Source organism: Phaseolus vulgaris, chromosome 10 (assembly GCF_051622355.1).
Source record: "Phaseolus vulgaris cultivar YP4 chromosome 10, ASM5162235v1, whole genome shotgun sequence".
Classification (NCBI taxonomy): domain Eukaryota; kingdom Viridiplantae; phylum Streptophyta; class Magnoliopsida; order Fabales; family Fabaceae; genus Phaseolus; species Phaseolus vulgaris.
The window spans coordinates 38,031,749-38,103,837 of NC_143507.1; the positions used below are offsets into that span (position 1 = coordinate 38,031,749).

At 30.0% G+C, this 72,089-nt stretch overlaps 5 protein-coding genes, 1 long non-coding RNA gene and 2 pseudogenes across 7 annotated transcripts; 3 read left to right on the plus strand and 5 right to left on the minus strand.

The window, feature by feature from the left end:
* Positions 1-10,680: 10,680 nt before the first annotated feature.
* LOC137818532 (putative E3 ubiquitin-protein ligase RHB1A) lies at positions 10,681-11,370 on the minus strand (annotated as a pseudogene).
* Positions 11,371-11,578: 208 nt separating this feature from the next.
* On the minus strand, positions 11,579-14,416 carry RLK4 (receptor-like protein kinase 4). Its single transcript, XM_068622013.2, has one exon. The coding sequence runs from the start codon at positions 14,174-14,176 to the stop codon at positions 11,693-11,695; it is 2,484 nt and encodes an 827-aa protein (XP_068478114.2). The 5' UTR covers positions 14,177-14,416; the 3' UTR covers positions 11,579-11,692.
* A 4,825-nt stretch (positions 14,417-19,241) lies between these two features.
* On the minus strand, positions 19,242-22,211 carry RHB1A (RING-H2 finger B1A). 2 transcript variants are annotated; one of them, XM_068622422.2, is made up of 5 exons: positions 21,920-22,211; positions 21,180-21,362; positions 20,319-20,691; positions 20,084-20,193; positions 19,242-19,875 (listed from the first exon to the last, which is right to left on the minus strand). In XM_068622422.2, the coding sequence occupies exons 2-5, from the start codon at positions 21,240-21,242 to the stop codon at positions 19,846-19,848; spliced, it is 576 nt and encodes a 191-aa protein (XP_068478523.1). In that variant the 5' UTR covers positions 21,243-21,362; positions 21,920-22,211; the 3' UTR covers positions 19,242-19,845. The 2 variants fall into 2 exon arrangements, with proteins under 2 accessions (XP_068478523.1, XP_090152674.1); XM_090296548.1 differs by having other exon boundaries at positions 21,602-22,111.
* Positions 22,212-32,082: 9,871 nt separating this feature from the next.
* LOC137819529 (Pentatricopeptide repeat (PPR-like) superfamily protein) lies at positions 32,083-34,286 on the plus strand. Its single transcript, XM_068623406.2, has one exon. It carries the CDS (start codon positions 32,250-32,252, stop codon positions 34,179-34,181), a length of 1,932 nt encoding a protein of 643 aa, XP_068479507.1. The 5' UTR covers positions 32,083-32,249; the 3' UTR covers positions 34,182-34,286.
* Positions 34,287-42,416: 8,130 nt separating this feature from the next.
* Positions 42,417-46,241, plus strand: CRCK2 (calmodulin-binding receptor-like cytoplasmic kinase 2). The gene is made up of 6 exons (XM_068622244.2): positions 42,417-42,853; positions 43,708-43,952; positions 44,080-44,248; positions 44,352-44,441; positions 44,756-45,057; positions 45,479-46,241. The coding sequence occupies exons 1-6, from the start codon at positions 42,610-42,612 to the stop codon at positions 45,740-45,742; spliced, it is 1,314 nt and encodes a 437-aa protein (XP_068478345.1). The 5' UTR covers positions 42,417-42,609; the 3' UTR covers positions 45,743-46,241.
* Positions 46,242-51,120: 4,879 nt separating this feature from the next.
* Positions 51,121-58,845, minus strand: LOC137818831 (uncharacterized). The gene is made up of 14 exons (XM_068622455.2): positions 58,545-58,845; positions 58,202-58,260; positions 57,719-57,836; positions 57,154-57,227; positions 56,877-56,945; positions 55,620-56,222; positions 54,413-54,951; positions 54,130-54,194; positions 53,490-53,569; positions 53,119-53,223; positions 52,642-52,781; positions 52,425-52,553; positions 51,745-51,897; positions 51,121-51,662 (listed from the first exon to the last, which is right to left on the minus strand). Exons 1-14 carry the CDS (start codon positions 58,735-58,737, stop codon positions 51,524-51,526), a joined length of 2,466 nt encoding a protein of 821 aa, XP_068478556.1. The 5' UTR covers positions 58,738-58,845; the 3' UTR covers positions 51,121-51,523.
* A 5,722-nt stretch (positions 58,846-64,567) lies between these two features.
* On the plus strand, positions 64,568-65,932 carry LOC137819032 (uncharacterized). Its single transcript, XR_011082221.2, has 3 exons — positions 64,568-64,727; positions 64,878-64,952; positions 65,776-65,932. It is a non-coding gene; the product is annotated as an uncharacterized LOC137819032 (long non-coding RNA).
* Positions 65,933-71,547: 5,615 nt separating this feature from the next.
* LOC150024778 (uncharacterized) overlaps positions 71,548-72,089 on the minus strand; it is a 5,429-nt pseudogene continuing 4,887 nt past the window's right edge.

Here is a 72,089-nt window from a genome sequence, read left to right on the forward strand (position 1 = left end):
TGGAGGAATTTATTGAGCTTTCTATGCGTTTCTTGAAGTTCTAGTCTGGTTGCTGAGTTTTATGGGGTTATACATGCTACGGAGGAAGCTCAAAAGATGGGGCTTACTAATGTTTGACTGGAATGTGATTCTGCTTTGGTTTGTGTTGTGTTTACTGTTAGGACAAATGTTCCTTGGATACTTCGTAATCGATGAAATACTTGTCTTAATTACTATGGGAAAATCAGGTTTAAGGTTACTCATATTTTTTGTGAAGGGAATGCGTGTGCTGGTAAGTTGGCTAATTTAGGATTTATTCATAGAGAATCTTTTCATTGGTATAATAGGCTATCATCTAGTCTGTTCTTAGAATTCTTTATGAATATGTATAGTTTACCTATGTATCGTTTTTGTTAACATATGAGTTTTGGTCTCATCCCCATATTTTTGTATTTTTTTTTCTTTTTTTCTTTTTAATAATACTTTTTTTCATGTGATGACAAATGATTGTTGTTACTTGAGGTATCAACATAGTTAAGATGTCAAGTTGCATATTGATGCTTAACATAAAAAAATTTATTTAAAAAAATCTTGTAATAATAAATTTATCCTTAAAGTGGAGACCAAACAAAAGTAGTGTTTATATGTTTATTTGAGCTTATCTACACTCTTTTCTTTTGATAAAAAATATTATTAGTATAATAATTATCGAAGTGAAAATATATTATTAAATTACAAAAATATTTTTCTAAAAAATAATTATAAAAAAATATTTTTTTATTTTATTTATTTATTGTGTATGTGATTTTTAATTTAATTGAGAAGAATTATTTGAATTTTTAAAAAAGAGTAGTTTTTTAAAGGGTAAAATTGTAAGAATTTGGGTTGTTTTTTAAAAATTCAAATTTCTTTAAATTTTAAAATTCAAATTTTCAATTTAAAATAAATAATTTTAAATTTATGACATTTTAATATTATAAAAGATAAATTGGAAAATAAAATGTGTACACCAGTAAATAAATAAATAAATTATTTTTTTATTAAGATATGAATAACGAAATTACGATATACTTCTTTTTTACAAAAAAATTAATATCATTATAACAACTATTGAAATAAATTATTTTTTTTAAATTTTGTTGTATGTAACTTTTTTGCATTGTGTAAGGGGTTTTTAATTGGAAAGAATTATTTGAATTTTAAAAAAGTAATTATTTAAAGTTTTTAAAATTGTAAGAAATTGGATATTTTTTTTGTTTGTTTTTTCAAATTTATATTTCTATAAATGTTTAAAATTCAAATTTTCAATTTAAAATAACCAATTATTAAATTTATTATATTTTAATATTATAAAGGATAAAATTTAAAAACAGTCCACCATAACAAGGAATGCCTTTATATATTGTTATAAATGCAAATAATATTTCCTTTTAATCAAAGTATGGTTACTCTTATTAACTGTTCCATAAAAAAAGAATGAGAGGAATTCCACATAATAGTATCGGAAATATATATTTACTCTAATAAAAACTTCTATGGACTATTTTAATATAGAAGATATATTTTGTTTAAATTTCTTTTAGAATTCTAGATACATACACTTTTTGTAGAAAGAATTTAAATAAAAAAAATTATATGAAGATAAATTTTTCAATGAAATAAAAAATGATTTTTTATAACATTTTTATAGATTTATCGTTATTTATTTTAAAATTATATATCTAAAAAAACAGAACTTACAATTGGACAGATGATATCTTTTAGTAAAAGGTGAACTAATATTTTATATTTTATATTTAACAATATATAAAATAATTTATTTACCCAAATTAAAATATTTATTAATGAGTTATGTTTAAAGTTTTTCTGATTAATAATTAGTATTTATAATTATTTTTTAAAACTATTATCATTCCCAAATGAATATTATTTTTAAAATTTAATATTTTTAGTAATAAATTTGAGAATAATTTAAACAGAAAATATAAATTTAACCATTTATTATTGACTAAATTAACCTAAGCATTTATAACTTGTTTCTAAAGCTTAAAATTTCAATTTCATTTATATCATTATATGTAACTGTTTTCAGTATCATCTTTAACTAGACAATTTTTTTTTATCAAATTAAAATAATTTCATTAGTTGATATGAAATACTTAACTGTACCTCTTTAAAAAATAATTGCATAACTCCTTGAATAAAAAATAATTAATACAATTCTTTAACTCTTATTTTTATAAATTATTTTATATTTTTAAAATTATATTTTTCAGCTTATAGAAATACGGTCAAATAAGCTTCATTTCAATAATAACTTTTAAAACATTAATAAATTTGAGTTTAATTGATTAATGACAACTATTCATTGTTTCAATATTTGTAACGTTTTCTAAAAGCTTAACAGTAACTTGTAATCAATTGAAATTGAAATTTATTTTTACTTATACAATCTCAACATACTAAAGTTTCAAGGAGGCATTTATAAGGTTTCAAAAAAGTAAAAAAAAAAAAAACACCTGCAGTATTTTTTTTTCTTTCAATAATGAAAATAGTAAATTAACCGAAAAGGAATTTATGATTTTCTTTTTCCAAATGTTTAAATTTCAATAAAATAATTACAATAATTTTAAATACTTAATATTGATACATTTGGTTTTAATTATTTGATATAAATTATTCATCATTCAATAAAGCTTTTAAATAATTGAATGTCAAACTATTCACAATTTCAATAACATATTTGTACTAAATTTTGAATTAAACATATAAAATTAAAAATAATTCAAATTTTAATTTAACTATTTTATTTCAACAATTAACAAATTCAATAAAGCATTTTCAATTTTGGTCAGAAATTAAAAATTTTAAAAAAAACTATTAAGTACAATTTTAAAATTATAAAAACTAGTGAAGTTGACATTTTTTAAAGTTTAAATTTTTCAAAACAAATGTGTATAAGAATTTATTTTTCTCAGTTTTGAAAATGCGTTTTTTAACGTTTAAATTTTTAATAAAATATATTTTAACAATTTTTCAATATTTAAGACTAGCATCTTTAAATTAATTATTTGTTCCTTTTTTAATATTAAAAAATATTTGAAATGATTTCTAAGTGATGTTTTTTTAAAAAAAAAATCTTTCCAATAGTTTTTTTACACTCAAAGTTTTGAAATTTGAAATAACTCATGTAATCCTAATTAAGAATAGTCATCTCCTAAAAAAACATGTTTAACATGTACAACGTTTCATTAAACTTCTGCTTATGATGTCTCGTTTTCTAACCATACAAGATTATTTTATTTGATCAATCACATGTTGACAGTGGTTTAGCAAATTTGATCAAAATCTATTTTAATAATTTATGTCAGTTTATTAGTGCTGTATTCTGATTAAAATTTATATACATAGGAGGATATGTATAGGAAAAAAATCATTAAATAAATTTATTCTTATTAATATGATGTTATGATTGAGTTTTATTCTAAAAATTTTTCTAATGATCAATACAATGTAATTTAAACTTCAAATGATAATTAATATTTCTAAAAAAAAATCTCATTTGTATATACATGTGCTGAAGTAAAATTATGAGATAAAACTATATGGAGTCTGTAAGGATCTTTTTAACATAAGTGTGACATAATTAAATTTAAGGTATTTTAATTTTTAATTATGTATTTAAGATATTCATATGGGTCTATTAATTCTAAATTTAAATGTGGAATAATTGTGTTTAAGTTGAATGGGTGAAAATAGTAAATTCTGAATGTTTTGGTTTAATGGGCTAAGAGCGAAGGCATGCAATTAGAAATCCAAAAATTTATATTTCTACCACAAAAAGAATAATTTTCTTCAATTTTTTTCATTCCATTTTTCTTCCTCCTCTCTAAAATTTAAAGTTATCTTTTCTCCTCCATTATGATTCTCAATCTACAAGCTATCTATAAAGAAGACCTATAAAAAAAATGTGAAACCTTACTTTTAAGTTTTCTTAAGGTAAACTCCTTTTCCTTTATCTTTTCTTTAACTTCCATTTATTCTTTTAGGAAGTGCATACATGACTTTTGGCTTTTGTTGGGTGTTAAATTTTTTTAATTGAGCTTAATTATGAAGTTTTTTATGGTTAGGATAGGATCCTTGAGGTGATCAAGGAATCTTTTTAGTGTTTTTAATTTTTCCTTTACTTCAAATGCTACCTTCCTTATGATATAGAAAAAAGTCAAGCTAAAGAAAACTAGTTCAGTTTACATCTCAATTTTAGTTATAATTGATAATTTAATGTTGTGTTGAGTTTTAGATCCTTTCATATAAATTAAATGAGAATCAAATTGGTGTTTTGTTAAATTGTTTGTTGTTAAGAAAAAATTGTTAGCAAATGATGCACTAAGGCCTAATTTTGATGATGTAGTAGATTTTGCTGTTAAATTGTGTTAATGAGATACAAATATCAATATGCTTAGATTTTAGACTTAAATGATAGGATAAATTTAGATTTGTACTTTGCAAATTAATATTTATAAGTTGAAATTTGGTTTTGCCTTGATTTATAAGGTAATGTCTTAAATTTGTGAAAATTTATATCCTTGTTTAGAGTTTTTTCTTTTATTCTTTTAGATTTGAGATGTGATAGTGTAGTTGGTTGGTTGGTGTATGAAAAAATTATTCACTTTTAAGATATTGTTGTAAATTTGAGTATGAGTAGAGGTATGTGAGATAATTGGAATTAGGAAGTCTCGATCTCATCAAATTATAAGTTTTAGGTTGTTAATATTTGTATCTCTCTCTTAAGTGATGTTTAGGCAAAGTACTACTAAATAATATCACTCAAGCAAATTAGTCTTATTTAAACGAGGATTAATCTGATGAAAAATTTACTCTAAGTTTTGGAATCTTGATTAAGTTATGAATGAAAATTGCTAAGTAAGAAAATTCTCATTCAAGTTAGACTATGACAAAGAATTTTCATTATTTATATAAAAGAATATTGCTCAAGATGGGAATCTTGCTCAAGCGATATTTCCCTATTTATAAGGAAATGTTTCCTAATATTTAAATTAACTCGAAAGGATTTGAAGGTGCATTTTACAAGTGTACTTCCTTATTTGACTTTATATGATTATAAATTAAAAGTTTAGCTTTTTAATGTTGCTAAATAGATGTGTTGAGAGTTATGTGTAATTCAATCATTGATGCAATAGGGTGAAAAGTGGTTACCAAAGATAATCTAACCCTGTATAGGTATAATGTGTGCATTGAGTTATGCAATATGCTCATGGGATATATCGACTTCACTGATAACCTAAATCATGACAATTTATTAGTCTTGTATTTCGTGGATTGTCTAAAAGGTGTTTTTATTAAAACCATGCTTAACAAACCTAATTTTCTTAAGGTTTTGATTTTTGTGAATAATGATTATTTTTAATCTTAAGACAACATCAATCACATAGTCTACACATCATGCAACCACATAGATGTAAGAAATTACATCATCATATAGATTTATCGTTTAATATAAATTTTGCATCAATATGCTAAGAACATGTTGCTTATGATAAGTGTTAAAACTTATAAAATTTATTATTTGTTATTAGACACATCATTTGTTTGTGGTGTTGCACTTATTTCACAAATAACAAGTTAATGCATTGTCTCTTGGAAGTTTAAAAATCACTTAAAGTGAGAGAACATAAAAATGTGAGCAAACATCAAAGGTGAGTTTTGAAGAAAATCGACCAATTATTACACATGTTTCTCCTATGTACATGTTTTTGTTATATGACAAACTTACAACACTTGAATAAGGCCTAGATGAAGATAAACAATATGGACTATCACAAAAGGAGTCACATTGATAAAGTGTATTTAATATAACATTAAATGTTTTATGTCCAATATTTAATGGTCTCCAACATTCATTACACACCCACACCCACACCCACACACCATGTGCGTGTGTGTATATATATATACACACACATGGGTGTTTGTGTGTTATACTTAGATGAATGATACATTTTTTTAAACTAGTGAAGAATTCATTGCCGAAAGAACTTAGGAATCAACCTATTCTTTTATATTTTCAATCGTCTACTTTACTTTCATGTGACACATCTTTAAACGCATTCCAAAAGTCTATAATACGACGTAAAGGGTGAAGAACACAATCAACAAAACAAATGGAAATGATATATCAAGTGTACAAAAAAAGTTGTGTAAAGTTGTGTTTAGAATTATGCTTAAAATTTCATATTTGTTAATTGAGAGCAACCTGTGAGATTGGATTTTAAGTGAACCATTGTAAATCTTTCACCATTGTGAAATATACCAAGTGAGCTTTCACCGTTCTCTCTAAATGAGAATTTTTCTCATTGTATTGAGAGGTCATTAATCTCAGGGGGAGATTAGGACATTGTACTTGGAGAGATTAGTGTACTTAGAGAGATTAGAGTACTTGGTGTACCTGGAGAGATTGAGAATACTATGTGTACCTGAAGAGGAAGAAAATACTTAGAGAACTTGAAGAAGTTGAGAATATTTGTAACCTGCAAAGAGTTAGAATATTGGTGACCTGAAGAGATGCAGAATACTTAATAGTGAAAGACTATTGAGTGAGTTATTTAAGGAGACTCGACGTAGCATGGGTGAACCAATATAAATCATCGCTTATTTCTCTCTACACTCCTTGTTTGATTATTGTTTTAATTTATAATATTACACAAATTGAGCTTGAACTTCATTCAACCCCCTTCTAGAGCTAATTGAACCTTTATATAAATATAATTTTATGCATGAAGTATTCAATTGCATTCTTACTCACTTAACACTTATTAAATATTTCTCTAGCTCTTAATAACTAACTTGAGTATCGAAAAATACTTTATGTGAACCTCCACTCGATGATTAATTAACAAAACTTGACTATCATTCTAAAGAGGATTCAACTCGACCAAAACTCAATTTCTTCAAAATCTCTCTCAATCCAAAAATCTCTCTCAATCCACTAAACTCAACTCCGATAAGAACACAATGGTTTATTTATATATATTTTTTAACTTGACATGTTAATTTAGATGGAAGTAATTTTTTAAATTGCAATATACTTGTTGTACTTTTAAATGTTTTAATATTAATTTTTTTAACAAGTATTCTTAAAGCATTCATTAACAAAACCCTTAATTCTCCCTTTCCCGTATGTCATTTTTTGGCATTAGTTGTCATCTTTGTTTTTTATGCTTTTATGAAGTAAGAGTCAAAACCTCATCTTCCTCGTAATTACCTAAAGATGATCCACAAACAAAGTAATTATAATTTATAATTACTTTTAAGGTAAAAAAAAAAAATTTATAAAATATTTAACTGAGTCATTTGCCTTAGTGATACTACTAGACTCAGTCTCCTTAACTAAAATATTGTATTTTAGTTTTATGAATAAAAAAATATAATTAGAAGAGAAAGTATCAGCCAAATATTTTGATGAAATTAAATTATGAACTGTTTATAAATATTCTGCACTAATAAGATTTTATTAAAAAAATATAATTTTTGGCATGAATTAACCAGTTATTTAGGAAAATGTGATTATAAAACGAATTAACAAATTATTGGCTGCTTGCTAAATTGTACTAACATCAAAGGAACAAAATAATAATTCAGTAGTCTGGTAAACAACTTTAGAAATATTTTATTTCATATTTCAGCTGTCACCAACTATTATACATTGACTTCAAAGCCACAAGACTTATGGATTCATTGGAAGGAGCTTTTAGAATGTTTATTAAGGAAAAAATGGTTTTAATAAAATTGTATATTACAACATCTTCCAAGAGTATTAATTTTTACGATCACTTGGAGATTCTGCTTAAGATAACCTCACATTATAGTATAATGAAATCATAGTACATAAATGATAAGACTCTATAATTTATATATAACTATTACAATAAAAGTTCTACCAGTTTTTATATAAACTTGGAGTTTTTCAAAACATTCCTAATACATAATTAGAATTTATAAAAATACAAATATTTACGTATTCACAGTTCAAAATAAAACTCTGAAACCTCTAAGGCTCTCCTGCACCTGTATGGTCATCTGCTCGTGTACATAGTACAATCATTGCAGTTCAAACATAACAAGAAAAGCAAGGGTAAGCTAGTGAAAATAGAATTTTATAATATACACAATTAAATCCAAAGAGAAAACCAAATTACATGATCAATTCCTCAAATTATTCAATTTTCTTCAAATCTCAACAATAAAACAATCACATAGATCTCACATGGATCTACACATCCAGAATATTCAACAAACAACGTCTTCCGGAAGACCCGTGTTAAGTAAGTCCTACCAGATACTAACACCTGATCCAAAGATTACCAGCGAATCTAACATAAAGGATCAGGGTAAGTTCAATATAACCCAAGTCGTGCATCTCATATGTCACGATGTGCATAAACTTCCCCATCAACTTCTCACCACCTGATATCTTAGTCTATGTGACTTAGATCATCAGTGAAGCTCGGAGATCTCTGTTACCACATAGGCATCAATACTTAATACACAACAAACATCAGTCCATACATTATCCCAAATGTATGAATTCAATTCCATACCATTCCGTCATACAGTATCATTCAAAAAGTGATCCACAATATTCAAAAGTCTATTTGACATAAAAAAAAAATAACACTTTAATACTAAATTATCAAAATATAATATTTTTAAATTTAAATAATATACAAACAAACAACCCAATATATAAAAACACAACATCCTGCAAGAAAAATTGAATATTGGGACAACGTCCCTTTCGCATTCAGATCTTCTATCCTAGGGTGCTATTAAAAATTAAATTTAGCTTCTCTTACATCAATTGCTTGCTTTCCAAGCAACTTCTAGAATTTTATTTCCCAACAATTTGGATAAGCTTCAAGATTTACGGGCCTAAAACAAGTTATCCAAATAGAACAAAAATTCAGTATATAGTAGAATAAGTTGAGAGGGTTAAACTTCTCAACTGACCCCACCAATATTGATGACTAAATCCTAACGAAAAACAGAGAACAAAAGATATTTAGAGTAAAAATGAACTTACTCTGTTTAAAAATCTAATCGAGTAGAAATGTTCCTTAACTCGCTAGCTACAAAATTATAAAATAGATGAAGATTGGGAGAGAAAATTAAGAAAGAGGGAGAGAAAAGAATATGGAGAGGGAGAAATGGAGATAAGGAAAAAAAAACATGCATGCAGGGGCTTCTGTTTCTATTTTTAAAAGAGTGCTGTTACAAATAAATGGAAGTTTTTATTGATTAATTTTGTAATATTGAATAAATTTAAATTTTATTTTTTAGATGGTATTATAATTAGTCTTAAAAAATTTATTGATTTATCATTTCTTTATCTATCAAATTATTTATAAATATGTAGTCTAAATTTCACTTTACAAAGTTAATTTAAATTTAAAATTCATTTTTAAAATAATCACTATTTTTTTTTCTTTTTCATTCTTAACCAATAAAAAAAAGTTATGATGATTATTTGTTGGCAGATTCTTCATCCACCTCCGAACATTTTCTTTACACCTATATATTGATTATGAAAAGTCAATTTTAATCTTTTTAAAAAAAGTTAATAACCTTAAATTAAGGATAACCTTAATTTTTTAAATAACTTGAGTTGCATCCCGCACTCTTATACACTTCTTTCAGTCTCATACCTTTTTTTCTGTCACAACACTTTTATTTTTCTCTAGTTACAACATTTGAGATAAGGTGTGTATGAGATGATTGATGAGAATATTCGTTGTATTCTCTAATGCGAAGATATTTTGTTTTTGAGTTTGCAGTTTACTTTTACATCTTGTTAATAAAAATACCACAAAACTATCTCAAACACTAGTTACCATGAGTTACCACAAACAATCATCATCACTTAAAAAATAAGGAAACATTACACTCTCCACCATAATCATCAAAACTAAACCATAATCATCAAAACTAAAGTATTATTGAAATTAAAAAGAAAAAATATGAATGTGGGAGGAGAATTTGTCTGGTTGTTTCTCTGTGGGCTCTATAATGACAGCAACTGCTAAGGTGCCCTTCATTCCTATTTTTATTAAAATTGATATCAGTGAATAAAATAAATAAATAATAAAACTAAAAATAATAATTAAATAATATATTTTAATTTATTTTAAATAACGTAATTTCATTTTGCTCCATATAAAATTTTACGAACACTTACTATCTGGTAACAGTATAACTATTGTTGTTAACTTTGATGTGAAAAAATTTGTGAACGCATGTAATCCTGAAAAAAATTGTAATTTTTTTTTTCATTTAGATTCTGAAATTGCTTTGGTTCCAATATTTCCAAGACTAAACCAATAAAATCACAATTTAATAAAAAGACTAAAAAAATCAATTTAACGGCAAAAACAACATTGCTATTGGAGAAAAATATAGAACTTAAAAGTACTAGTAAAATTTCATAAAGATAAATGAAATACATGTTATTTTATGGGAAACAAAAAAAAAACATATTAAAGCATTTCCAATTTTCAGTTTTCTTCTACTCTTTCATTTGTTTCGAAATTTACTTTTAAAATGTAAAAATTAAAAACGCAATCAATCACTCCCTAATACTTGTTACTTCAATTATGGATCATTATGCATTGCAAAGGGGTTCAGTGTTTACAACAAAAGATAGGATCCCCAACATCCAACACAATATATGCATTGAAAAAGTGCTAAAATGTAAAGCAGATTTATTTACAACTTACAAGACCAGTATGCATTTTTCTCTCACAGAAAAATTTGACAGGAACTGTTGGAGTTCACACCAAAAAAAACACAAATCAAAATACTCTTTTCATTATATAGTTAAGAAAGAATTAATGCAGAAAGTCAAATCTGATCACATATAGCACATAAGTCACTTCTTTCCAACCACACAAGAATTTAAGACAAGTGAAAGAGGTGTTCAAATTTTGTCAGAGTCTAGGATTCTCAACATCATATTCTGCATTAAAACTAAAAACAAAATACATCAAAGAATAGTTTCCAGAGATGATCAGAAGGCCTAGATACCTCAACTGAAACAAGGAAAATCTGACATTATTGAAGTTTAAAAGATGATCTTACCATGAAGACAAATTGGACAGTTGTCCTCTTCTTCGGTATTAATGCATGAAATTCTTTTGACTTGGTTAGTTCTGCCTTTCTTGGAGATATGGTGTTGAATTAGCTTTAATTTTACAGTGAGATTCTTCAAGATCTTCACATGTAACTAATGTTTCAAAGCTACTAGCACTACCTGTTTCTCTTCCTGGTTCAGAATCTGTTGATGCTGGACTTCCTAGGACCATATCAGGTGAGGAAGTTTCCAGGTTCAAGCTTACCAGCAATCTGGTAGAGAGTGAAGTAGTTATACTATCATTAGATGTTAGACTCACGCTCTTCTAAAATTTGTGGAGAGCAAATTTTAGTTGTTATACCATATGTGCATGAAAAATATGCCATCGCCAAAAACACTGAACTACGAAACGTTATTTTTCATGAAGCACTGAAAACATTCAAGTTAAACTACAAGTCAGCCACAATCTCAAATGCTCCATTATTTCCTCATCTTCTCCTTGGAGAGAAAAAAAAGGAGAGAAGGGGTACCAAGTTACAATTGTACAATGTGGACAATGTCAGAACTTTGTTATCGCACACTGACATTGACATTCACATCTAATGGAGAAAAAACATTCCCTGTATATGATTCAGTATCAGCAGTTGACACTTCCAAGTTGCCATCAGATAAGCTTCCACCAGTAGACACACCATTGCCTGAATTTGCCTTCACCCCATGAAAGGAATCTCCAGTAACCAGAGCTTGAAGCAACTGGGGAGGTGGAGGAACACTCACATCCACCAACCCCTCCAACATCTTCACCACCATACCCATAGTAGGTCTCATTGCCTCATCATCTTGAATGCACCAAACTGCCACCAAAGCAACCCTCCTAGCCTCCTCAACGTTATACACATCACCAAGTCTCTTATCAATCACTTCACCCACATTTCCATCTACTATCTGCTGCGCCGCCCAAGGTGGGAAGAACCACTTCCCCCCACTTTCAGTACCACCCTCTCCACCACCGCTGGCAGACGGCAGTGTCTCCACGTTCCTCCGACCGCCAATCAGCTCCAGCATTGTCATTCCATAGCTGTAAACATCTGCCTTGGTTGTAATTGCCACACCAGAAATCCACTCCGGTGCAACATACCCCCACGTTCCCCTCATAGTCGCCAACACCCTACTGAAGTCCCTCCCAATGAGCTTTGCTAACCCAAAATCAGAAACCTTGGCAGTGAAATCAGCATCCAAAAGAATGTTCTCTGGCTTGATATCGCAATGAATGATGCAACACCTACACTCCTCGTGTAAATAAGCAATCCCCTTAGCAGTGCCAACAGCCACCCTAAACCTAACATCCCAACTCAGACTAGGCCCTTCCTTCCTCAAATAAACACTAAGAGCACCATTCTGCATATACTCATAAACCAAAAGCCTATGAGAATTCTCAGAGCAAAACCCTCTTAGCCTCACAAGATTCACGTGTTGAATATTCCCAATTGTGGAGACCTCAGCCCTGAACTCCTTCTCCCCACTCCCTGGCCTCTCCAACCTCTTCACAGCCACAATTGAAGCATCACTCAACTCCCCCTGAAACACAGTCCCAAACCCTCCATGCCCGATCTTCTCCGAGAACCCCCGAGTCGCCAACTGAAGTTCCTTGTAAGAAAACACCCGCAAATTCAACACAGGCACAAACCCATCCTCCTCCTCCAACCCCTTTCTTCCACCCCTCCTCTTCACCATCACCAACAATGTCACCACCACCACCCCCAAAACCGCCACCGACCCAATAACAACCCCACTTAAAACCTTCCAATCAAACCCCTTCTTCCCAGATCCCCCTCCCGGAACCCTAACATACAAAAACCCACTCTCACCATCGGCGGTTAAATTCTGAAAATCCGAAAGCGACCCATAAAAAATCTTGCACAACCCACTCTGCTCGTCGAAACTCAACCCAACGCACCCACAATCACCCAAACACTCGCGCTCGCAAGAGCTTCTAGATTTCCCCTTAACCAGACTCACATTCCCAAATCCAAACTTCACAGCACCAAGATCTTTAAACCCATCACCCGTATCACACCCCGCCTCCACACGGTGACAACCTTGAGAGTATTCACCAGAACCCCACCCATGATTATCCAATGGCTTAAACCCACTCACACACTCACACAATTTGGATGTTTCCCCAATGCAAACCCCGAACCCGCCGCAGAGTCCCCGAACCTGGCACGGACTCTCCGGCTTGGACCAAAAGTGCTCCCAGGACCCCGACTGGCTGTTCCACGAGTACTGCTTGACCTGCCCGAAGGGCTCCACGCGGAACATCGTCGGCGCCCCGAAGCCCGTTGCGATGACGCGTTCGGAGAAGCCGAAGGTCGCGGCGGGGGAGAACGGCGCGGCGAAGTGGAAGGCGTAGATGTAAGGGACGGTCATCTCGGGGACGTTGGCAAATATTCCATTGCTCCAGTTCCCGGTGGACCAGTACGAAACGGTGTCGTTGAAGACGAGCTCGAACTCGCCGTAGAAGGACGGCTTCAACCGCAGGGAGTAAAGCCCCGGGGAAGGGTCCGTATCCGTGCGCCAAGAGACGAGGGAGTTGAAGCGCGTGAGGTTCATGCCGGGGAGCCACGTGTCAGAGGGGGAATCGAAACTTTGCCATGAAACGCCGCCGTCAGAAGTGAGGAGGACGAGGTTTCCGGATTCAAGAAGCCTGAGGGTGAGGTTGGTGGTGGTGGCGGCGGCGGCGGTCCAGAGAGTGGTGTTGAAGTGGGTTAGGAGTAACTGACCGGTTGCGGTTAGTTTAAGGGATGAAGCGGTTTGAGAGGCGGAGGGGTGGAGGCGGTTGGCCACCCAGACGGTGTTGGGGTAGGGTAAAGAAGTGCGGCGGATGGCGAGGTAGAATTTGGGCGGGCCCGGGCCCGGGCCTGGGAAGAAATTGAAGAAGCCAAGTTGGAAAGTGTTGTTGGGGCTTTGCAGAGTGTTGTTGCCTTGGAGAATGATGGTGGCGGAGGAGGAAGTGTTGAGAATGAGAATGAAGAAAAGAAAGGAGAGGAACATTGTCTTTGATTTGTTATGTTAAGGAAGTGGAATTGCATGGAGAAGAGAAGATGAAGAAAAAGAAGAAGAAAGAATTTTCGGAGATACACTGTGTTTATGTCTGTGTTCGTGTTCTGCCATGACACTTTGCTTCTTCTGTTTTCTAAATTCTCCACCTTTTCTCGCTGCTTTGTTTTTAAATGTTCAAATTATTCTCTTTTTTTTTCACTCTTTCTCTCTCTCTCTCTCTCTCTATGCTCTGTATCAATTATTTCTAGATTTTATGCCTCCTTATGTGATGTCATCAACCCTCCCTTCAAACCTCCCACCTACTAACTAATCAATAAAATATGTAAAAATAAGAAAACTATGCTAATAAAATGTGAAAATATAAATAAAAAAATAGTAAATAATACTAATTAAGTAACAAAATGAAAAATATGCTTTTGAAAATAGATACAAACATTTCCCATATCGAAAAGGAGAAGAATATTCAAATTCATCTCATAAATGCAAGGAATGAAAACAACATCATGTCTATAAAAAAACAATAATGTCATCATGATTCAAAGGAATATTAAATCTATTCCTTTTGGCTCCAATTGATAACTCATAATTTTTTATTAACAATTTAGCTGTTTTTTTACAACCAATACTTTAGTGTAACACTTTACCCTATTCGGATGGTTTAGTAATAATTATTATCTTGATATGATATGATATCTGTTTTAGTTTAATATATAATAATTATGTTTTCTTATTTTTTTTAAAGCCAAACATATAACTGATTGACCAAGAAATAATTTGAAATGATATAAACTAAGAGAATTTTACCTCTAAAATATTTGATGACGCAGAATTAAGAGTTTCAATCATCGCTAACATAGGTACCAAGGTTTTATTGCTCAGTACATATTCTCAAAAGGGTATTTTTTTATATAAATAAGGATATTTTCTATCAGTGGAAGATTAAATTTAAAGGATTTGATTAATTATAAGTCGTCTCGAACATACTATTGAGTAATAATTCGCTAGTTAAATTATGATTTTGTGAATTTTAATTTTTTTTTTGTGCTTTGTCGATTTATTAAATGTGTAATGATGTTAACATTTCATTAAAAAAAAGTTAATTCGTGTTAACATTGTTTTGCTTTTTTTTAATGACGTATGGGCATGTTAGAAATTCAATGGAGAGGTCAAATATGTTAATTTAAAATGTAACGGTAAAAATATATGAAAAGTTAGGTTACAAAATTTATAAAATAATAATAATAATCAGGTGATAAAAAATACAGTTTAGATACTTTATTATGAAATGCTTCATTTCAAAGTTAATTTGTTAAATTCAAGAAAGTTACATCTAATATTTGGTTTAAATAGTCTAGAATTTGAAAAGTTATATTATGCATTATATTTATTTATTTATTGATTATAACATTAATCTAGATGAATAAAACTTAATTATATATATATATATATGTATATTTATATATAAAAAGTGAAAGTGAAAGATAAAGGGTAATTTGGTAGAAGACAAAATGGAGAGTGATGGCAGACAAATGCTCTGAAGTCCACTCATCAATTTATCTGTTTTCAAGTAAGGAAATGGGAAATTAATTAGAAAAAAAGGATTTTTCTTTAAAAAGTGAAATATCTTGTAGCATTTATTTATAGGTAAAGAAAGAATAAAAATAAAAATAGGAGGCAGAGATAAAGGGGACCACTAAAATATGGGAACAGAACAGTGAAGAAATTGAGAAGCATGTTAGACCCAACTAAACCAAAAAGTTCTTATTCTTACACACAAACGCGTAAATCACTCTGCTGTGTAACTTTCAGAAAAGAACCACATTTTATTTTAAACTATTTGTCACACACTACACTACTATAAATTATATAAATTAATTGAATATTTTTATTCCATTTTTGTTTAGATAATATCTTCACTCCAACAAAATCTAATTAAAAATAATTAATTACTATAAAAACTAAATTAAAAACATTTTAAATATTAAAATTTTGATTTATAAATTAGTTTATATGGTATCTTGGTTGTTAAAATTTTGATAAATAAGTAAATATTAATTTAAAAATTATTTAACAATAATAAAAACTAATTTAGAAATCAATTTTTTTTTTAGTTTTTAAAATGGTTTTCTAATTTAGTTACTATAGCAACTAATTATTTTTTGTTTTTATAATTAATTTTTATTTCATAATTCTTTTTAGTGTTTGAGATATTTATTATTTTAAAGTTTTTTAAAAAATATCTTTAATAAAGAGTTAAAAAAATTATATATATAAATTATTATTAATCTTAAAAAATTAAGATTATATTAAATTTATCGAAACTAATATCAAAATAACAATCTAACCATACATAACTAACCATTTTTACTCGTAAATGTGAAGTTTGTATTATGTAAAAGAAGTTAAACTTGTAAAAATCCACATAAATTCCAAACCCCACAAACGTAATTAATTTGTGTAGAATATGACAGTGCAGGAATGAACCCCACAAAGTGATGTTGTAGCTTCTGGAATTTTTCAAAATATGAAATATTCTTGGTACAAAATATTACATTGCACTATTCTTCAATTTTTAGTTTAGAAAATCAAATATTTTTGTTTGAGTTAAAGTTTTATGTGCTTTAAGTCTAACTCAATCCATAAAGATAAAATTTGCACTCAGTTATATACCATAAAAAGACTAATTTAACTATGGGTTTTTACATTTGGACTGTTTCAATTATTACGAAAAGACTAATTTAACTATGGCTTTTTACATTTGGACTGTTTCAATTTTCATCAGTTCTTGTAATTTTGTTTTGACATTATAGTAATTTATATGTGGATTAAACCGTTCTTAAAAATAAAGAGTACAAAAGATAATTATAATATTTTGTTCTAACACTAATTTTGTTTGCAATTTCCATAAGGTATAAGTTTTAGCCAGCAAAGTCCAACTCCACCAACCACTCCAGGAGCCCCATTCACACAGATTGTAGGTTTTTTTGTAAAGAAATCGATCAATTCAGGTTTTGACTTATGACTCTATTTGTGTTTGTTAGCCCCACATCACCTACGAAGTCAGTGAAAGGTTTTTATTACGAAACCACTTTGAATTTTAATTTTATTTTTCTTTTCTTAATTAAGTTTCAAGTTATTGAGTATTTTCAACTGTGTTATCATTAATAAGTACATTCAATGTTAAAAATATATATATTTTTATTTGGCTTTTTATATAGTTGGATCACATGATTTATATCTTCTGTCTATCGTCTTTTTGTTTACTTGTTTTTATGTATTAAAAGAATATAATATTTTATAATTAATAAAACGATATTACCATAAATAGAAAATGATAAATAACTTTTATTAAAAGTTAGCAGCTATTAATTTTGTGCATCTGATTTTTTTTTATTGTTTATATATATAGTTATGTTTAATATTAAAAATTAAGTAAAAGATGTCAATCAAAATAGTGTAGATGTATTTGTATTTTTTTATTTTTATCATTTATATATAATTATATTTAATATTAAAAATTAAATAAAAGATGTCAACTAAATCAAATAATAAGAAAAAATAAAAATTATAATTTTCAAGAGAGATGGAGATAGAGATATTAAAAAAAAATTGCTTTAAACGTTCTCAAGTCTAATAAACTCTTTAACTTTTACTAAATTGTTTCGTTTTGACAAATTACTCCACATTTAAAATTTGTTTTTTTACAAAATGACAGTATATTAGCTTTTAAAAAAAATCTTTTTTCAATTAATTATAAGAATAATTAGTTATTTAGTAAATATTTAAAAAATAGAAAATAATTAAAATATTAAAAAAATTCCCTCCACCTCTTTTTTAATTCAAAACAGTCTCTCCATACATACCAAATAATTTTAGAAAAATAATAAAAGACGCAATGTCCATGATAATAAATGATAATACAATAAAATAAAATATTAATATAAGGATAAAATAAAATAAAAATAGAAAACATTTAAAGAGAAGATTTATATATAGATGTAGATAAATTAGATAATAAGGGATTGTTATAAAAAACATTGGAAACAACAATCAAGAATTTATTAATTATTCTGTAGATAAAATACGGAAAAATATAATGAACTCTTTATCCAATACATTTTCAATAAAACCAATAAAAATTGAAAAAATTAAATTGCAAGAACTCTATTAAAAAATATAAATTTTCTGAATATTTATTAGAAAAAAGAGTCAATTGAAAATAGTCAAATTTTTTTATGAACTTAAAACTAAATTAAACATTTTTTCAATAATTATTATTTTTTTCAATATTTTTATTAAGGAAAAATGGTTTTAATGATAATATGCTCCTGAAAGAAGAAGAATTGCTGTTCTTTTTTTTATTTATTTTTTTTATCAGCAAAAGAAGAAGAATTGCTGTTATTGGGCATGCTTATCAATCAATCAAAATAATTCTATGATGAGAACATCATCATGAGGTTTATTTTTGACAATCACTGCTTTTTTCTGTCTTTTCCGTTTTCATTCTTGACGAATCAAAACAAGTTATGATACCCCATGGCTGGTTTTGTTTTTTTTTAACAAGAGTACTACTTTTTTTAATAAAATTTTCAATTTTCAAATTTAAAAATGTACAAAATGTAAAAAAATGTAAATCTTACTATATTTAACTAAACCAAGCACCCTAACATTTATTACTTCAATGATGGATCATGTAGTACTGCCATTATCCATTACACTTCGGTTCAGAACAATTTTCTTGTATCATATGTTATGATTGCCAATAAATGTAGAAAGAGTAGGAAAGTTCAGAGTACTAAACAAACAATCCATGGAAGAAAAAGTCTATCAACAATCAATTCATGTCAAGGAAGTTAAGAGGGAGGCTTTAAAGGGAAAAGTTGTATGACTTTGATTTGGTAGAATCAGTATTTGAGTTGGGAAAGTAGGGTAGGGAGACATTAATGGTGCCATTGACATGTTGAACAGATTGTGCTGTTCGTGCAGTTTTCACTTCCAGCAAAGGCAAAACAACAAATTGAGATCACTATCAAACAGAAAGCTAGCAGAATCAACATTTGTTAACAATGTTCATAATTACTCCTTTTTCTGCCACCCAGCAGAAGAGTTTTCAATTTAAAACAAAAGGGTTCAGTGTATACAACAAAAGATGTGGATTCCCAACATCCACCACAATATATACATTGAAAAAGTGCTAAAATGTAAAGCAGACTTTATTTACAAGACTAATAGGCATTTTTTTTCTCTCACGAAGAAAATAACATGGAAAAACAGATAAATATTGAGAAACTTGTACAAGAATTTGGAGAGAATGGAGCAAAGTAACATGGAGGGAGGGGGGAAATCCATTCTGTGGACATGAATTTCTTGATCTTGAGAAAAGCCTTCATCTGCTCAGTGATAATAGGTAAATTCCAACATGAGGAGGAATTGCACTTAAAAGAGACTTGGAATGTGGTGTAGCATTCTGTAAAAACCTTTTCATTTTTCTTGTCACAGACTGTTGTACACCCAATGAATGAGCCCACTAAAACAACGACCATTTAAATGCTCTAGGAATTGAAAATGAATTTGTATTATCTTCTAACCAGCTATCAAACAATGAGTTTTGATCTGTCTTTGAAGGCATTTATAAAAGCTCTTTTTTTTAAGCAGCAGGACTAGTTCAGTGTCTGGTCAAATATCATCTCCTGTAGCATAGAGGGAAAAATATTTTACTATAGCTCAGCATAATAGATAAACAAGATAAAAAAGGCTCAGAAAGAGGGTACTTATTGTCAACAATAACCAATAATAAACATTTGAAAGGAACTGTCGGAGTTCATTTGCCAAAAAAGCACACACAAAAAATCATCTTTTCATTACATAGTTAAGTAGGAATTATGCAGAAAGCCAAACCTGATCACATATAGGACAGAAGTCACTTCTTTCCATCCAGTCAAGAATGCAAGACAAGTGAAAGTGGTGTTCACATTTTGTCAGAGTTTTTGGATTCTCAACATCATATTCTGCATTAAAATTAAAAATAATTACATCAAACAATAGTTTCCGGAGATAATCAGAAGGACTGGATACCTCAACTGAACCATGGAAAATCTGACATTTTTGAAGTTTAAAAGATGATCTTACTGACCATCAAGACAAATTGGACAGTCGTCCTCTTCTTCTGTCACTGATGCATGAAATTCTTTTGATTTTGACAGTTCTGCCTTGCTTGGAGATATAGGTGTTGAAATAGATTTAGCTTTACAGTCAGATTCTTCAAGATCTTCAGATGTAATTAATGTCTCAAAGCTAGTAGCACTAACTGTTTCTCTGCCTGATTCAGATTTTGTTGATGCTGGACCTCCCAGGACCATATCATATGGTAGAGGTGCAGGAGGGGGCTGGTATGTATCAGGGGAAGAAGTTTCCAGGTTCAAGCCTAGCAGCAATCCAGCAGTGAGTGAAGTAGTGGCACCATCATTAGATGTTAAAGACTCACGCTCTTCTAAAGTTGGTGGGCACTGAAAGCAAGGGTATTTTAGTTATCACTTCATGTGAGCATGAAAAAATGTCATCACTAAAAACACTGGAGTAGGAAACTTTATTTTTCATGAAGCACTTAGTATTGGAGAAAACACTGAAAACATTTTTCACTTTATTGCTGTTAATCTTTGTAAGAAATAAAATAAAAATACAACTGGTACAAAGTTCATAGATTATCTGGAATTAACTTGATGCATGTCTACATTTAAAGAAGTCATAATCATAACTCTTACAAGCCCCTTGATGTAAAAAGAGAACCGAAGTAGAATACAAAATATAGATGAGATGAGAAGGATCACTTAGAATCAACACATGCACTGTTTTCCATCATGAATCTATTTAATACAGAATGGTTAAAGGTTCAGAGAATGTACTAATAGTGAGATTATTACATTGATGAATATATAAACAACCATATATGCTACATGAATCACAAATAGGTAAGAGAGGTTAGAAGATTACTGACATAGTAATACACTGGTGTCCCATGCAGGTGAGTTTTCCTAGCAGAACAACAGCAACCTCCCATTTTTCAGCTGTCATTTTCTGTCAAACAATCAAACCCACCACCAACTGACACTCTCATTCTCTTCTGTTATTTTTGGGGATTGAAAAAGGATCAAAGGCCACTACACTTTATGCATCCATTCTGCTACCACAAGTAAAAAAGTGTACATGCAAACATATATCACATTAGAAACAAACTTAAATCGCATGAAATCAATGTCAACTTAAAATATGCAAAGACCACTGAGTGAAACAATCAATTACACAGCTGCAACAGCAAGTCCTTCATTTTGAGCAATAAATAACAATATCAAGTTGCTTGTAGTCTCCGTACGGATTATGTCATTACAGTACTGCTGCAAAAAGTTAAAAATGACTCACCCTAATTCATGATCACCCCAATTACATATTCCTAAATCAGCACTCAAACTTCAACAAGAGACAATCAGCACTCATTCATGAAACCAATCCACTCAATCAACTAGAACATGGCAGCAAACAAACATCAAAGTCAGATTCATCCGCCGCCACAACAAAACAGACCAAACACCCTGACCCAGAACAATACCACAAAAACCAAGAAAAGGGTTGAACAGGAAGATCCATTTGAATCAGAATCCATGGCATAAACCCTAAAGTTTGAGGTGGAAAAAGGAAGTAGCTTTCTAGTTTATAGTTTGATGGAATAAAGAAAAGTACCTTGATTGGAAGGGAGGGTGGGAAATTGGTTCCATGAAAAGTGATAGAGAGGGAGTTGGGAAATTGAGAAGTTGGATTATTGTTATGTGTGCATTCTTAGATAGGCATGGCATTAGCATCAGCATAGGTTGGTTGTTAGTACTAGTTTTGATTTGATGTTACCGTGTTGTGTTGGTGGGGTTGTCTCTCCACAGAGGACGCGCTCCACTCGTTTGTGTGTCATAAGGAGCTTTGTCGTTTGATGGGTTTGGATTTGCAAGTGTACAACTGCATCACAAAAGTCAACTCCATTACTTCATCAACAAATTTATTGCATATTAATGTGACACTCCCTTCTAAGACTCTCAGGCATGTAATACCATGTAATTTGTCCCACAGAGGTTGTAGTATTTCAAAATACTAAATGTGTATCTGTATATATACATTCATCCATAAAATTTAACTACATTTATTATATCTCTGTTACTCACTTCGAGATTCAACTTCGTGACTTGCATCCCTGTTTATCTATTTACCTAATATACAATCATGATGATTTTCAAAAGTAACAAACAAACAAAATCAACTATTATAAGTAGAAATAAGTAACAATACAATTGTTCAAGGTAACAATACAATTGTTCAAGTAAAAAAGGAAGTCTTCCATATCATTCAGTTTATCTAAAAAAGTGGTTTTTAGCCAAATTGTTATGTCTTTTTCGATAATATGTTCTTTTTATATTTTATCCGTCCTTCTTACTCTTTTATCCGATCCTGATTTTAGTTTTTTTCAATATTAAATGTTAATTTCTTATTAAGGTCAATCTTCAATATTTCAACTATTATAATAATGTAAGGAAAAAATAATGAGATTATTCTATTGAATGTTTATTATTATTTAAGATTATTTCCATGTCAACTGTATTCCTATTCGCAAAAGTCTAAAAACTACTCGGACCTGCCTATGATACCACAAGCTCCCAGTCTCAGGCCGAGGCCTTAAAGGCTAACTAATTGGAAATTTATAATACCACAAGCCCCCAACCTCAAATTGAGACTTTAAAGGCTAACTAATCAAAACAACCCATGACATTACAAGCCCCTAGTCTCAGGGCGAGACCTTAGAAGTTAACTAATCATAATTTTGTTAGTAGTAATGGATCTAGTTTGGGTTCGACATCATGTCAAGTTGAGACTTGTATGTAACCTTCAATAAACTGGATCGAGTAATGACTTGACACCATGTCAAGTTAAGACTTGTACATGGTTTTTTTTCATGTCAAGTTAAGACTTGTACGTGACCATCAATAAATTGGACTGAGTGATAGTTCGACACTACATCAAGTTAAAACTTGTGCATGATTTCTCTTCACGTCAAGTTAAGACTTGTGCGTCACCTTCAATAAACTAGACCAAGTAATAGCTCGACACCACATCAAGTTAAGACTTGTATGTGGTTTTTCTTTATGTCAAGTTAAGATTTGTACGTGCCCTTCAATAAACTGGACCAAGTAATAACACGACACCATATCAAGTTAAGACTTGTACATGATTTTTTCTCATGTCAAATTAAGACTTGTACGTGGCCTTCAATAAAATGGATCGAGTAATAGTTCGGCATCACATCAAGTTAAGGCTTGTACATGGTTTTTCCTCACGTCATGTTAAGACCTGTACATGGTCTTCAATAAACTAGACCGAGTGATAGTTTGACACCACATCAAGTTAAGACTTGTACATGATTTTTCTTCACATCAAGTTAAGACCTGTACGTGACTTTCAATAAACTGGATCGAGTAATAGCTCGACACCACATCAAGTTAAGATTTGTATATGTTTTTTCTTCACGTCAAGTTAAGACCTATGGCCTTCAATAAACTGGATCGGGTGATAGCTTGACACCACATCAAGTTAAAACGTGTACATGATTTTTATTCACGTCAAGTTAAGTCTTATATGTGGCATTTAATAAATTGGACCAAGTGATAACTCGAAACCACATGAAATTAAGACTTGTACATGGTTTTTAACACATGTTCTACCTTTCCTGAATTTGTACTAAATTCAAACATCATAACAAACTTTATTCATTTCGTAAAAACATGCCCAACTTGTAAAAACAAATAACAACATGCCCATCTCAAAAAAAACTTTATTTGATATTTACAAAAACAACAATTATTAACTAGAATAAAAGTGGAGATTAGCCTATGTAAGAAGACTAATTAAAGTTACAAGAAAAAAATAAGATTAATATAAGATAATTTAATGTATAAAGATAAAAAAAAATGTGAAATCAACCTATTTGACCAGCTCACACCTTAACATCAAGGAATATAGGAATATTTGATTGATTCGAAGTTAAAAACAATTAAACCCTAAACATATATAATATTAATTTTAATATATCCTATCAAATAAACTTAAACTACATGTAGATAAATATATCTTAACAAGAAACATAAACATCCTAATTTAAGAAAATTTCAACTCAGATTAATTAAAAAAAAATTGGGTGATTCATAAGTATGCTAATCTAAGAAAATTTAAATTAATTAAAACTTTTTGGTTGATTTGGAAATTTCTGGTTGTCAATCACTCCCAATTGGATAATGCTTTAAAACATGAGGGGTTGTTATTAAAATAGTAAAGAAAACATAAAAGAAACAATGAAACACAACGAAGAAAATAGTGCATAATAAACTAAAATTGAAACAGAGATTAGTCAAATTTTCTATATTTAGTATATGGTTAAACAATATGTTTCCCTTCCTACTACTCACAAACGGGATATGATTTTACTGAAAATGTCAATTGCACATATGATAAACACATGATAGTTATTTTCATTATGTTTCATTACAAGCCTTACAAAAACAAGATGTTAAAAATCTATAAGAAAAAGAGTACATGACTTAAACACGAAGGTTTGCGATACTTCACATCCAAGATTTGATATATTGTCTCTCCTTTTTTTTTGTCATCGTCCTTCCTATCACTTGCATTTCTAAAAATGGCACAAGATTGATTTACCTGCCCCACGATGAACGCAAAAAAGGATGTCTCCAACTAGAACATTCAGTTTAGCTAGAAACATTGGTTTCCAACGGAGTTGTTCTGCCTTTTTCCAACATATGTGTCATTTTTATGTTTTACTTGTTCTCTCTAAATGTTAATTTCCAGTTTAAGGTCAAATTTCGTTATTTCAGCTGTTATTAATAGTATGAGGAGAAAATAATGGAATTGTTATATTGAATATTTATTATTATTTAAGATTATTTACATATCGTCTTTATTCCTATTTGCAAAAGTCTAAAAAAATACTCAAACCTTACTTATGATACCACAAGTCCTCCAACCTCAAGTCAAGATCTTAGAGACTAACTAATCAGAACTAACATAGGATACCACAACAACATTTTACACAAACAACTCAGTACATTTTAACTTATTTTAATACTTATATCAATATCCATCAAATTTATATTCTACCATTTTCATGCATCATAGATCTACATTACATTATATACAAAGAAAATAGACATAATTTAAAACTTTAATTTACAATAGAATTGTAAAATTAAATATCAAGATAAGTTTATTAGAACTTATGTCTATAATCTTACATATGTTTTGTTATAAAAAAAATTGCTTCAATTTTTTATAGTATAATATTAATCTACTTTGTTTAGACTGTTAATAAAAAATGAGAAAATACATGTTAAATGTAGGAATTTACATTTAGTACCCAATCATAAATTAGTTAACAAATCATCTTAAGTATATAATTTTCCTTTAATTCATATCACATGCATATATCTATTATAATCATTCCAAGTAACACAAAGTAAAAATTCTATTATAACATCATATTATTATCACATTAAATATTTGAAATACCAATAGCCTAGACATCTAAAAATACAATTTAAAAATACAATTTACTTCGATAACTTGCAAAAGGAAATATTAATGTATCATTAGAACCTCGTTACTGAAGTTGTTCATTGTTCATTGTTGTTTGAGTAAGAGTTGATATAACTTGAGCACATTGCCAATGCTTAAGCAATAAATTTAGAGAAAACACACACAAAAATATTGGGTTCCTTCTTCCCCAACCTAAAACATGTAAAATCTTAGAAAAACAAGACCCAAGACTCATCCAAAACCCTTAAGTGATTAGTTATCATTTGAATTATAAGCTTCCATAGAGAAGGAGATAATCACTACCTTTCTTTTGCTCAAGTTGTTGTTAGTCTTACCTTGATTGATGAAAGTTGTTACTCAAACAATAGTCCTATGTACTTAAGGTTTAAGCTCTCGATTGAATGTCATTTGAGTGACAACTTGATCCTCAATCACATTTATGTATAAAGCCTAAACTCACCCATATGATTTGATCACCTTCATGTTCAAATTATTTACCACTTTAGTTTTCTCCACTAAAGCATAAAAGTCCCAAATAGCTATTAAGATCACTACTTCCTTAATTTCATCTTTCAACTCATTCTCAAATTTCCAACCTCTATTATTGATGGGAAAAAACACACGCGGAAGCAACACATACAATCACGAATCAATTGCAAAAAATAAACAATACGAGATTTAATGTGGTTCGGTCGCCAATCTGCAACTTACGTCCACGGGCAACTAATTAGGTTTTCATTCTGTTTGTTACAATTTTATTACAAGCACAAAAATCTCTTAAATAGAGATTATAGAGGGGACACAATAATTAAGTTCATTACTAAAACATGGTGTCTAGTCAGCTCAATCCAATTGGTCCTGGCTTCACACTCAACAATCTCTCACTTGAAGCCACGGAACAATGTCCACTTGCGCTTCAACTATGTACATGTACTTCTGTAATTTGTCAACGGAACTCAATGTTCCACCTCTAGTTGTCATCAGCCTTCTTAATCATTTTGAAGGCTTCGTTGACACTCCCCTGAGTTTCAACATGTTCTTCATGACTGAAACTGCCACTGACCCGTTCTCTGTTCCTACCGGCTTCCACTTACACGAATTTTCGGATCCTGGAATAGCCTGAGAACAAACATACTCCATACCCAACAAGAAATTTTCTGGAGATGTTTCAACAGCTGGAATACTGGTTCTCCTAATCCACTATCATCTAGGAACCTTAGCTGAAGCACGACCCATGCTCCCACTACCATAAGTACCTCTGACTAGTCTACCTAAACCTTTCCATGCTCGTTCATCCTGAATCTGACATGTGGCTCTGAGTTTCTCTCTTGTAAAGACAACCCTCTTCTACACACGAGATTCCGTGAACCGGACTTTGTTTATCTTCCGAACTGGGACAATCACTCCCTTAGACGGTAATCTGACCATATACAGCGAATCTCTCTTTCTTCTGAGGGCCATGACAAGATTTCACTTGACAACCTTCCATTGCTGATTTCCGAACTTCATATCATGTCCCTGTTCGTCCAACTGCCTAACATAAATCAAACTTTTCGTTAAGCTTGGAACAACTCTGACATCCTTCAAAGTCCAAAAATCGACTGACGACTTCAACAATATGTCACCCATGCCCGTAACATCAAGAGTTTTGTTGTACGCTAGTCTTACCTTTCCAAAGTCCCCAATAACTAGATTCTGCAATGCTTCACTGTTGTGGGTAGTATGAAATGAAGCACCAGAATCCATGACCCAGGAATCCACACTACTATCCGCACAACAAACTAAAAGGTCCTCGTCCGCAAAGTCTTCTGCAATGTTGACTTGTTTATCATTTGGGCATTGATTCCTGAAATGTCTCACCTCCTTGCAGTTCCAACATGTTACACTTGAGCAAATCTTGAGTGTTTGACTGACTCCTTCTTCTGATCTTGTTCCCACTACCTCTGATATTTCTCTAACCTCTGATGACATTTAGCAATTCACTAGATAATTCCCCATAACTCCTTCTTCTGACGTTCTTGCCAATAATGAGATCACGAATCTTCTCAAAAGTAAATTCATCGGGTCCCGCTAAACTGGTAAGTGTTGTAACCATTCCGAACCAACTGTCAGGTAATGTCGATATCAGTAGTAAAGCCTGAACTTCATCATCGAACTTAATGCCCACTAACGTAAATCTGGCTAAGATCGAATTCATTTTATTGATGTGCTCAGTAACTGAACTAGCAAATCCTCAATTTGCATTTTCCACCAACTGAAATTTGTACCATCGAATTTTTCAATTCGGAACTTTCCGTCTTCTGCCATCTCAAACGACTAGTCGAGATACTTGGTACAACTAGTTTAAGATCTTGACAATTTTTATTTTTTTTTAAATCAAGAACACAAAAATTGCACCACCCAAAATCACTCACCAACAGACCTGGTCGCAATCTCCACTGCACCGGCACTCCGCCGCACTAGATCGCAATTGTCAGGACGTTCACCGTACTGGCGCGCTCCGCACCACCACTGTCGTCGCACTGCACTTCGTGCTGTCTCAAACCAGCACACTTGCAGAACGCACACACAACCCTAAATTTGGAACGCCGTTGCCACCCCTACAAAACCCTAGCTTTGGGACGCCGTTGCCGCCCCTGCAAAACCCTAGCTTTGACATGTCATTGTCTTCCCTGCAAAACCCTAGCATTGGGACGTTGTTGTCGCCCCTGCGAAACCCTAACTTTGGGATGCTACTGTAGCCGTAATTTTCATGTCTTGTTGATTAATTTTTGTTGATCGGATATCTAATGTGTAAACGAACCAAGCTCTGATGCCACTTGATGGGAAAAAACGCACGTGGAAGTAACACACACAATCATGAATCAACTGCAAAAAATAAACAACACAGGATTTAACGTGGTTCGGTCGCCAATCTACAACCTACGTCCACGAGCAACTAATTAGGTTTTCATTCTATTTGTTACAATTTGTTACCAGCACCAAGATCTCTTAAATAGAGATTATAGAAGGGACACAATAATTAAGTCCACTCACTAAAACATGGTGTCTAGTAAGCCCAGTCCAATTGGTCTTACCTTCACACTCAACAATTATCATGAATATAAAATATGATTATATATCTAAATCTGAGTTGCACATTCCAAAACAAATAGGTTGTACTTTGGTTTTTGTATGAAGATGGGATAATTTTTCCTCTTTATTACATAAATGGAGTCGATTTCAAAAAAATTACGAGTATTAGGAAGTTGTGTCAGACACAACTTTAGTTTTGGATATGAAGTTTGATTATATTTTTTTTTTTAGTTAAGTAAACTGGTGTCACTTTAATACGACTTCTTTTAAATTTTATTCTTCATACATGTATTGAAAAATATTTTATGTATTAGTAATATTTAATTAATTATTTCAATATAGTTTTAAATTTATTAATATAAACATATAATATTAGTTTATGTAAATAGTAGTAATATTTAATTAAAACTAAAATTAATATATTAATATTTTTTAACAAATATACAAATAGAAAAATTTTACTTATCAAATAACCACATCAAAATATTATATTACTTACGATATTTGTAATCAATTTTTAATTAAATTCGTGTCACCTTGACACAATTTTATACTAAACAAATTCATATTCAAAGTCGTGGTAGATTGACACGACTTCCTTTTCAAAACTAAAGTCATGCCTAAGTGACATGACTCCACTTTGACATGGGTATAAATCGTGTCACATTGAAGTCGTGCTAACATGATACGACTTTTTATTTTCTTGTAAATTTTTCAAAATCGATCCCATTTTGATAATAAAAGGAAAAATTTGTCCATCTTCGTACAAAAGCCGTTTACTTTACACTTACAAAAACCTCTAATTAACTATCAAGATTATATATACTAATTTAGAAACTATTTATTAATAATAGAAATTATTTTAGATGCAAAAAAATTTGTTAGTCTATAAAATAATATATAATTTAGTCAATATAATAACTAATTAATTTTTATTTGATAATTTTCTTGTAGTGTAAATTGTTGAATTTTTATTTATAAAGATCTTTAATTTTTGTATTGCTGTATTTTAATTTTTAATTAAACTTTAGTTAGTATTCTATTTTTAAATAAGATTAAAAAAAATTAGTGATATTTACATACTATTTTATTATGATTAAAATCGTATAAATTTAATTTTTTTATAAATTTGTCTAGATTATTATTTACTACAATATAACAATTAATAAATAGATACACTTTTGTAAGGGCTCATGTATACATATTTTTATGGTTTTACTCTTAAAATCTATAAGAATTAATAAAGATAATACACTTCCCTAATTGGGTAAATTCCCTATCTAGTACCATTTACATTTTTATTTCCCCATCTAGCACCCTTTTGTTTTTATTTCCCTATCTAACACCCTTTTGTTTTTATTTCCCTATCTAGCACCTTTTTATTTTTTATTTCCCTATCTAGCACCTTTTTATTTTTTATTTCCCTATCTAGCACTATTTCAAAAATAAATTAAAAAATAAAAATTAATTTTTTTTGATAATTTTAATTTTGAATGCATTAAAAAATAAATATTTTTAATATTTAAAATAGTTAGAAATGTAATTAATGAATAAAGAAATGAGTTTTTACAAAATAAAAATAAAAAGTAATAAATTTAAAATGTTTAGCTTAAAATTATTTTTTTAAGAATAAAGAAAATAAAAAGTTAAACCCTACAATAACATAAAAGTCGAATCTATAAATATAAATTAATATTTAATTTTATTATTATTGATGATGTAATCATGTTAATTTCAAGTAAAAAAATACAGGACATAGTTATAAAAAAATCAAAGTCAATTAGTATTAATTAATAGTGGACACACAAATAATATTGAAGTGTCTACCTTAAATGCAAAATCCTAAAAAATAACTAATGCAAATGTTACACTTAATGCTTAAAAATGAGAAGAAAAAAATGCAAAAATAAATAAGTCTAAAAAATAAAAACAGCAACAATAAAATTAAAAACAAAAAACAGAAAATAAAATTATAACTAAAAACATAAAAGATATAAAATAAAGGCAAAACAAAATAAGATAAAGATAAAATATATAAAAAAAATCCAAATAAGATAAATATAAGAGATATAAGACGATATTAAATAAGTATATGTTGATCATAAAAAGGAAAATAAATGAAAGATGATCATTCATTTAATATTTTCTTCAATGATACAATAAATAGTTTGTGCGAAATGAAACATAACTAATGACGAGAAGTGCACAATTCAGTAATGTTGGGACACGTTCTTTACGTGTGTCCTGATGTTTGACAATATGAACATTTTTTTTGTTCAATCATGTTGTTCTCTTATGTCCATGTCAGTCTTTATTCAACTTGGTTTTTTTATAATTATGTCCTATATTTTTTACTTGAAATTAACATGATTACATCATCAATAATAATAAAAATAAATACTAATTTATATTTATAGATTCAACTTTTATGTTGTTGTAGAGTTTAATTTTTTATTTTCTTTATTCTTAAAAAAATAATTTTTAAACTAAACATTTTATATTTATTACTTTTTTATTTTTATTTTGTAAAAACTCATTTCTTTATTCATTAATTATATTTCTAACTAATTTAAACATTAACAATATTTATTTTTTAATGCATTCAAAATTAAAATTATCAATTTTTTAAAAATTTATTATTTATTTATTTATTTTTTGAAATGGTGCTAGATAGGAAAATAAAAAATAAAAGGGTGTTAGATAGAGAAATAAAAATAAAAGGGTGCTAGATAGGAAAATAAAAACAAAAGAGTGATAGATGGAGAAATAAAAATATAAATGGTGCTAGATAGAGAATTTACCCTCCCTAATTACTTTATTTTGTGCATATAGATTTTTTTTTCTATTTTATCTTTAAAACTGTGATAATTGTTTGTACTTATTAAAATATAAAAAAATAACAATAATGATTATTAATAATAATTTAACGGTTTTTACAAATAATTAATAAAATTAAACTCTCATTTTATTTAGCAATATGTATACATATTTGTTTAAAAAAATAAAAATTAGACAAAAAAAGATAAATAGTTATTATATATTATTATAATTTTTACTTTTTATACTTTAGTAATTATTTTTTATTGCAATAATAGTTATATAATTTTTTAATTATGTTTAATGTATTTTATGATCATAAAAATGTGTGCATATACACGTTTTCCTATGTAACGGTTGAACGCATCTTTATCTCACCAGCAATCACTTTGAAAGAAAGACTAAAAATGTTGTAAGAGTATTTCTGTCATGTTTGACTCCAAACTCCAAATTTGGATAAAATGAAACAAAATCATGAGCCAAATCTCTGACATGACAATTCTTAGTGCAACTGTGTTTAGCCTCTCATCTCATGCTTTGCAAATTCCATTTCAAAAAGCAGCTTTGTTTCCCACCAACTGTTTATTCATTTGCCACTCAATGCACCCATTCATGGACACGCAGAGCTTCTATTCCATTTCCTGATAAAACCAACTTCTGGGACCCTCGCACTGCTCATTTATTTTGTGCCAATGCCCTCAAAGTCTCCGCCAAATGGGCCCTTTTTCCTGAAGGAAAACAGTTGCATGCCCATTTGATAAAGTTTGGATTTTGCCATGTTCTGTCCCTGCAAAATCAGATTTTGAGTGTTTATCTTAAGTGTAAGGAAACTAAAGATGCACAGAAACTGTTTGAGGAATTGCCTGTGAGAAATGTGGTCTCGTGGAACATTCTAATTCGGGGCTTCCTTGGATGTGGCAGTGCAATTGAAAATGAATCGAATTTACAGCTCTGTTTTTCTTATTTTAAAAGGATGCTGTTGGAAATGGTGGTTCCGGACGGTACAACTTTGAATGGTCTCATTGGTGTTTGTGCAAAGTTTCATGATATTGACGTGGGTTTCCAGTTGCATTGTTTTGCAGTGAAACTGAGACTTGATTTGGATTGTTTTGTTGGAAGTGTTCTTGTTGATTTATATGCTAAATGTGGCATGGTTAAGAATGCAAAGATGGTTTTTCATGTTGTTCCTCAAAGAGATTTGGTTATGTGGAATGTGATGATTTCTTGCTATGCCTTGAATCGTTCACCGGAAGAGGCTCTGAGAATGTTCAACTTGATGCGATCAGATGGTGCAAATGGAGACGAGTTCACTTTCAGCAGTTTGCTTAGTGTGTGTGATACTTTGGACTATTATGATTTTGGAAGGAAGCTTCATAGTCATATTCTGAAACAGTCATTTGATTCAGATGTGTTAGTAGCTAGTGCATTGATTAACATGTATGCGAAAAATGAAAATATAAGTGACGCACACAAACTGTTTGATAGGATGGTGATTAGAAATGTTGTGGCTTGGAACACCATTATCGTTGGGTCTGGGAATTGTGGAGAAGGGAATGAGGTTATGAAGCTTCTCAGAGAGATGCTTCACGAAGGGTTCCCCCCTGATGACCTAACTATTTCCAGCACTATTAGTTCATGTGGCTATGCTTGTGCCATTACTGAAACAATGATAGTTCATGCTTTTGCAGTTAAATCATCATTTCAAGAATTTGTATCTGTTGCTAATTCTCTGATTAGTGCGTACTCCAAGTGTGGTAGCATAACTAATGCATGTAAATGCTTCAGATTAACTTCAGAACCTGATATTATTACGTGGACTTCATTGATAAACGCATTTGCGTTCTATGGTCTTGCCAAAGAAGCAACTGAAACATTTGAGAAGATGGTATCTTGTGGAGTAATTCCAGATCGAATTTCTTTTCTTGGTGTTCTCTCAGCTTGTTCCCATTCTGGGCTTGTGGCTAAGGGACTTCACTACTTTAACTTGATGACCAGTATGTATCAGATTGTTCCTGAATCAGGGCATTATACCTGCCTTGTTGACCTTCTTGGAAGATATGGTCTTATAAATGAGGCTTTTGAATTCTTAAGGTCACTGCCAATGGAAGCTGAATCAAATACATTAGGAGCATTTATTGGATCCTGCAATGTTCATGGAAATATAGAACTGGCTAAATGGGCTGCAGAAAAGCTCTTCATCATAGAACCAGAGAAGAGTGTAAACTATGCAGTCATGTCTAACATTTATGCTTCCCATAGACATTGGTGTGATGTAGAAAGAGTTCGTGGAATGATGGGGAACAAGGGTGATGCAAGAGTCCCTGGTTGCAGCTGGATAGAAATTGGTAATCAAGTTCATTCGTTTGTATCCAATGACAAGACACACCCTAAAGCTTTAGAAATGTATGCTACATTGAAAATGCTACTTTGGCCAATGAAGGAAAAATATGGTATGAATTTGTGAAGGATACATCAGTCTATGATCTACATAATGTGTACTTGGATTGTGATCTAATTGATGACGTTTTAATTTACAAAAATATAAGTCTAATATGATAACTTATGACAATTTGAACTTACCATTTCAAGTTCTAACATTCTGTAATAACTTGAAACTTAGTGTTCGTCAGGTTTGAATGCGTTATCGAATAAAATAATGATGCAGTCAACCACCAATATCTGCATAAAGTTTATATCTTTTGAAATTTCTTCATTCTGCTTGAAAAGAAAAATCTTCTGTCAAATTTTTATCATTTTAAAGTTTTCCTTACATTTGAAATCTAAGCATTTTGCATCAAAATCACTTTCTTCTCCCTGTAGTTTCCTATTAATGTCTTTGTAAAATTCAAATTTGCTTGCCATTGACTGTTTTTTAACACAAAGTCGCTTATAAAATTTAATTCTTAAGAAAAATATGAATTTAGGAGAAAAATTTAATACTATTTTGAATAAAATATAACTATTGACGTATATTCTTTTCAATATAATAAAAAAATATTTTAATACAAAAGTTTTATTTAGGTTAATATTTTTCTACTTTATTAAAGATTCAATTAATGTAACGTGAAAAGACTTTACTAAATTCCATTATAATGAAAATTAATCTTAATTGTCAAAATCAAACAGTCAATATACAAAACAAATGAATAAAGTAGTAAGTGTGTTACTAATAGAGAAAGAATAAAAATCCTCTTTAACCAAAACACTTTTAAGATTACTGATAAAAAAACATTTTTAACATTTGTATCTATTTTGTATTCATCTTAAAGAGTGTATTTGTATTTTATTTGTGTGTAATCTAGTTCAAGTGAACATTCAAAAGAGAGTTTTCATCAACAATGGATATCTATTTTTCTTCAACTTAAAAAATGACAAAATTAAAAAAAAAAAATAACTAGATTATAATAATAACATGATGTACAAATCAATTTTGAAAGAAAGATTTTTCTTGATCCTAACGTACTTCTTTTAGTCAAATCTTTAAGAAAAAAATATCAAAAACTTGGTTTAAATTTCAAAGATTATGATTCAACCTTTTTTTAGTTTCTCTATGATCCTCTTCAATATGTTTTGGAATTTTATTTTAAAGTATAAATTATAATGTTACTTTTTCTAAACTTTTTAAAGTATTGATTTTTATTTTGTTATAAACCATAATGTAACATTTTAGGAACTTCTATATGTATTGTTCTTGTTTTTGTTTTTTAAATGGTCTTTACTTTGTTATTTTTTTAGCACAATAACTTATAAATTATCAACATATTACGTCAAAAAGGTATAATTCATATATACTTTTCTAATGAACTCCATTAAATACGAAATTATCAATTATAAAACGTTGATATTTAAATTCATGAACATTCCTTTTAAAAAAATAGAATGCTGTGGTGAAAATATTTTTTCTCTATAAGCATTATATTCATCGCATGTACAGATAAAATAAAAATCAATTCATTGAATGCTTATTGTGATGTGATGAACAATTATTTTCCAAAACAGGAAAAGAACTTGTGGGCCTCTACGTTTAATTCATGGCCCATAAAGAACTAAGTTAGGTCCAAAAAGGACGTTTCTTCATCCAATTTCATAGTTTTTCTGTCATTGAAAAAATCATTTAATTTAAAAACAATAATTCAAATTATAAAATTTGGAGGATATTTTAAAATTTAAAAAATCCTTTCAAATTCTATAACTCGGTATTTTATTAAGAAATATATCTTGAATTGTAGACTTTATAGATTATATTTTCTAAATCCAAAAATATCTTCTAAACTCTATAATACCACATATACTTCTTAAAGAAATACATTTTTTGTAAAATTTAAAATTTATTTTAAAAAAAAAATATATTTCAAATTATAAAATTTAAAAGGTATTTTAGATTTTATATTCTAAAACGATTTTTTTTTTCACCGAAAGGAAAGGGATGTAAAGTTACTTTATTTTTTTTTTCATTATGGATATAATGGTTATAATGATAGTTAAATTTAATTAATCTGACTGAAACATAAAATAATATAGATTAGGTTATTCTAAATTGACAACTTAAGTCTAATAACATGCTTTGAAAATGGATTGAGTTGAAGTTTGTAACCACGACAAAATTGTAATCACATTCGAAATTAATTTGAAATTGGAATGTCTACATTGTCAGAAGTCAACAACCAACACCGACCAAGAAAATTAGATGTTAACCACCTTCAATGAAATTATAGTAATTTGTTTATTGTTTTCGAAATTTAATGGACCATTTCATTGATATTTAGTAATCAAAATTAATTAAACTATTTTTCATAATAAAAACTTAAATTTATTTTAAAAAGTTTTACTTTTTGTCAACTCGACTCAGTTAAGAATGTTATTAAAAAAGCCTTTAATTTAGATATCATTAACTTGATTTTAGTTAAGATATTTTTTATCTAAACGTGATTTGTTTGGTCTTAAACTAAAATATATTTAATCTGATATTCCTCTACTCGTTTTAACTCAGTTAAAACATTTTTTATGGAATGAAGTGTAAATTGAGTGTATTGTTAACTCAATATTACCTTATACTTAGTTTACTTAGTTTTTTGTTTTACTGATATATCACTGACCCAACTTTAATTATTATTATGACATTAGTTAGGACATTATAACACATTCTTAATTAAAAAATCTTTTAGTTAATCTCAATCTAAATATTTAAAGTTAGACTTCTATAAAAGAATTTTTTACTCAATTCTAGTTTGACTTTTTTTTTACCTCAATCTTAATTAAGACATTTTTATAACCTCAGATCAACCATCTTTCAACTTGTTTTGAATGGGATATTTTTTCCTTAGACTCAATTAAACAACTTTTTTAATAACTTTAATAAGAATATTTTAAAATTAACTTACATAACAATATCGTCACTTTGTGGGTGAATCGGTAATTTATTAAAAAGAAAATTATCAGTAGATAGATTCTTATTAAGGGATCAAGATGGAGTTTTTGAAATAAATTCAAATACATTAAATAAACTGTTTTTTTTATCAAACAAAGCTGTGTGAGAGAGAGAGTGTTTGTGATATAGCCTCATGTATTTCGATTGAATTTTATTTGGAAGATTAAATCTAAAAATATAACCAATAAATAATATTTCAATAATAATCAAAATATATGTTATTCTTATTGAGATGAGATGTGTAGATATATGATAAGAATTTTTGAGTTGTTCTAAAGAGTGATAGTTCATTCAGAAAAGATTCTTCAATAATGTTAAAATAAGTAAGAATACAAATCAATAATGTTAAAGTAAGTGTTATGAAAGAGTGGACTTAAAGTAAGTAAGAATACAAATCAGATTTTGTGTATAAATTAATAGACAATAAGATATGTCTACTTTTCAAGATGATTGAAATATTTATAAATTTATGAATTTAAGTAAATGCTCAAATAAAATAGCAACTTTATCGAACACAATGTAATATGGATAATATTATCGAATTATAAAATAAATTGACCTAACTATTTTAGCAGTTTTAATTCATTAGTTTCATCTCCAACTTTTAAATATTTATGAAGAAAAGGAAATAATAGTTTTTGGTGCGAATTCTTAATAATAATATCCAAAAGATTATACCAATTTTTTTTGTTTATGAAGATTTGTGAATTTTAATAGAAGGCAATTGTTAGGAAATTGTGCATGCTCACTTTTCAATTCTTAACTAACACATTATTTTATTTTAAATTGCGTGTAGTTCAGTACCAGTTACGTACAACGTTGTAACTAATAATAATAAATAATCAACGCCCATGTAATGATATAACTATAAAACCCCATATTCCGCATTGACCAATGCAACACGCCATAAAATCCCTTTTCCTCGACGGCATCGTTTAATTGGATACAATTTATTTTTAAAGATGACCTAATAACGCTATAAAAAATTAATTATAATTTACGAAGTACAATAAGTTACTTACTTATTCTTATACGGAATACCGGATTTTTTCTATCGAAACTTCAGGTTTCAGTCTTCTCAATTCTTCGATTTCTCAGTTTTTTTTCTCTCGGTATTTTAAAGTTAGATATGTAAAAACACTCATTTTTAAGTTAACAATAAATGGATGTAGATTATTAATATTATAGTTATAAAATTATCTTTTAATATGATTCATTGGATCAATAATTAGTATGTCAAAAAGACTATTCTTAGATAATTGAAACATAAGAACAATAATCAAATAGCTGGAATATGTTTATTTCAAGTTCATATTGTGTAATGGAATATTCAAACATCACAATAAAATTAAAATAAAAAAATGAGTAATTCTTATTTTATGCAGTCATATGCATGATAATTATCATGTGTGAGGAAACTTAACAATTCAGAAACAAAGGGAAAAACAAGGACAGAAAAAAAACCAGAAGGAAGAATGAGACTCACGGTTTGCCTGCCTTCAAACAATTCATTCAATAATTCATCGACTATGGGCATAGGAAACGAATCCTTGATGGTGACTGCATTAAGGGCTCGATAATCCGTACAAAAGCGCCATGTATCATCTTTCTTTTTCACTAGTAAGTAGCATTGGCAAAGAGAAGGGACTAGAGCTAGGTCGAATGATACCTTCGACCAACATCTCACTGACTAATCGTTCAATCTTTGTCTTCTGACTATGAGGATAACGATAGGGGTGCACTCTCATTGGTATCGTATTTGGTAGTAAAAGAATGCTATGATCGTGTGTACTAGAAGGAGGTAATCCATGAGGTTGCTGGAAAATGTCCTTGTATTTATGCAACAACACCTTGATGTCAGGGTCTAATGTGGAAGGTAAATTGCACAAAGATGAATCTGAGTCCTCAAGAGAACTAAGTTGTAACGTGAATAGTTCTGCAATTGCATTAGTAACCTGTAAGCATTTGAATTAATGAATTGAGCTAGACTAGCTTGGATGCTAGTGTCTCCTTGTAATGTAATTACAACGCCATTCATATAAAATGTAATGAAGATTATAGTTAACCAAGTGTGTGTTTAAAGTAGCTGGTCATTGAGTGTCCAAAACCAATTCTGCAAACGCAATTAGAAGTAAATTGGCTAAAACTTGTAAACAATTACATTGAATATGAATGAGAATGTTATGAACTTGACCTTCACATGCAAACTATTCCTATTCCCAACTACCACTTTAAATGGAGGTGTTGTATGAACCTGTAACTTGAGAAATTTTACAAGTCTAGGTTGGATGAAATTATCAGAGCTCTCCCCATCCAAAAGAATTTGGGTTTCTCTCCCATTAATAGACCCTGTAAGATGGATTGTGCATTTGGTTGATGTGCCCTTCAAAGCATGGTACAATAGATGATGATCAAAGCTTTCATCTGGTGGAGTGACTGGGGCTAATTAATGGTGGTCTAAATAAGCAATAAGGTCGTCCACCTCTTCCGTCATTTGCATTATGAAATAGTGTTTATTGGGGCACTTATGAGTTGGGGAATATTTTTCATCACAAGTAAAACACAAGTCCTTTTCTCTATGAAATTGTATATCAGCTGGTGATAATTTCTTAAGGTGAATGGGTTTCAGCGGTTAGGCAAAAGAGGAGTAGAGGGAGGTATGAACAATTTCTCTTGACTTTGGGCTTGTGGGGATATAAGGTGATGGGATGATTTCGGGGGCAAGTATAGGTAACGTGGGCGAGATGATGGAAAAATTGGAACAATTTTTTCCTCAAACAATTTAGGGATTGAGGTATTTGTGTAATAACTTCTTTTCGCAGTTGCGAAATTAAGCCTCCCACAAAACAATCCATGAGCACTGAATCATCCATATCAACAACTTGATTAGTAAGCTCAATGAAAGTATCATAGTATACACTCACAAAATTATTTTGAGTAAATTTAAGTAAATCAACTCGTGGGTTGTCAAACTGTGAGGGGTCAAATTGAATGCGAATCGCAGAGGCTAATAAAAACCAGTTTGGAATCTGATTGGACCGTTCCAACATTTGAAACCATGCAAGCTCCTTACCATCAAATTATAATAGAGACATTTTGATCGTCGGGAATGGAATATACTCGAAAGAAACACTCAACCTTGTATAACCATTGCATTGCATGAACGGTGGAAAATTTAGGAATATCTACGGTCATGTGTGGGTGGGGTTGCAACACCGAAAATATCTAACGAGAAGCAGCGGTGGTTTGTGAGTTCGACCCATCGGGACAGATTGAATGAGAAGTGGTTGCCTCGTCTCGTTGATGTAACAGGGATAAAATAGAGTTCAATATTTTTTTCACAAATCTATCATTGTGGTCCTGAAGAAGCATTTGCATTACCTCAAAAGTTTGATCAACTTTGAGAAACTGCGTAGTATGGCTAGTGAAATCCTCTACATGCTTAACATCTGCTTGGATGTCCTTTATTTGTGTGTTTTTCGCCATGATGGGTCGATGAAACAGTTCAAAACAATAATCAAATAGCCGGAATGTGTTTATTTCAATAAACTACAAGTCCACACTGTGTAATGGAATATTCAAACGTCACAACAGAATTAAAGAAAAAAATGAGTAATTCCTATTCTACGCAGCCACATGCATGATGGTTTCCAGTGGCTCAATCTCTTGTGAGGAAACTTAACAATTCAGAACCAGAGAATGGAAAAACAAGGGCAGAAAAATAACCAGAAGGAAGAATGAGACTCACGTTTTGTCTGCCTTCTCTCTTACCCTCCACGCCTCATATTTACGTAATCCCTTTTTCATTTGGACTTTAACCGTTTCTTTATGATTCTCCTCAATTCATCCACACTTTAAAAATTTGTTACGTCCTCTTGGTCCACGTGTCCCTGATGACGTGTATTGTCTCTTTAAAATATTCTGGCATTGTCTCACTAGTACATTATTTATTTTTATTATAATAACTTTAAAAGTTATGTTAATTATAACTTTTAATTAATTAATAGTATAGATTTTTTTTGTTAATAGTATAGCAAACTAAATTCAAAAACCAATACTTAAAATATAATCAAGGAGTTTTCAAGAAAATCTATTTTTTGTGCGTGACATGAATGATAAAGTGTTTTCATTTTTATTTGTTTGAATGAAGATTAGAAGTTTCATTATATATATAATTTTGTTTGTAATGAAAACGTACGAGTTGCGTAGAAAGTTTTCTAGAAGATATTTTCCTACTTATTAGCTTTCTCAATTGTAAAATTAATAATAATTTATAGAATAAAGATGACGTCAACAATTTTAAAGGAGCTATTTTTTCTTCTTATTAAAAGTTTTTTAATGGATAATTACCTCCAACCATTATATAAAAAAACAATTTTTTAAAACTATTATTAAAATAAGTTATTATTTTCTCTAATTTAACATGTTATTTCTTTTTCAATGTCTTATCCAAAAAGTGTGATAAAAAGTTGGCTGATATACCCTGTTTGGAAAGTACCTCATTAGAACCTTGTGATAAAGTTATTACCTTTCTAAGTCAATGCAAAAAAAAAAAAAGTGTTTCTTTCTGCCAGCCACTTGTTTAAACGCCTCAAACATTCTTATCCTCTTCAGGTTACAATCATTGAGGACTTTTCAAAATTACTTTCAGAATCACTTCCACATTCAAATTTTCTGTCATTCAATATTCACACTACTGTACCATGAAAACGCACTTGTCCTTAGAAGACCAACAATTTAACTATATCATAATTGGTACATTATATGATGCCCTAATTATTATAAGCTATGTTATTTTATATTTTTCATAAATAAAAATATATATAATTATTTTTTTATGTAATTTATTTTTATACAAAAATAAAATAATTAAATATATTATTTCATTGTACATTATATTTAAGTTACGGGTTAATAAAAAACTTAAGTTTGATTATTGAATCAAACATTTGATATTAATAGCTTAGTTATATCTAAAATATATGATATTTGAAGAGTGATTTTGTTGGTTGTTATAAATTGTGAATGAATTTCATCTTCAAAGTGTGGTAGTAAAATAACATTTTTAAGAGAATGTTTATAAGTTGAAAATTCTGCACTAGATTACAAAAAAAAGATAAATAATTTTTGAAATTATTTTATATCATATTATAATTATAAACTAATCTCTTTGTTTTACTATAATATATACAGTATATATATTTTAAAATTAATTTATTTCAGTAAAAAATATTTCTCTATTTATATAATTATAATTTAGGACATGATTCTGATAAAAAACCCACCGAAAAGGAAGACTTAGCTTAGGTAGCTTGGTTTTCCCGGCGCATAATAGCATCACCCACTCTTTAGAATCACCAGACAAATTTGCAAAGTCTTCGTTTTTCTTACTTCACTTCGGTTGACTCTCTCTCTCTCTCTCTCTTACCAGCCCGCCATTTTTTTCTCTCTCTCCAAAGCTTAAATGACTTCTCCATATACACCTCGCCGGCGATCCAGCTCCGACCCTAGCAGAACGCCGGGAAGAGTGCCCCCTTCTCCGGGATACGCCTCCTCCGAGCTCAGCACCTCCACAGTCTCAGCGCGCCAGAACCCCGTCTCCGCCGCCGCAAGGTTCTTCACCGGAATGTTCGCCGCGTGCATATCGCCGCCGGAATCCGACAATTCCAAGAGCATCGGGGATTCCGAGGAGTTTAAGTCTTCTTCCAGTACTAGTTCCATTTTCCCTACTTTAGGAGAAAACTTTGATACAATATCTCAAGTTTCTAGTTTTGTTTTCCTGTTAAAGTTAGAGTTTTACTTCGATTTATTTTTACCTTAAATGTCAGCAGCAAAGGTTTTTAAGGTGAAACTTCAATTCTAAATTAACTACAGCATCATGTGAGTTTGGTCTTTCGCTTTTCGGGGACGTGTGTGCGTGTGTGCACGCGCCTTCTTCTATGTTGTTTTGGATCTCGGAGTTTGAACTCGTGTCTCAAGAAGTTTGTATTTTTAAGCTGCTGAGAAGAAGGGTAGAGAGGTGTCAAGAGAATTTGAGATTTTGGTCTGAATCGTGATATATTGATCCGGGATTGGATTTTGAATTTTGATCATGGGTTGAGAATTTGGTCAAGTCCCAGTTTCGATAATCATGGCTTTCTATTTTTGGAATAAATAATTTAGTAAATCTGCATTTTTGTTTGTTTGTCTGTGTGCCGGTAACTTTTGAACTAATAATGCACTTTTGATTTTTTTCATTAATGTATTGCATTTAGGACATGATTTGCATGGTTTTATGGTGTAAAAGGTTGTACGTGTAACCAAAAAATATGAAGAATACGATTAGCATCTATACATGTATCGGAAACACTACAGGTTTTGAAGTTCTGTGGCTAAACGTTTGAGTTAAGGAGTTTCTTAATTCCTCATCAATGCATTGCATTCAGATCACTAGTTTGCATAGTTTTTCTTTAGTGTTTTAGCATTATTGATTTTGAAGTGCTGCTATATAGAGTCAGATTTATCTTTCATGCTTATAAGTGGAGTGGCGAAATTAAAATGAATTATTGTGTTTGTTTCATAGCTGCATCGAATGGTTCAAGAGCTGGTAGTAGGAGAGGGCGTGCCTCAAATGGAAGTATGAGCATCAGTTCATACAACATAGTACCAAAGAAAGAACCTGGCATTGTGAAGTTCACCATGGAGGAAATCTACCAAGTCACAAGAAATTTCTCCCCTTCTTTCAAGATTGGGCAAGGTGGTTTTGGTGCTGTGTACAAGGCAAAACTCCTGGATGGGTCTGTTGTTGCAGTAAAGCGTGCTAAGAAGGTTTTTTAAGTTATTTCTAGCCTATTACGGTGCTCGAATGTGTCACCATTTGCATGGAATGAGAATGTTAATGATAACAATTAACGAACACCCAAAAGCTATTTGGTTAATTGCTTTTGCTTTGCAGAGTCTATATGAGAAACATTTGGGGGTGGAGTTCCAGAGCGAGATCCAAACACTATCCCGGGTGGAACATTTGAACTTGGTCAAGTTTTATGGATATTTGGAGCAAGGGGATGAAAGGCTCATTGTCGTTGAGTATGTTCCAAATGGAACCCTCAGAGAACATTTAGATTGTGAGTTTCTCTAGTCTTTTAGCTATTGTCTGTTTATAAATTGGCCTTGCGTCCAGCATTCTCCTTTTGTTCCTACTACAGCTTCATCAATGGACTGTTACAGGCATTCATGGAAGCGTTCTGGACCTTTCTGCACGTCTGGAAGTAGCAATTGATGTTTCTCATGCTATCACCTATCTTCATATGTATATAGGTACAATACAACTCTCTGCTCATCACGCAATTTTGTCATGGCAAAGTGTTTAGTTGTTTGTCCCTAAGAAAGTAAACCATCAATTTTGTCCTCAAAGTATTGTCCTCTCTACTCAATTGTCCTTAAAGTGAAAATTATGTCTAAGTAATTTCCAAAGTATTAGAAATCATGTAAGTAATCCTTCAAGTAATTGGAAAACTAATCAAATTGGTTGTTGAACATTATAGTTATGTAACCAAATTGATGCTTTATTATTGATACATAGAATGATGAAAAAGAATCTGACGTTGTTGTATATTGTGTTTGCTTTGTAGATCATCCTATCATTCATAGAGACATAAAATCTTCGAACATTCTTCTCACTGAACATTTTCGAGCTAAAGTAGCAGACTTTGGTTTTGCTAGACAAGCCCCAGACAGTGACTCTGGCATGACTCATGTTTCCACCCAAGTCAAAGGAACAGCTGGCTACTTGGATCCTGAATACCTGAAAACTTATCAACTAACTGAAAAGAGTGATGTGTATTCATTTGGAGTTTTGCTTGTTGAACTTGTCACCGGCAGACGCCCCATTGAACCAAAATTTGAACTCAAGGAGCGAATAACGGCAAAGTGGGTGAGTACTGTGCACCATTTGCCTTCATGTTGTTCTTGTTTGCCATATAGTAGTTTTTCATGATTGCATGAAAAACAATATCTTCTTATGATACCCCATTTTGCTTAATAGTTTAGCACCTTCTCTTCATGATTACTCCTTCTCAATCCACGTTGCCCAACTCTGATTGTTGAGGATGATTGAGAGGGCATTTGAAAGAGCTTACAATAATGCTCACAAATGTGACATTTCTATAAGCTCTTTCAAGACTCAATGCAAATCTTTTTATGTTGTGAATCAATCAGTCAACAAACTCATCATATATGATGGTTTATGATTAGATAACAGTATAAAAGACTTTTATAACTTCAATCATGTATCATTAATTCTTTACTCTGACACACCAAAACTCTTCAATGAAACTTGTTCGGTACAAGTGCAGGCTATGAAGAGGTTCATGGATGAAGATGCTATCTCGGTCTTGGACCCAAGACTGGGTCAGACTTCTGCAAACACTTTGGCACTGCAAAAGATTCTGGAGCTAGCTTTACAGTGCTTGGCTCCACGTAGACAAAACAGGCCTACTATGAAAAGATGTGCCGAGATCCTTTGGGCCATCCGCAAGGATTTCAGAGAGGAGTTATCAGCTTCAAACTTTCACTCATTTTCCACTACTTCCCAAAGGAGCACCTCACTGAGAGAGTGACATGGCTAGTTGCAACATTGCATAAAAAAAAAAGAAGCTAGAAACTCTCTCAGATGTTCTCCTTTGAACACATTCTTTTTTATTGGTTGAAATTAATGAATCTTTCTCCTGGTTATTAGTTTTCAATAGATTTCAATCAATAGAAAAGGGTGTGAGTATGCTAGAGGATAGGTTTCCAACATTCCTGGTGAGGACAAACAATGGCATTGGGAGAAAAACCATTCTTCTATACTATGATAGGAAACTTTGGCACTTGGGATGTTTGGAATTAGACTAGGGTGGCATGTTGAAGTTCATATTTTGTTGAAATTGTACATGAGAGTCTTGGCTTGTGTATAGGAATGAGAGAACATACTTTCACTAAAGATGAATGCATTACTTTCCTTAGTTGTGCATTTTTTTTCTTGTTCTTCCCAAGGAGGAAAACTTGTATTCTATTGATTGAAAACTTGATTGGTGTATTCTATTTGGGTATAATATTCCATTTTGCAGTTGAGTATTTGCTATTGCTTCAGTTTTTGTTGGACCCTTTTGGTACACTAATCATTAATGTGGTAGGTGAGTTTCATCTTAATCATCTTTATATTAGTGAGAAACAAAGTGGCCACGTTATTATATTAAACCAGGTTTGGTAGTGCAACAAGTGGTGGTTGGTTGGACCACTGCAAGTGCAAGTGTGACACTTCTCTCACAACTAAATTAAATATGAATGCAACAATCATATGTTTATATGTTAACAAACTCTTGCCAAATATTTAAATGAAATTTTTATTTTAAAAAATTATCATCAAGAATCTCTCTCTGATTTTTAATATATATTGGACACGACTTTTAATAAATACTTTCAATTATTAATTATTTCTAGTACTATAAAATCTAATTGAGATAAGAGATTCTACTAAGAATGGTTAACTATGTTTCAAATGTTACTCAATAAAAAAGTATTAATTATTTTTTATGTTATCTTTTTTTCTTCTTCTCAATTTTATATTTATTATTTCTAGTACTAATTAGTAATTACTAAAATTCTTCTTTTAACAGAATAAAAATGAGATGGTAGATGATTTCACTATAGAAGTTTGAACATTATGCTGTAACAAAAATAATAGGTAAGATCATTGGATTAAAACTTATGATTGGGATAATAAAACAGGTATACCAATAAAAAATAGAATTAAACAAGTTGTTAATATATTCAAAATTGTCTCCTAATTTTTTTTAGTATGTTCAATAATCCTCTCATTAGGTTTGATACTTTTTATACTCCTAGAAGTATTGTGTAGTCCACATAAATTATATAGTCAAATATTTCCACACATATATATATATATATTGACTTATAACATAATTAACTAAAAAATAATATAACAGCTACCAAGACTAAATTAATATATTTATTAAAGGTTGAATGTTAAAAAATATTTTGAAAATACTAATCACAACAAAAGTCATTTTTTGAGATAAAAAATTTATTTAACTCTAAAAAAATTTATAGACATGAAAAAGATATATGCATATAAATGTCAAAGTTGTATAATGAAATACAACTTTCTTATGAAAGCAGTGTTTTATCCTCATTTATAAATTTCAATAATTTTGAAAAGAAATTAGTCTTGAATGTTTAAAAAGCGTTCATCAAGACGTGATTACCGGTGCGATAGAAAACTACCTGCGTTTTGTTTTATTATTGAGAAACAGAAGATGAAAATAAGTAATGTGTTTTGGTATGATTGATTTAGAATTTTTTTTTGAAAATATTAACACTTACTAATTTTATTATGTTATTTTTTAAATATATAAATATATATTAAATGAATTTTCAATATAGTGTAACATGTATTAATATATACGTAGATTTTTATATTAATGAATATATAATAATCTATAATAGAGAATGTAATTCTCTCTATAAGAGACAATAATAATAATGATAGGGGTATAAAGTTTCATTGATAGAGGAAAAAAATAACAAAAATAAATAAATAATAAACATAAAATCACGGAAATTCTGGTTCTCTCAATGTTTGGGGTGGTTAATTGGGGTGTTTTTAACCAGAAAGCTCTAAGGGACCATTTTTCTACTTCTCTTGCTTGTGATTGGGGAGTTAGTATGATCTAATTTCATTCATCTTGCTAAATTCTTAGTTATTTGAGAAATGGTGCATAATAGACTTCTTACTATAAAAAAAAAACGTGTCTTATCATTTGTTCTTTGATTGTTCTTTTGTTAACTTTTTTTTATCCGAATTCAAAAACTCTTTTCTAATTTTAGTGATATCTTTTGTTTTTTTTTTTATCTTTTCTCTTTAAGGATGATTTGGAGGATGAGGAATCATGTTAGATTCTAGCATAACATCAATATTATTTTTGCCATTCACATGGTTTAGAATTACATTCGGATGTCAAGTAATGATTGTAATAAGTGTATGTCTAATGATATTGTTGACTTTTCTGCCTTGAAGTTTTTTAGTATTAGTACTAAATCTAGAAAGGTCTCTACTCCAATTCAAGTGGTTCAACTTTTTTTCAAAGGTGAGTTAGATCAAAGTTAATACTGATGGTGTTGCTTAAGACTTTTTTGATTTTGTTACGTGTGTTAGTATTAGAGATGATAAATGAACCTGCCTCGTAGGTATTATCCAAACTCATTCTGATGTTGATGGAGAATCCCCACATTGACTAAGTACGAGTATAAGTATGAGTAATATTCAATTTTTTAAATTAGGTATGAGGACGAGGATGAGTATGCACATATCCGCCCATCTCGATTCACATACCTGTCCCAATACTCATTCTCATCCTCATAGTTTTAAATTACTAAACACCTCTTTAACTTATTAGGTAACCTAAAAAACTTGTATTAAATTTTCTTTGATCCTTAGTTTCATTACTTAATTTTAGGTTGATCATTTTTACTTTTTTATTCTAGAATATTTTACCTTTATTCAATTATTATTTGATACTTTCATTTGATATTTATATAATTATATTTATTTCTTAATATTTAGCATTGGAGAAAATAAAACGTGTATCATTTTAACATTGAATACTTGATAATATAAACTTTTTCTTGAATGTGATTTATATTTTTCATACAAATATTATTTAATTAATAATTGGAACAGTAAAAGGCGACTACGGGCGTGAGTTTGAATATACACATTCTTTGTTGGGGATGAGTGTGAGACAAAATTCCATACCCGTTGAATATGAGGCTAAGGATGAGAATAAATTTTTACTTCAAAGATAAGGATGAGATAGACAAATCCATACTCATCGTGTCTCACAGTCATCCCTAACTAATATTTTTAGAGGGAGGTACATTAATAACTTTTCAACTTTTTTGAATAAAAAATTATAGATGTCATTATTACTATTCATGTATATTGATTATAGGAGATTTTGGTTAAAGAATTACTCTACTTTTACTTTGTCAAGCTAGCTTTAGTTCTTTTATCTCTTAGTGGAGGACGGAGAATTGAAGATATGAAGGCATAGAATTCAATATTTCTCATATTTTTTTTGGGGAAGGAAATCATTTGCATAGCCTTGGATTAACAATAAGTTAGAGTTTATTTGGTATCCTCTTTTGTCTCATTCTATTGGTTTTGATTTTTTCCATTATAGGTTTCAGTTCCTCCATGTTCTGTTTTTAGTTGAAAGTATCTTCTTTATCTCGTGTGAATTTGGGTGTTGACAAATGATTAAATAACGATATCACAACTCTATTTATTCCAGTTTGTACAAAGAATAAAACAAGTTTAAATTTAAAATAAAATAACTATTTTTGAATAACTATCGTTATTTAAATATTATTAAATAATAGATGATAATATAAGAGTAAGAATAAAAAATTTAATACATTTTTAAATTTATAATAATTATACTATTCATTTTGTAACATATATATATATATATATGTTATAAAATAATTTAAAAAATAGGATCTTATATTTAAAAATAATTATATATATTTAAAAATAATTTTAAAAATAGGATCTTATTTGTTTTTTCGTCTAGATTCGTAAAACCTGTGCCGATTGCTAAGTAGATAGCATTGAAACTGATAATTTGAAATTTATTTTTGAGCAATGCATTTTTACCTTTTGTCTTAGAAAAATGTATTATACTTCGTACTTATGTGTATATGTAGTCACGTAAATGTATTATGATCCTATCATCAACCTATCTGATATAGCCACGTCAAGCAAAATAAATAAATAAATGTTGTCGCAGAAAACTCCAAGTTATAACATAAAAATTCTTATTTTTTTTTTATATTTTTCTTTCTTCAATTTATCAACTATGGAAGGGACATGTATCAAGAGAGAGAAACTTTCATTCGGTCATGTTACTAATGTTTTTTAAATAAATGCATAAATTAGTGTTGAAATATGATTGATGGATAAATTTCTCATTAAAATTTAGTTAGTAATCGATGGTATGATTACTTAGATATGCAAATGGTATTCTTCTTAAAGTAATAAGAATGTAGAAATGGACGTGTACACCTATATTCGTGGAAAAAATGTGAAGTGTAATTTATTAGTATGAAGATGATTATCAATAAAATTGATCTTATGGAATAATTTTATCATAATAGAAGTTTTAAATTCAATTAATATTTATGTGTGAATTTTCTCTCCGATGAGCAATGGTAGCATACTGTTTAATCTAAATTCGAATAGTAAGTTATGATTACAAATATTACTCAAATGGATTAAGTAATTAATGGGGGTAAAGTGAGCCGAGTTTGGTGAGTGGCCCGCCAACCCATTTTTATTTGGTAAAACAAATTAACTTTTTGAGACTGTTACTTCCTGCACCTCCATATATTCTTCTGGCACATTTATACCAAACATGAAAATACATTTTTTATCCTTCTTGTGTTACCATATTTCGGATTACATAATCCAGAATGGTATTCCGGATTATATAATCTAGAAGTCTGGATTTGATAGTAGCTTCTGGATTAAGTAATCCGGACACTCATTTGAAAAAATGCTTCCAGATTACATAATCCGAAAGTTAGAAAAGACTTCCAATCCAAAAGCTAATCATGCATATGAAAAAAGACTTTCGGATTATGTAATTTAGAAGCTAATTACGAATATGAAAAATGACTTCTGGATTTCATAATCCAAAATATTATAAAAGGATATTTTTGAAAATACGAAAATTTATGGAAGTGAGAGAATAACATGTGGAAGTGCAGGGAGAAACATACACTTTTTGAATCCGTCCGGGTCACAAATGTAGCAGGAAAGGTCAGTCCGTCTTTCTTTACTGTGAGTGTCAAACTTACTTGAATTGCTAGCTAACCTAAATTACATTTAAAAACAACAAATAGCTAAATTAAAAAACAAGACCCACCAAGCAATGTTGAACTGCTTTTACCCCAGGAACTATCCATATACAATACAATTCACAAGCTACCAATATTAATATTCTAATTTGTTATAATTACATAACCAAAGCCAGAATCCATTTATCCTATGATGACTAGATAGTGGTGTTGAATACATACTCTAAAATGAATGTAAAAATGCAAACCTTGTGAAGAAGGAATTTACAAGAGACTGCTTTGTTGATCCTTGTTAACATCTTAGGCCTCATAATTCACTCTTAGGTTGGTTGATTTCTAGTTCTACTCAGCAGCCATATCATTCACCTACTCAATACTGGTAACCTAACATTCTTGTGTAACATTAATGCAAAACTAAACTCCAAAATACCCACCACTTTCCTTTTTGCAACCACCAATCCCATGTGTATGTTCTTCTAATTACCTCTTGAAAATGAATCCTGACGAGTCAGTGCATAGTTTCCACTTGAAGGTGGTAAAACTTCATCATCAACAATGTTTGCTTTTGAGCAAAGGAAGAAGAAAGAAGATGTGTATATTGTAACATGCCAAAAGCTGTAACCATTTTGAAAGAGCAAAACATGAGACTAGAGAAGACAGAGAAGAGACAGTGGAGAGGATAATAGTAATACAATACCTGTGCCAAAACCAGTAGTTTGCACTGGTTTCAAGCGTCCAGCTTAATCCTGCCATGGCCAATGCAATGAAACCAACCACCATAAAACCCCACCGAAACCGTCTCAAAAGTGTCTTTACCAAATTACAGAACCATTGCTTCATAGTTTGCATGCTGCAGTGGAAAGTCATCTCTAAGAACATCTAAATTTAAAGTAAAATATAAAACTGCAGTTTGGATTTATTTAAGACGTGGCATAAGATAGCTTAGGATTTGTTCATCCTCAAGCATGTCTAAGTTTAAAGTGAAAGATTTAAGGTATTTGTTGAAGGAGCTGAATATGGTTCATCCTGAATTCCCACCATCATGTTACAAAAATGAACAAAACAACAAAATATTTAAAGGTTGAATTGACTACTTTTTTATCTTTTCAGCTTCAATGTGTATGACAAAAATCCCTACTCCAATACAAAATCAGGGACTGCATGCATAACCAGACTATCAATTCAACGAACAAGAAATGGTATTGTGTCAGATTGGCAATTTACAAAAGGGTTTCATGAATACATGTTTAACAGTAACTTACAGCCAGATCATGATTCTATCAGCCATAAAAAAGTGCACAAATTGACCATCTATAACTATTCTATTCTCTGGAAAATGCCATGCTAAAAAAAATCTACTAAGCACAGAGACCTTACCTTTGAAGGAAGCTTAGTGATAATGCAAACGAAAAGGAGAGTGACCTGTATCTTTTTGAGATTTCTATCAACCATGCAATAAGAAGACCAAGAGCCCCAATCACAATGACAAGAACAATATTGGAAGACCTGCAGAATTCAGTGTAGATACATGTGTAACAACTTAAACATCTTTGGCAGCATATATACAAAGCTGTTGTCCACTAGTTCAATTTACCTAGTTGCCTTGGTTGCAGCCAAGAGGGCAGTGAGGATAGCAACAGCTGTGTGGATTGCCCTCTTATATACTTCATCAATGCTTGCTAGGTATACAAAAGTGCTAACCACAGCCATGAAAGAGAGCCAGAAATCCATGAACTGAAATGTTGAAATATCAAGTTACTACAAAAGCCCAGATAAACAATTATAGTCGTTGTTGAGTTGTATTATAGAGCCCAACAACATGCTACTATGGTTGACACTCAAGGCCTGGGAATTCACAGCATAAATCATCCAATTAAGAATGAGAATCTTATTTAGAAATCAGGTTACAGAAGATTGTTGAAGGTTGTCATAGGTATGGAAGTGATAACATCTTTCTCTATCCCATCTCGGACTGTCAATAACATCTTCAGTTTCCAAACTTCTTATTTTATTTATTTTTTTATTTTATTTTAAGATACAGTAAGAGAGACAGTAAAGGCAGAGCAGCAACCTGTAAAACATTAAAGTTCAATGCACACCAGGTGCCAACATCACATGCGTGATATAGCCCACTAGCAATTCCACTGGATGTGAATAAAACCCATTCTGCAAATGCCTGCAAATACAAAATTACATGTTCATTGTTAACATTAACAAGTCAAATTAATTTGTTAGAAATGTATATATCATTTACTTCTTGGGAATTCAAAACATTTGTCTCCTTCTCATTGAGTTAACTTAAATATCTAGAATTTTTTATCCTCTTCATTAAATTAATATATAAATCTAAATAGTTCCATCAATTTCCATATGCAGGTAGATGAATCATGATACAACAAAATAATTTAGAGGAAAAATAGATGACAAAGGAACAAGAATTGCCTTTTCCCTAAGGGACCGATAGGCAGGAAGTATGGCTGCAGCATTTGATCCTATGAGAAAAATTGATTGCAGTATATGCCCTACAACAAATTTTCAACAACCAGATTAAAGAACAAAAACCAACACGTCCAAAAGATCAACACAACAGCAAATCCATATATTCAACAAACCATAGAGAAAAACAGGAGTATAGCATACTTTATTTCTATCCTTTTATATGTAAACTGAAATTGCTGCACTAAACTCAACTCAAACTCACTATGTCTATCCACTTTACTCGGTATATTGCTAATAAAAAAATACATACATTGATATTGGTTGCAACAAATCATTGTATATAGCATCATAAATGGAAAAATAAAAAATAAACCAAAAGGAAAGTTAACGAGAATATGCATATATATATACACACACACACACACACACACACACACACGTATGTAAATGTATATGTAAAGCATTTAGTAAGAGTTCTCGCTGAATGCTGACAGTTAGAACTATTTTTGAGTAAAGTGATACCTATGAAATCAGATAATAACACAATAAAAGAGGGGGACGTAGGTCATATGATATGGATTGAGTTGAACCATGATACATGTAACAGAACAACAAATTATCAATTTCTAAAATTAACACTCACCTTTATGTGATACAATTTCAATGCTACAGTCAAAGCCACCATGGTTTCGATCACAGGAGCAGAAGCTGAGGCAAAAAGGTAAACAATAAAAATGGTAATTTTCTTTAGAAAGTTTACAAATAAAGTAATCTGGAAGTCTGTTACTTAGTATCTGACAATTTTACAAAAACAGCTCAGTCAATACCAAATATCTGTATGGTTCCTTTCTAATAATTTAAAAGAAAACAACTAAAATGTAAAGAAAATTGATAAATTTAAAACATGCATAGGGCTTAATATAAACCTGAATGATGTCAATCCACTGGCATCAAAAGAATATTTACAGTCTCCATGAAAGGAACATTGTTTTGGGCATCCTTCAAGTGAAATAGACATGACTGTTTGCGCTTTCAAAGAATCACTGCTGGTATAAAGATGCCTTAGACCTAAACCCCAAGTTCCTTCTCTAGCATAAATAATGTAAAAATCAATTTTGTCATCACTTGAATCATATAGCATGAAAAACATGGACTGATCACTCTTCCTTGTCCTGTTAGCATAGTAATAGTCCCAGCTATCAAGAGAAGGCAATCCACCAAATCTAGCATACACTTCATAACTGATCTTGACATCTGCCGATAATCGTATGTGAATATTCCGTCCAGCTGCACCACGGGGAATGTCAAAAGTAAAATAAGTCCAAATGTCATCAGTTTTTCCTTTATTTGATGACTTGTTTAAAAGTGGCTCAAGAGGAAAATTGGCAGAAGATGCTCCTTCACCAACGGCCACTGGTAAAAAATATGATTCAAAGGGAACTGGACCTCCTCTCCTTAGAACTGTCTGCAGACAACCATTCTTATTTTGTCAATAACATATTCCATGGAGGAAATATCTTTAAGTAACAAGATATAGAACTGATTCTACCAGGATGTCGTATGACTCAAAATCCTGGGATATTCTTCAACATTCCTATTGGATATAGTATTTAGTGAAAAACTCCAATATTTCTCATACTAGGAAACTTAACTTCTTGACAAGTCTTCAATCCATATATTACATTATTGCAAATAAAATAGTTCTGTACTGAAAACAAATTCAATCTACCATAGGAAAGAAATCAAGTCCTCTAAGAGAAAAGCACAAAGCATTTGCTGACTATAAGCACGTTTCTAGTTCTGCAAATTATAAACATCTGATTGGATTTTGAACTGCACAGTTCAGATGTGTTAGCTTAATCTTTTGTTTGCTACTGGAAGGCTTATGTTTGTATATAATTTATTTTATTCTATTCTCTCTACTTGTTATAGCTAATGTTTTTCTTAACCATCAAGATAAGTCTACATTACATGTGATCATATCCCCATTCTATCTAGGTTATAACCCAAGGCACAAGTTTGCTCTCCTATAAATATCACACTAACATAATTTAGAGTGGACCTTTGTATTCAAGAAAGAGCACCAGCTAAAAAGAATATAGAGACAGAGATGCATCCAGCAATCCATACTACCTGAAGTGTGTAGCTGTCCATTGTGCAATTTGGTCCCGCTTTTCCAAATGCACACTGAAGTACTTGTGATTCAATGGAGTAACAAACTTTTGAATTGCCATCCGAAGTCCCTCCAAACATTTTTGAAACATTAACTGGTAGTATACTAATGTACAAACGTCCAATCAGTGGATAACGGATAATCAAAGGGGCCTTATTCAAATCACTGGAATAATCATGCAAAGTTTCTGAAGGAATTGCACCATGGCGAACAAAACCCATTAAACTGACATCATTTGCACTAGAAGTGTTATTTGAAGCTGTAGTATTTAATTTAACATTTGCTACCAAAATGGTCAATTCTTCTGCCATATTTGTTACATCCAGGGAGTAAAGTTCTGGTACACCTTCCTGTGCACAAATTGTATCTAGGTTACTTTTACAGCTCATCACATTTTCCATCATTGGCTTAGTCACTGTATCCTTCATGGAATTATAGACATCAGATACTGTGCATGAAAGTGGATAGACTGTACTGTTACATAACTCCCCTTTCATCATTGAATTTGAGCATGCTTCCACACTTATATTGGCACTGAAGGAGTATGATGAGCCACGGATAATCTGTAGAGGTAGAGAAGTAACTATTATTCTTCCATGTCTGTTATTGCATAAGGAACTTGGCTCAGAGATAAAAATGAGCCAAAGGGAAATAAGGAATTTTTGCTTTGAAACGATTTAAAAAATAAATGCAGAAATCAGTACAAGGTTGTGTACAATCCAACATTCTGGATAGAGAATTTATTAGATATACATGTTGTACAAGACCATAACTATCAGTAGAAATCTACTCCCTTGGCTTTAGAACCAAAAGGTACATTGAAGTTTAATTTCTTTCACTAGCTATACAAGAAATAAAGGGGGTACCGTACATTTTTTTTGGTGTAACTATTACATCATACTTAAGAGCAGTAGTTAGCACATAATCATTGTATAAGAATTTCAATAGATATAAAAATTTAACATTACAATTTAGAATAAAGAGAAATAATAACTACAAATTCCACAATGCACAATCAAAATCGGGACTAAAGAACTCTATGCACTGTGATTCTTAAAGGTAGTAACTGCATCAACATATTAGCAGCCCTTAATAGCCTTAAAATATGTGAATGACAGCACTGAAAGGATAACAAATGGTTGCAACACATGCCGAAAAATAGTAGAAATATTCAGTTTTCTTTGTGATAAAAGTAATATTTGGGCAATAAACCATACCATCTTCGATTGTGTTCTTGCAGCTCCAATTCCGTTGAAAAGACCAATATACCATGCACCTGGAGATATCTGAAATAATTCTTATGTTTATTGGCTATGATATTATGACAATAAGAAAAATTGCTTGTGATCTAATCCTTCCCTATTATTAATGTGCGAATTTTAATACTAAGGCAGATACAACCATGTCTTCATAGATCTCAAAGTAAAGGACACATTGTGCTCAAAGAAGCAATAAAGATATTGCAAAGAGTAAAAAGAAGACTTATCATAATACCTGTTCGTTTGTCAATTTCATAGTGATGTTTTTCTCCATAGGGAAGCACTGCTCGTTGTCAAGACCATTTATTCCTGATGAAAAAAGGGGAAACAAAAAGTCATTATACAATGGTAATACACATGACAGTTTAAAATATGTAGTCCTCTTCTTCACTAAGGAGTCAGAGAAGAAGAGGAAGAAAGAATAAGTGATCAATTCCTGTCATGGTGATTCAAAACAAAGTGAAACACTAAGAAATGAACAAACATTACTCGTCCATGAGTTTGGCATTCATCCATTACACCATAACCAAGAGAAATCATCATTGCAGGGTATGTAAAATTATGGGTAGAAATCTAAGCATATACTAATGAATCAGAAGAATATTCTATAGGATAGAACCTATAACGCTTGTTTGATAAATGGTGGGAATTTAGTAAGGCTCCAAGGTTCTATCTTAAAAAAGGTTTCAACAAGTCTGCAATAATCATAAAACAAAGTTCAAGATATAATCTATGTGCTTAGATATTCAAAAAAACAATTCCATTAATTAGAGTTTAATATATTTTGGTGGGGCTTCTACCTATGACAGCTGAATCCTTCAGAGATATGTTTAAAGCATCTGGCAGAGGAGGGCTGCCATCTCTAAAGCATATGATGGGCAGTGAGCTTTTTGGAATCCTTTCAACTCTTGAAACATCCTAAAAACAAAGTAATTATGAACCAATGAGGAGCCAAAATAAGTCAAAGCTCTCAAATCTTTCTCCGTGAAATTTCTTTAACAAAACAAAAAACGAAGCAATTTAAATACATAATAATTTGAATAAATAAACAGGGGGATAAAATTAAGAAGACATATAATAAGCAATATGGGGTTTTTATCAAGCACTATATTGTTAATATTACCTCATGCACAACGAGGCATTACAAAAAAAATAATATCAACGTAGAAAAACATGAAAGAAATTTAATCTGAAGGAACCAAATTTTCCCAGAGAAAAGACATCAATGTAGATGCTATTCTAAAAAGTGCCCCTATTAAGAAGGTATTATAGACATTACTTACAAGGTCTACATCTGAGTTCAATGCTATGGACAGTGCAGAAAACCATGGTGGTATATCAACTGAAACATGAGAAAACATCAAGGTACAAAATCAGAACAATTACCTAAAATTCTTTAAACCAGTAAAAATTTGAAAACTAGGGATAATTGACTAAGTTAATCAGCAATAAAAAAAAAAACATGAAAGAGAAAAAGAGAGAAAAGAGAATTTGTTGTCATGCCAATTCACCTATACCCTTCAAAATTCAGTTCCGACACATTGAACACCAGACGGTGAAATGCATCACGAGCAACAAAAGACAGAAGAATTGAAGCAAACAAAGAAAAGGGTCGCCATTACCAACCTCTGATGTAGCGCAAATCAAAGGGTCCGAGAGTAGTCTGAGGATAGCTGAAGCTGGAAACAGTGAAGACATCATCAGTGGCTCCAACAAATTCATCGGTTGCGGAGCTGAGGTCAAGAGAACAACTAAAAAGAAACAACACACTGAGAAGAATCGAGTTGAGTTGACACCACAGAATCGAATTCAAAGGCATTTTTTTTGTTTTTGTTTTTTTTTTGGTAAATTCAAGGTTGTTCTAAGACCATGAAGAGGCAGGGCAGTGACGAAGAATGAATGAATAATGTATTAGTTAGTCTAATTCAATTAATAACAAAAATAATGACAATGTAAAATAGGTCCACGTAAGATTGTGGGTCAATTTGAAAATAAATAAGTTATTAATTATCAATTAATCTCTTATAACTTTTTTTCTCAGACTTTTAAGATATTTAAGAAATATTAAACAACGAAATAAATTTTCTTCAGATATGACGCTACCTATTTTTTTTTTTTATTTCTATATCATAATATATATATATATATATATTAAAAATTAGGTAAAAGGTAAATATGTATTTAATAAAAATAACTAATTTTGTCGTAAATTTTGAAAATAAAAAATATTTTTCAAAAAATCCAAAAATTAAAAAGAATGCGCGAGGGATACAACTATTTTATTTATTTATTTATAAAATATATAATTATACAAGAAAGATACTAATATATAGTTCTTCAAAGAAAGATAGTAATAAATGGTAAGGTAGTCGTAAACTAAGTAATAGATAGGTTATTGGTAATGAAATTATTAATTTAATATCTATTATTTATGTAAAAGTTATATTAATAATGATTTTATTAACATTAAATTGTTTTGCATCACTAATCCATGAGCATTAAATTTATTAAAAACATTGAAGATAGTTAAATCATTTTGGGTAATTAAATCATTTTATAGAACACATTTAATGGAATTAAAGGTGGTTAGAAATTTAGAGGATAGTTCACACTTGTAAAGAGAGATTCATTGCAAAGATGTAAGATATGTGAATATATCAATTATAGAATCAATGATAGAAAATGAAATCATGATGCTTAGGTCTAATAATTAAATATAAAATAATTATCAATTTATAAGGTATCTATAAATTGAACCAAAATTCATTAATTTTTCTACTTTTTTTTCTCTAATAAATTTCAACTTTGAACTACCATAGCAGACCCAGGAATATCGTTTGGAGGGTCAGAGTTTAAAACAAGTTTTATATGGTCACAATATTCATATTAAAGTTTGTTTCTTTTTCTTTTTATTATTTTATCAAATACAATAATCATAAAGTCTTTGAGTTGACTTCTAAACCATTATAAATATAATATAAATAAACAAATCAATATAGGAAGACCAGTTAAAACAAAAACATCTAGCATGTATAAATAATTTTTAAATTTTTAAATTTAGTTCAAATGTAAATTATAAAGTATTATGAAATATCCTTATTTCGAATGATAATATATAATAGAAATATGTTGATCATCAAGAATTAAAGTTTTGTTTCATTAGGTAAGAATAAGTTAAAGATTATACTTTTAAAATTAAAGGATAAATTAAGAAAACCACGTGAATAAACTTTTAATTTATAGTGTGCCAAAAATCTAAATTTACGAAACAAAATTTTAAAAGTATAAAATTAAAATTGGCAATAGCTATAATCTAAGTATGTAATACATTATAATATATTAGATATAAGTTGCGTGATTTATTATATTAAAGAGTAAATTGTAATTCTAGTTCCCCCTTCAATTTTGTATCTACAATTTTTTTAAAAGAAATATAAATTTAATTCAATATTTAATTATTATATATTTAAATGTTTGTTCTTAAAACTACAAAATTAACATTTATACATAATTTTGTAGATTTCACATTATAATTATTTACAAATTAAAAGAAAAAAGCATGAAGAAAAGTTTGAACGCACTACCAAGTCATGTATGAAATCTGAGTAGGTCAGAAATGGCACTTGTATTTGAATAGAAAAAATGTTGGAACATAGAAATAAAGTTGGCAAGTTTTGAAAAAGAAAGAATAAAGCTACACCAAAGAAAATTATATAAACCTATTATTTTAAAGTTTTCTGTGGGTCATCGTCTTACGTCAATGAAGCAGAAAGAAGCAACTTTCTTTTAACCAATGCATCTTTTGCTTCAAAATTAAAGATATTTTTTTTTTCAATTATTGAGATCTATTTAAGATATTGATTTTAGTGGATATTCTTTCTATATGCAAACTAAAAATTGAATCTCTAATTGTGTATTCAAAAGATAAACTTTACCAATAGTATCAACTTTAGTGCAAATATGAATTGTCAAAATTGACAACAACAAAAATGGTGGTTGCTTTTTAAATTATTAAAGTAGATTGTTTAAAAAAGAAATATCTATATGGAGTATGAGTTTGGTATTGGTAAAAAAAAATATCTGGGGTTCAAGAATTTTATTTTTTTTATCTTTAATTAATAAATAGAATCATTTAAGGAATGTTTCAACTCTTGTACTGATTTATAAATTAGAACGCATCTTTTCAGACACTTAATCCCAATCCAAAACCAATCCAAAAGAGAGAAAACCAAAATTAGAAAACCAAAATCAATCTGTAATTTGTAAATGGCAAGAAAATTTTGCAGCAATTTTTCATTTATTACTGTTTTGGATAGCTATTTGCTGTTGAAGAAGCAAAAATGAAGAAATTTGAAGATTTAGGAAAAGTTAACTATTAGGGAATTAAAAGTATGTTATTTTAAGGAGTTAAAATTAAAAGAATGTTCCATAAACAACATAGTATCGTGTTAGAATTGAATTCAAATGGTTTTGCATTTAAATGGATGAGAACTTGGTGTCTAAAAAGAAATTTAGATGGTACTAGTTTTAATTAAAAATCTAAAATAATATATATAAATAGAAAATAATATTTATTATATTTTTAATTATTTATCGTCCAAAGGCAATATCTTCCGGGACAACTACTTTACTATTAGTAATTAGTGAAATATTACTTTTTAGTCAATTTTACAGAAAAATGTTTTGAAATGATATGCTTCATCTAAGACTAACTATAATGAATTATTTTTCATAGATGTTTTATTTTTAGTATTTAAAATTGTACTCTTTCTGTAGGCTTTTTACTTGTAAAAAATACATCGGCTTCTTTTAAATATTTTATTGGATTGATATATAATAAATAAAACAAAAAATAAGTGTATTTATCCACTGAAAAATATTCATATATTTAATTATAGTCTTTTTAATAACTTATCATTAATAATATATCATAATCTTTTACAAAAATTATATTAAACATATTTTTGTATTCTATTCTATATTTAACTTATTTATCAAAAACGTAAAAATCTATAAAAACAAGAACATATCATAAGTATTAACTCATTATTTAATATTTTAATGTTTTTTATTATCTCCCAGAGCTCTTACTCACTTATGTAATAAGTGATTAGAAATTTTTTTTATAGGTGGATCTTTCTTCTATCTTCAGCAAACAGCTTGATTTTCAAAATGGAAAAAACTTAACTCAAAACTCTAAAGGTATCATTCTTCCCATCTTAGTGAATACCCTCAAAATATATATGAAAAATCTTTTTTAAGAAAATAAAGAAACTATTCAATATATGATAGTCAATATGCAACAACAACTAGCGAAGGAAAATAAGAAGAACCAAGAATAACTTCAAGAGCGATTACAAGATGAAGTTTGATAAAAATTTGTAACTCATCCACAACTAGTACCAAATCGAGTTGTAGACCTGCATAATCGACTTATTGTCCCCATTTAGGATTGACAAACACAAAATTTTAAGGACGACCGACAAAATAAAGCTCCTTGGTATATAAAATGGGTCACCGAATCTTGGCCCTCACAGGAAACCTCTTGGACAATAAAAATATTCCAAAGATGATAAACGACAAACTAAAGAATCAAGTATCTACAAATAAATCATATTCAAAGTTACTCATGCCAGAAATTCACTAACATACATACATAAACATTTGACACTACTCCTAAAAAACTTGTGCATTGTTTTAGATTCAGAGATCTGCACCTGTCACACTACTTCCGATGTGATATCTCTCCACACAACTACATATACACATGAATCAAGTCACCTTATACAATAGTGTTAATTCATATGACCTGTCAAACCAATCATTTTTCAAACTGCAGACTTAGTCACATGAACCTCATTCGATTCTCAGGACCTGATAATCTTCATCTATATGATTTCAATATACCAATAAAGTCGATATTTCATTCTAGATGAATTCAAAATCAATGCACATTCTAACTATATCAACACGATATTTTCTTTCTCAAAAATACTATGTCTCGATCACATTTTCACATGATTCATAGTTCATATTACCCATCAATATACCATCCAATTGCACAAAAATTTATACTTTTAAAACAATTCGAAAAATATCAAAATAAATCACATAAACACATAAAATCATTGTTTCAAATACATGTGTAGTTAAAATTTTCATATAATTTAATTAAAGCAATAAGCAACCATCAAACAACCTTTTAAAAGAAATTTAGTTGGAGCAAAAATTGTTTCGCTTGAATAAAAATAGGGTTGAGACTAAGTTCAGTTGCAATACAACTTTTGCTTGAACAAAAATTCCCTCGCTTGAGTGAAAATTGGGCCAAGACTGAGCTTAGTTATAGTATTATTTTAGCTTGAGCGAAATAAGGCCAAGACTAAACTTAAAATTTTTGTTCTATTTTCGGTTAAGCGAAATCTTTGGCTTGAGTGAAAATATAAAAAAATTAAGTCTCATTTAACTAACCCAACTGAATCCAAAAACCATTTCAAAGTTTTTACCCAACATCAATATAAAATTTTACAACTTTTAGACAATCAAAGGACTTTTATGGTTTTAAAATGCTCAAATTTGTATTCACATTGAAATCACAAGTCAATAAATAACCCCAAAACTTTCAAACTTCAAAATACATCTCACAATCAACCGCTTTTCAAATTGTTTAAACTTGAAACAACTTTTATCAATCAACATCTATTTGACTCAACAAACAAATCTTGTAAGAGAAATTTGAAATTTGTGATTACATTACCTTTACATCAAGATCTTGTAATCTAAGTGTGGTAAATAAACTACATCTAGATCTTCTAAACTAAATGTGGTAAATAAACTTAAAAGTTTAGTTGAATACAAATGAGTATTAAACAGTTTGGATAAATTATTCTTTCAACTTTGATAATGAAAGATTTTGTGAATATAGAAGAGGTGAACAAAATACAAGGCATGGTGAAAAAATGGGAAATGAAAAGATGAAAGGATATTCAAATAACGAATTGTTCTTCTTTGAAGATCAGACAGGTATTCCCTGAAATAATGATTCTCAAAGAATTATTTTTTTTAAATCCTGTTTTACATACTGTCACAAACCCCAAAATAAATCTGCAGCTTCATGGGCAAACTTACACTACAAAAAAATCATGAAATAGAAATCAATTTTTAGAGACCAAAATAATTAGTTGCAATAATAACTAAATTAGAGACCATTTTAGAAAATAAAAAAATTAGTTTCTAAATTAGTTTTTATTATTATTAAATAATTTCTAAATTGGTATCTAATTAGCAACTAAGGTTTTAATTACCAATTATTTAGTTTTTAAATTTGGTAGAAAAACCTTGGTTGCTAATTAGATACCAATTTAGAAACTATTTAACAATAATAGAAACTAATTTAGAAATCAATTTTTTTTTAGTTTATAAAATGATTTTTAATTTAATTACTATTGTAACTAATTATTTTGGTCTTTAAAAATTAGTTTTTATTTCGTGATATGATTTTTTTTTTGTGTACTTCATGTAATAAATTCTGAGAGAAAAATCCTCATAATAGATGACACTTGACTCAACCAAATAGTCATTGCCTTTGGAATTTGGTTGTAACGACACCTTTTTTTAAAGAAACAGAAACAGCGTGCCACATTCTTCTTCACACCACAGTACCATCTTTTCTTCTTTCTCTCTCTCTCCAATTCTCTTCTCTCCCTCTCTCTTAATTTCTCTCTCAATCTTCATCTATTTTAGAATCTGATCATACCACGTTGTAGCAGAGGAGTTAAGGAACATTTCTACCCGATCAGATTTTCAAACAGAGTAAGTTCATTTTTACTCTAAATATCCTTTGTTTTCTGTTTTCCCTAGGATTTAATTATCAATCTTGGTGGGGTCAGTTGAGAAGTTTAATCTTCTCAACTTATTCTATTATATACTGAAATTTTGTTCTGTTTGGATAATTTGCATTAGGCCCGTAAATCTTGAAGCTTATCCAAACGGTGGGGAATAAAATTCTAAAAGTTGCTTGAAAAGCAAGCAATTGAGGTAAGGGAAGCTAAATTTAATTTTTAATAGCACCCTAGGATAGAATATTTGAATGCGGAAGGGACATGGTCCCAATATTGAATTTCTCTTGCATGGGTGTTATTTGTTTATATATTGTGTGTTTTGTTTATATATTATTTAAATTTGTGGAAATATTGGGTTTTGATGATTTAGTATTAAAGTGTATTTTTTTTATGTCAAATAAACTTTTGAATATTGTGGATAACTTTTTGAATGATATTGTATGACGAAATGGTATGAAATTGAATTCATACATTTGGGATAATGTATGGACTGATGTTTGTTGTGTATTAAGTATTGATGTCGGGATAATGTATGGACTGATGTTTGCTGTGTATTAAGTATTGATGCCTATGTGGTAACAGAGATCTCCGAGCTTCACTGATGATCTAAGTCACATAGACTAAGATATCAGGTGGTGAGAAGCTTATGGGGGAGTTCATGCACACCGTGACATATGAGATGCACAGCTTGGGTTGTATTGAACTTACCCTGATCCTTTCTGTTGGATTCGCTGGTAATCTTTGGATCAGGTGTTAGTCTCTGGTAGGACTTACTTAATACGGGTCTTCCGGAAGACGTTGTTTGTTGAATATTCTGGATGTGTAGATCCATGTGAGATCTATGTGATTGTTTTAATGTTGGGAATTGAAGAAGATTGTGTAATTTGAGAAATTGATCATGTAACTTGGTTTTCTCTTTGGACTTAAGTGTGTATATTATAAAATTCTATTTTCAGTAGCTTACCCTTGCTTTTCTTGCTGTGTTTGAACTGCGATGACTGTACTATGTACATGAGCAGATGACCATACAGGTGCAGGAGAGCCTTAGAGGTTACAGAGTTTTATTTTGAGCTGTGGATATGTAAATATTTGTATTTCTATAAATCCTAATCATGTATTAGGAATGTTTTGAAAAACTCCAAGTTTGTATAGAAACTGGTAGAACTTTTATTGTAATAGTTATATGTAAATTATGGGGTGTTACATTGGTGCTTCTGAAATGTGTAATTTCTTTTCAGAAACAAAGACTTATGTGGCCTCTGCTGTTTACTTTTGCTTAGTACAATTTATAGGTCATGTATAGACCTGAAAGATATATGACCTCTTCATCTTTGTTTGTTTGTGGATGATAATTTATATGAAATTGAATTTTTATGAGTTTGAGGAAGCCAAAGAATCTTCAATATCACCTTTTATTATCATAAAGTGAGAACTTAAAGAAATACTAAACCTTACTGCAGAAGAATTAATTAGATGACATGAAAAATGGGTACCTGTTACTGTAATCCTTGAGGATCTAAACAAGTTCTCACCAAAACAGAACTTTTATCACTGCATATTGAGCTGAGAAATAATGAATCAGTACTTTGTCTGTAGAAAGGCATCGAAATTAATATTTGGGATATTAACAACCTCACTAAGATCTAGAATTCCAAACCTAAGAGTCATTACTTCAGTCCTACTTTTCATCTTTGTTATGTTGTTAACTTATCTTCCTCCAGTTTATCTTATACTGGTGCACAGTATTTTCAGTGCTTGATTTTACAATTTCTTTTAACCTGTGGAGCCACCTAAGGATAGACAACCTTGGTATATTTACACCCACTTGGTTCACATCTGCCACATTTCTTATGAAAGATGACCATAGAAAATTTGTTGCTGGCACCAACAGTCATCAAGTAAAATTAATTAGTGGATTTGTCTCAAATTCCAAAATAAATGAAGAAATTTATTTTCTATATAATATAATCTAATAATGCAAAATTGGTTGTCTGGAAAATGCTGTATAGACTTGTGGTTGTCAAATGGTGCAACTGCATTAACTTAGCTTCACTTTGTTACCAACTTTGTTTTATTTTGCTTCTGTTGTGTTGGGATAGCACCTATTGTAGAAAAGTGGCAGAAACTTGCCTTGGTGATCTGGCATCTGTGTAAAAACCTGTATAATAAGCCTTGTTAAGGAGAGTAGATTTGATGGAGGGTAGCCTAATTGCTAGAGGCAATAGGAGACTGTGAAAATCTACTGGTTAAATAATTAATAAGGATTTAGAGGTCAATATTTTATCCACAGACATGTTTTATTGTATAGAACTGACCTTAATTACTCAGAAAAAGCATCCTGTTATTGTTGTCGTTTTTGTTGACTGTGTTTTTATTCAGTGTTATTTGAATTGTTTTCGCAAATAATTTTATTGCAGGAAAAATGCTCTTGAAGCATCAGATCCATAGTCAGGCACCCAGAGCTACCTATTATAGCTTCATGTGGCAAGAGCTACTCCGTACTTTTCCTTAATGTTACAATTTTTTTAAGGATTATATTTTGACACTTCGCTATACTTTACACTCACATAATTTTTTTTAATAAAAATATAATTAAAATGTAAAATATTAAAATAATTTTTGAAATTAAAAATTTTAAATAATTAAAATTTAATATTTATTAAAATGTAGGATGGAGTATTAATAAAAATATAATTAAAATGTAAAATATTAAAATAATTTTTAAAATTAAAAAAATTAAATAATTAAAATTTTAATATTTATTGGGACTTAGGGTGGAGTAAAAAAAGATATTTTTGTTCTTTTAATTATGAGGAATCTTCCCTAAAATTTGTTTACTTGTGAAGAAACCCAGTTTTTTATGACTTTGACATGGTAAACGTGTCTACACTAAAACTAGGATCCTCAATGGTTGTTAGAATTCTGTGTACTTATTTTCTTCTTATAGTTTGTTGTTTTTTAGGTAGTTCTTTATTCATGTAGTTATAACAATTTATATAATTTCTTATCGGTTGAAGGTTTTCCTGAACCAACATATATGCACGTTATTTTTTACTCCAAATTTGATGTTAAAGGTAAAAAACTCCAAATTTGATGTTAAAGGTTAGTTTTTTTTCTTGTTTTTCAATAGTGTTAGAAGATCTTCATTGAAAAACAATACAATATACACATAAAAAAAAACACACACACATAAATTATCAAACATCTGCTTCAAGTTTCTAAATCAATACAAATTATTTCGTGATATATTTATTGTCAACAACTTTATAGATAGACAAAAAGAAAGTACATGCACGCAAGAATTTGAAATGGTAAAAAAATTTGAAAATATTACTTCTTTAATAATAAGGAGTGTTACACAATTATTACCAAATAATTAGAAAACTACCCTCACTAATAAGATAAATTTTATCAAAACAATACTCTAATGGTCCTAAATACATTTATTGAACATGAACACTTATATTTTGATGCAGTGCGTCACTGTCCTGGTTGTGAGGAATGTTTATTCTTTTTGGCGTAATATACGTGAATGCAGAGAAATACGGAGGCAGGAATAAAGATAAAAATCACAACAAAGAGGGAACAATAAATAATAATTTTAATTATGTTAATTCCTTGGAAATCTTCCTTAGAGACATCACCATTTTGAAGAAGTCTACGGTGGTGCCCATCAACTAGGTCAGTGGCCGCCAAAACTACCGTTGAAAACAAAAAAAGAATGCACATGCTCTTGTTGAGTGACTTTGTCCACATCATTCTGTATGAAGAAGATTTGGTTGGAAGAGTTAACTCTGAAGACCTTAGAAAAAATGTGAATTAAAGAGTTAGTTGTGATGAGAGATAGTTGCATATTCAGTTGATTTATATATTAGTTTTACAGAAGAGAGGTGAAGAGGAAATCAGTATAATGCATTCATGCAGTTTAGTGATCATTGTGAGAGGAAAAGTTATTATAGTTACATCCTTAATTTTGTCCAAAATTACATGATAATCATTTTAAATGAGAAATGATTTAGCACCTTTATTTAGTATATTTAGTTTATTTGTATATTAGTTTCATAGAAAAGATGTGAGGAGAAAATCAATGTAGTATATGCATGCAATTTAGTAATGAATGAGAGAAAATTATTACTGTTACATGCTTGATTTTGTTTCAAATTACATGACAATCATTTTAAATGAAAAATGATTTAAAAAAACATGTGTGATTATTTATTGTACTCTGAATCCTCACTCCATTGTCTCATTTTTTTTATAATTAATATAAAAAAACAGAAAGTATAAAAACATTCCATTTTTTAACGATTTTTATTTGTAATCAACGACATCTGTTACATTATTATAGTAAAAAAAAATACCTCATAAGCAAATAATCAATCACTATTTTTTTTCTTTGAAATGTGATGAACTTGTTTATTTAACTTTTTTTTCATAAAGACACAATTATCAAAACTAACTGGATTGATTAAATCATTATTTTATATAATTTTTAATTTAAATTGTACAGAAATTAATTTCTTAAAAATTGTTTCTATTTTCTTTATAATAATCATAATCAATTACTACATCAATAAAATAATGTATTTATTTATGATATATTTAGTTATTTTAAACATTTTAATTGATAGCGCAATCATATACTTTTTAATTGGAAAGTTAGTATATTTTGATATATTTTATTCAAATTTTTATAAAATTTAAATTAAAAAATTTGTAAGATTTATTTTTATTTTATATATATATATATATATATATATATATATATATATATATATATATATATATTAAGAATATTTTACCACATAATAACACCTTAATTTAATATGTTCTTACATGAAGTTGAATTTATTTTGTTACTTTAATTTTTAAATATGCATAATTATATATTGATTACCGTTAATGATGTGTATATTTTGATTTGAATTGATTTAAATGAATTAATAGAATTAATATATACTACATATTATTCATATAATTTCATATCATATTAAAATTAATATTATTTTAAGTTAAACATTTTTGGTTGATTCATTTGTAATTTCCCATTGAGTTATGATGTTTTGATCAATAAAAGTTTCATTTTTCAATTTTTTATAACAATTATTTTTATTGTCTAATCTCTTGTTAAACTAGTTTTTGTAAGAGGTTGTACTTGAACACATGATTGAGAGTCTTCCTTATCTTAAACTTTGATTTATTAGTTAGTTCGCATTGTTCTAATTAATTTCTTTGGCGCATGATTCAAGAGAGAGGAGATAAACATTCTCATGAAGTATACGCATGGAACAAAGTGAGTATTAATTAAACCAGTAGACGCATGTTTTACGGGTGACTCATGCTTTCCGGGTGAGCTTCAGTTGAATCAGATTAATGCATGTTCAATCTTGTTTAGCTCTGTTTGAGGATTGAGAAAGAATAATCTTTAGAGAACCTGTGAGGAATTCATTGGTGGAAGAACTTGGGAGTCAATCTGCATTCTTTACTGATTTTAATCATCATTTAACGATCACAACCCCTTTTGCTCTACTGTTATTGCTAATTTTTATTGCTTGCAGAAAGATTTTGAATTTTGTTCATTGTAATCACTATTGGATTTGTTGGGAGACGACTTGGGATCATCTGACCACTTTTATATTATCATCTCTCTAATGTTAAATAAGTATATGCTGGAATCATCTTAATTTGATAGCAAAACAACGACTATCAAATCATCAACAAAAAATTAAAATTAAATTAATTTGTGACTTATAAATAGGTGGAGCAGGAGAGAAGGTGAAGTAATGGTAGGTGAAGCTACGAGAGAAAAAAAAAAGGAGAGAGAAAGGAGATTTGGAATAAGGAGGTTTTAAATCTTCATACTTATATAACTCTATTTTTATTATATCTTTCCAACTAAAGATAAGGAAACTGAGGTTAAACTTTTTTTTATATTAATTTTAATAAATTTATGTGTAGTTTATTAACTTTTTATTTATTTTAAACTTTATTTTATTATTTCTAATAATTTTTACTTAATCAGTGGTTTTTTATTTTATTTTCAGTTACGTAGTCCTATTTATTTATTTATTTTGTCATTTTAGTTATGTACTAATCTTATTTATTTATTTTATTAATCTCCACTTCCTAGTCATCTTATTTATCTCCAGTTACGTATTAGTTCTAATTATTTATATTTATTTTCACTTACGCACTAGTTTCATTTATTTTGTTTATCTCCAATTACACATTAGTTTTATCTATTTATTTTTAGTTATGCATTGGTCCTATTTATTTTATTTATCTCCAATTACAATTTGATATCAATTCAAATAGAACTGACAGTAAAATTGAGAATTTAGGATTACGGAACCGAATAAATTCAAAATAGTAACAATAAAAACTTGGATAAAGGAAGGTGCCACAAACAAAGTTTGATAAGTCTAAGGATGACCGCGACAAGAATTGGTGGATTCTTAATAAGATCACAAGATGCACAAAAAAACTCTTTAGCAGAGAAATATTCTTTCTTTAATTTTTCAAAATATTCATCCTCATTCTGGTTTCCAAAAGTGTATAAATACAAATTTAGTTATAGATCTTGACTAGTTTGTAAGTAAATAAAATAAAAATACAAACCTACATTTCAAGAAGTGATCATTTGTCCTAGTGATTAGGTTTTTTTTTTTTGATAGGCAATAATAAATTAATAAATGCGAGCCACTTCAGGGGTGGTTCAACCCTTATACAAAGGAAACAAAAGATACTAAACCAACTACTAGCTAAAATTTCCAAACTAACAAACACAAACACTAACCGGACATAGCTTTAAACTACAACAAACAACCATTCTCATACACTCCAAAGGTACCATACACCAACTAGAAAAGGGAAACGAAGCGGATCGAGATCTAGCATTAATCCAAGACCAAACCTTTGCTTGCACCCGTGCACACACTTCAGACACATCAGTCACTCCCCTGTTGAAGATAATAAAATTCCTGTGGGTCCAAATTTCACCCACCACCCCAACCCAAATTGTGCGCCACACTTCATTAACCGACTTTGAAGAATGGCTCATCCTAAACTGTGCAAAGTTTAACACCGGATCAATATGGGACACAAACGCCACCCCCAACCACTCAAGGCAAAGGCACCAAACCCGCCAAGCAAATCTGCAATCGAAAAACAAATGGCGTTAAGACTCTTCCTCCTTCCCACACACACAACACAAAGGACTACCAACCAGCACACCTAGCCTTTCCAAATTGGCCCTAGTAGCGATCTTATTCTCCAACACCCTCCAGACAGTAACTAAAGCAGAAGGTACGGCTTTACAACTCCATAACTTACT

Coding starts and splice junctions, on each gene's coding strand:
- RLK4 (XM_068622013.2), bottom strand. CDS start 14,176: ATGTTCCTCTCCTTTCTTTTCTTCATTCTCATTCTCAACACTTCCTCC.
- RHB1A (XM_068622422.2), bottom strand. CDS start 21,242: ATGGGAGGTTGCTGTTGTTCTGCTAGGAAAACTCACCTGCATGGGACA. Junction 20,194..20,318: donor CTGTCCAATTTGTCTTGATG/GTCAGTAAGATC, acceptor ATTTTAATGCAG/AATATGATGTTGAGAATCCA. Junction 19,876..20,083: donor TCTGTCCTATATGTGATCAG/GTTTGGCTTTCT, acceptor TCTATGCTACAG/GAGATGATATTTGACCAGAC.
- LOC137819529 (XM_068623406.2), top strand. CDS start 32,250: ATGCTTTGCAAATTCCATTTCAAAAAGCAGCTTTGTTTCCCACCAACT.
- CRCK2 (XM_068622244.2), top strand. CDS start 42,610: ATGACTTCTCCATATACACCTCGCCGGCGATCCAGCTCCGACCCTAGC. Junction 42,854..43,707: donor GGAGTTTAAGTCTTCTTCCA/GTACTAGTTCCA, acceptor TTTGTTTCATAG/CTGCATCGAATGGTTCAAGA. Junction 43,953..44,079: donor CAGTAAAGCGTGCTAAGAAG/GTTTTTTAAGTT, acceptor TTTGCTTTGCAG/AGTCTATATGAGAAACATTT.
- LOC137818831 (XM_068622455.2), bottom strand. CDS start 58,737: ATGCCTTTGAATTCGATTCTGTGGTGTCAACTCAACTCGATTCTTCTC. Junction 54,952..55,619: donor TGGACAGCTACACACTTCAG/GTAGTATGGATT, acceptor GGTTGTCTGCAG/ACAGTTCTAAGGAGAGGAGG. Junction 52,782..53,118: donor TGAACTTTAATGTTTTACAG/GTTGCTGCTCTG, acceptor TCAACATTTCAG/TTCATGGATTTCTGGCTCTC.